Here is a 72089-nt window from a genome sequence, read left to right as displayed (position 1 = left end):
AAGCACAAGATGGTCTGGGAGCTCCCCGAGCTGCACAGCCAAGTTCTCTGCAAGATAGTTCTGGAAGCTGCCACCAGGCATGGGTAGGAGCTCGGCAGGCTCAGGACACATCAGGGAGCAAACCCATAAAGCGTATACCAATAAGCAGCAGCTCAGACTCCTTGCAATGAAGACTTTGGTGCAAACCCTCTCTTTGAGGGTAAAATCAATACTATTGACCTTTCTAATCCAGAGGGCAGGATAACCATAGCCACTGAGGAAAGGAGGGTGCTATGAAGTCTATGTATAATATTAGCTGCATCATTAATGACAATAAGCATTAATTGCGTATTTTATGCTATATATGTTAGTGTAACTGTAATCGGATTATGTCTTTGCTGTATTGTGATTAGACTGCCGGGACACCAATAAGTCTAATACATTCATGGCTCCACATACTAAATATGCAGAAAATGAATGGTTTGAGAGCCTCAGTATTTGACTACTGCTGAAAAGGAGCTTTCCTCAAAGGGCAACAAAGTCTATCTGGTCCTACCTGTTGCAGAGCTGCACTGCCCGGTGCAGCCCTTTCTCTTGTTAAGAGTTGTGAGAGAGGTTGAGGAGGTAAATTGTTACGTTTTCTTGTTCCTTGACATTGTATTGGAAGCATTCCATCACCTGCATTTAATTTTTAGGAAAGTTTTGAAAACTACTGCTCATCAAATTCAGTGTCAAATTGTGTCACTAAATTCTTCTTCAAGACCCTCATTGATTTCAGAAGAAACTCTGAAGACTCTAGTGACAGTATTGGTTCTTATCAAACCTGATAGCTTGGGTCAGTACCAATTTTTTTCCTGAAGAAACATTTGAATTTTTTTTTTATTTTTGTCTTTTTTTTTTGTTCTTACCTTCTAAATTTTTGGTTCTGCCACTCTGCTGGAGGCCCAACCAAGGCAAGAACAGCTCACGTAGGTGGGTCACTTGGGTTTAGCTTGATATAGAAAAATATTAAAAAAAAAAAACTACGGGGGTTGAACTATATATTGGACAGCAAATGAAAAGCAAAGTATTTTTAAAATGTAGACATAGGTTTTTGCCCAAACATCAGGTAATTGTCATTTGGCAGCAACCTTTTCTCAGCATGAATCCTGATAGAAAGCAGAGTGTCATAGCACAGAAATAAGAGAATTGAAAATGAAAATGTTTCAGTACTCAGGACTTCTTCTGCCAGTTTCTCTTAAATAAATTTAAACAACTGACTGGCAGACAGTGTGTCTCTGTTAATGGAATAGGTTGGCCCTGACCCCTTTCAGAAAGTGAGCAACATCAAACAAAAGACAACAGGATTCATCATCATTTCAGCTCACAGCTATTAATTTTATGGTGTGACTCCTCCAAATTCCAGATGCGGAGCAAGAGCTGTTCCTGGGTTCCAAATAATGGGAGACCAGTTTCCAGCACCTTGACTCTTCTAATCACACAGACAAGACTCCCAAAATCTCCTCTGTGGTCCTTCACCTGAAACAAAAATGTAGACGATTCTCAATGAGGAATGAGAAGATCAATTAGTTGCAGTTCATAAAACAATAAGATTAAAATCCGTGAGTAACTGCAAAGTATAATTGGCAACAATGATGCAATCAGCACAGTGCAAGAAGGGCAGGATTCACAGAATCACAGAATGTTTAGGGTTGGAGGGGACCTCTGGAGATCATCCAGTCCAACCCCCCTGTTCCAGCAGGGACACCCAGAGCAGGGGCACAGGGTCCATCCAGGCGGGTTTTGAAGATCTCCAGAGAAGGAGACTCCACAGCCTCTCTGGGCAGCCTGTGCCAGGGCTCTGGCACCCTCAAGATAGATAACATCTGGAACAAAATATTTGCATGGTACTGAGACCAGGGACCAGAGTCCAGTGAAGAGCCCAGGTGACCAGCTAGTTCTTCAGATCCGCTCTTCTGAGCAGCTGACAGCTCCGTGGAGCAGACAAAGCGCCGGCTCAGCGCTGGAGGAGCTTTATCTCCCATCTCCACGGGACCAGCCCAAGGCCCACGTGGGCACTCACCCCTTCCCGGAGGAGAGTTACGGCTAGCTGGGGTCTTTGGCCGTGCACGCAGGAGAAGAGGGGCTTCCTGGGCAGACGAAGCCGGGTTGACGCTCCATCGCTCCGCACTCCCTGACGTGGTGCGGGACACGGGCCGCTTGATGGCAGTGCAGCCTCAGCCTCCTCCTTCCGTGGGCCTTCCAGCTCCTCCAAGGTGTTTCACAGAAAAACATATCCTGCACATACGGTCATTGCTGTGTAGGTAACGCGTCTCTCTGACGTTCATTCTAGTGATACCTCAGTTTCCTATCTCATCTTTGCACTGCTTGCACGGATCAGAAGAGCTCCCAGAAAAAAGCCAATGTTGCTGGAGAGGGATGGCTGCAAGAAAAGCAAATACTGTATTAACCCCTTTACTGCTTCCTTCCCCTCTCTGCAGGCAGTTTTTTGGTCAAAAGCGAAAAATCATGGGAAGGTCCCAAGTATCCTTTCCCACTCCACTGCATATCAGATTCTCTAGAGAAATATTGTCAACGAAAATTCATTGACAATAAAAATAAAAATAAAGTATTTATTATGAGCTCAGGCTAGGAAGGTGCTTCTGGGTTCCACAGGCCAGCTCAGTTCTGGCAACAATTTGGAAAGGTGGGCCATCAGTCATTAAGATGTGACAATATGCAGCAACTGGGCTGTTTACAGCTTTTTAATAATTTCTGAGTGTAAGGAGAGTGCAAAGCAGCTGCTGCAGAGCTCCCCTGGGCTGCTAAGAGCACCAGGGTGTGGGAAGGAGGGAGGAAAAAAAAAAAAAAAAAGAGCAGGAAAAGAAAGAGAAAGCTTGAGGGAAAGGAAGGACTGGAGAAGAGAGGAGGGAGAGAACACAGCAGGGAAAGACTGAGTGCAAGGAAAGGGAAATGGCACAGGTGTAGTAGGAGGCAACGGGCACCAGCTGAAGCACAGGAAGATCCCCCTGAACACATGGAAAACGTCACTGTGAGGGTGACTGGGCACTGGAATATGTTGTCTAGGGGGTTGTGCAGTCTCTGTCCTTATTCAAAAAGCATCTGGACAGGGTCCTCCTTCTTCCCCCAAGTAAAAGTCGATTCCAAACCCAACACTCACCATTTTCTAGAAGACAAAGCCATAAGTGAGGGCAAGAAGTACATGGTGAGAATGAGGGGGATGTGATCTTCAGAAGAGCAGATGCATGTGCTTCCAGTCTCCTGCTGAAGCACTGGCTGCCCCGCACAGGGTGGTCCCTGCTCCCTCGTGTCTGCCACCCGAGCACCCCTCGTGAGCAGCCCCTCCATCCTAAGAGGGATTTTCTGCACACTTTGTGCACTAGGTCTTTTCTAATGTAGCTATGTGTGTGCAGTGGCCTCACAGCACGTGAACTGCATGTGAACCAACCCTCCCAAAAGAGTTGCAAATCCTTGCTCTCAGGAGCAATCTTATACCAGTGACCTTGCAGACAAAAGCCTATTCTGAGTAATTGAGTTGTCCCAGAAAATTGGTGTTTCCCCTTCAAAATGCATAGCAGGCAAGGAGGGTCCCTTACTTCTTCTGTGTTATGCTACTCTGTTCATAGCATATCTACCTCCAATACCATAAAAATTTGCTGATTTCAGCGTATTTAATTATGTTGTCAGCAGCAAAAATTATAAGGTCATTTGCTAAACGAGAATACCTTTAATTATATTAGCTTTAAAAACAAAATCCTCTATTTCCAATTACAATTCTATCAACCCTTGCATCAAACCTTAATAAAGAGACTCTGCAATTCATGGCATTTGATTAACACATGCAGCTATAAGCAATAACTTTATGGCTAACCCTGATGAATAACAGATGGAAAAATCCAAAGACTAACAGGTTTGAAAAGTTTTTTGGAGACTGTGGCTACTAGTGAAAAAGCTAATCACACAAGAAGAAAAACTATCCCCCTTGCACTTAAAGGGAATATGCAGTCTGAGTGCTGTCAGTCTATGTAGATGGGAAATCCTCTACAAACGTAGACCATTCTTTCCTCTAGCTTATGAAAGGAACTGTCATGGATTCACCAGTCATTTTTAAGACACTATGTTTCCTGTTCACAATTGAATGTGACCTTTTACACTATACTCAGAGCTCACAGCTAGATTGAGGCAGTTCAATGACAGTTTGAAGGAACTTACAATAATATGACTTTTTTTCCTCCTCCATTTAATCAAATAAGTATTATGTAAATATATGTTTACATATTTTTCAGGGAAAACAAGTACCACCTAGCACAACTCAGCCTCAGCTTTCCCTGTAGTGAATGCTAAATTTAAAGTAACAATAAATGCAGGCATGGAGTCTCCAAGCTTGCTTAGTTTCTGAACCTCCTTATGTAGATTTAGCTGAAAAATAATATTTGTGGTTTCGACTAGCAGCACAGCTCAGATAGCAGTTATAGAGGACTGACTATTTTAAATAGCTGTATACTCTACCTGTCATTTCAGACATCTATAGGAAAGTTGGGCATGTACCTCTTCCTCACAACACAGATTATTATTTTCCTTTTTGATAGACTAACAATTTTAGGCTTCAGAATGATAGGCCAGTTAAATTCCGCAATACATCCCATTGTTAGTGAATCTTCTAGATGTACTCAGATACTCAACTTTGGCCACTAATGTCAATGGGAGTATGAGCATTAAGGACTAGATGACCTCAGAAAGTGTCTTATCCTGTTTTTCACACATTTCACCATCTGAAAATGTCAGCATTGCCTAAAAGTTTGGGTTCCAGAGCCTGATCCTACCTCATGTGAACTCAGTGCCAAAGATCCCAGGAATTGCAGCCCCAGAGAAGGAGGGTCTTGTTTGTGGCACTCCTCTGACCACTACTCTTGGAAAGTCTCTGGAAAAATGTACAGACAAAGCTTTCTGAGTATTCAAAGCTAGACTGTCTTTTCTGATTGCTTTCTCAGAGTTCCTAAAGAGACATGAAGTTTTCAGCCATAGAAGGGTCTTTTCTGCAGTGTACTTTTATCAGGTAGCTGGACATGTACACATGACATATACGTATGCTCCATATGGTTCCAAGACAACAGGCTTGAGAAGTGGCCTAACCAATGGCACCAACATGAAATGACGAAGAATATCAAGATTTTCATAAACACAACAAAAGGATGATGATGATACAGATATAGGGCAATTGTGTGAACATTAAGAATATCAAAAAAGTGTCTCTTCTCACCAGGTGATGGAGACCTATCCTGACCCCATGGCGGCTGGACTTCTACCTTTTATTTGTCATAAATATCTGTCAGGAAAAATTGTGATGGAAATACACACAAGGGGGTTAAAAATGCTTTGTCTTCCAAGGACGTCCTGAACTATTATTTACTTAATTAGCTGAATTTTCATAATAATATCCAATTTACATTCCAGTAAGCATTCAGTTGTATCAGATCCTTACCTTGTTCCAAGAGCCAAGGGTTGTTCCAGTCTGTGTGAGCGAACTGGCTTATCCCAACTGAGAGGATCTAATTATAAAGCTGACTTAATGCTGCAGCTATAGAACATCTGTTTTCTTTGTACATATCTACCTGCAGTATAAAAATACACTCTGCAGCTTGTATTCCTTGTAAAGTTCTTCTTACAACCCTAACATTTTCCCCAAGTTCCACTTCCAACGTAATTCCCCAAGAGGGATTTCTGCCTGTAAATTTCAGAGCAGTATCACTTTGGTAATGTGGAAGATAGATACCCTTGTGCTTGCTTTTCATACACACAACTCTTGTTGTTGTTGTTGTTGTTATTCATTTGTAATTGTCTGTATTTGCTTTTTCAGTAGATATTGTTTCAGAAAGCTTTTGCTTGTTTGGGGGGGTTTTTTTGAACATTTTTTTTTTTGCAAAAGTGGCATCAGCAAATGTTACCCTGAGCCTCATGCATTTTTGCATCCCAAAGGACAATTTTGGCCGGCTAAACTGCTTGCATTATATGCTTGAAATCTGGCAATGTAGTGAATCATAGAAGTTTTCAAAATAATTATTCCAGACCAAACTTCATTACAATAATCCAGGTTTAATCAGAACCCAGAAGTCTGACTGAACAAATTTAAGAAATGTATTTCCTTAATATTCACCCGGGGAAGTCATGTTTGATGAACCTGATAGCCTTCTGTGATGGGATGACTGGCTGGATGGACAATGGGAGAGGACAATGGACAATGGGATGTTGCCTACCTTGACTTCAGCAAGATTTTTGACACTGTCTCCCATAATATCCTCATGGGGAAGGCTCAGGAAGTGTGAGTTCGATGAGTGGACAAAGAGGTGGTTCGAAAACTGGCTGGTCAGCAGAGCTCAAAGTGTGGTGATAAATGGGGCTCAGTCTAGTTGGAGGCCTGTGGCCAGTGGTGTCCCACAAGGGTCAGTACTGGGCCCGATGCTCTTCAACTTGTTCATCAGTGACTTGGACGAGGGCACAGAGTGCTCCCTTAGCAAGTTTGCGGGTGACACCAAACTGGGAGGAGTGACCAACACCCCTGAGGGCTGCGCTGCCATTCAGAGAGACCTGGACAGGATGGAGAGCTGGGCAGAGAGGAACCTCATGAGGTTCAATAAGGACAAGTGCAGGGTCCTGCACCTGGGGAGGAATAATCCCAGGGACCAGTGCAGATTAGGGGTTGACCTGCTGGAAAGCAGCTCCACAGAGAGGGATTTGGGAGTCCTGATTGACAACAGGTTAACCATGAGGCAGCAATGTGCCCTCGTGGCCAAGGCGGCCCATGGGCTCTTGGCTGCATGAGGAGGAGCGTTGCCAGCAGGTCAAGGGAGGGGATCCTGCCCCTCTGCTCAGCTCTGGTGAGATGGCACCATATTTGGTGCAGTTCTGGGCTCCCCAGTACAAGAGGGACATGGAGCTTCTAGAGTGGGTCCAGCATAGAGTGACAAAGATGATTAAGGGACTGGATCATCTACCATAGGAGGAAAGACTAAATGAGCTGCTTAGCCTAGAGAAGATTGAGAAAAGATCTGATCCATCAAACTGCAACAGGGGCTTATACATACTGGGGAGGCAAATTTGGTAAGAGACAAATCCCCTTGCATTCCAGCCAATCCTCAAAGGTTAGAGGGACTGGGGATGGTTTCACTCATCTCTTAATAGGGATACTAAATACTGTATTAGCTACGTGCCCAACTCTGGCAGTGTCGGATTCATCCACAGTCTGCTGATCACTGGTCCAATTGCCTTCCTAGGAGCAAACCGAATTCCCAAATAGTGTGATCCACTATAAGCTCGACTCTGACCATATCAGATTCACCAACAGTCTGTCGACTTTAGGCCCAATTGCCTTCAAGACAAGTGGTCATGTTCACAAATAGCACAATTTATTCAAATGCAACACTTGGAAAACAGGTTTCAGATATCAGTATAGGAAATTCTCTACTACAATGTGGGGTTCTTAGCTAGTGCCTAATGTACAACTGTGCAATCATCACTCACCCAGAAGATGGAAGAGGGCTCTCAATCTTGAGGAGTCTCCTCAGGCAATGTCCTGACCCAAAGGGAGGAAAGGGGTTCGGCCTGTCGACTGATCCAGAAGTTGCAATGGAGTCTTCCCACTCTCCTCTTCCTGTTTCCTTCCTAGTTTCTTCCTTAGTTTGCCTTTTATATATTTTCTTTTAAATTCAAGTGGAGCTTGAATGACTCTAGTCATACTTACTTTTGTTATTCATTGGTTTAAAAAAAGGTCTCCCAACTTAATCGAAAATCTAGAGAGCATGCTCAGGGAGGAGTGGTCGTGTATTGGTATTATAATGACATTAGAAGGAGAAGCAGCCTGAGCAAAGCCTATCAGATGGAACTGATCTGCCACCATTGTTGGTCCAGCACCAGACATCACACCAAGTGGCCCATCAGCTGTGTGGCACCACCAGGCAGCCACCTCTGCAGGGAGCACAATAGAGTTTGGCCACGGTGTCTTCACTCTGCTCCCCTCTCCATTCACTCTTATTAGTATGTGCTAGGAGGGCAGATTGTGTTGCCTAGGGAATCATGGAGAAGTAGATTCCACACATACCAACCATCCTGGAAATGGTAACTCTCTCACCTCAAGCAAGCCCTTGCAATGCCAGAACTTTCATTAGGCTCTATTTTTCTCCAAGTCTCCCCCTTCTCCAGCAATTCTCTCAGTCCTATAGGGGAGAATGTAGGGAGGATGGGGCCAAACTCTTCTCGGCGGTGGCCAGTGGCAGGACAAGGGGTAACGGGTACAAGCTGAAGCACCAAAAGTTCCACCTCCATGCGAGGAAGAACTTCTTTGGTGTGAGGGTGCCAGAGCCCTGGCACAGGCTGCCCAGAGAGGCTGTGGAGGCTCCTGCTCTGGAGATCTCCAAACCCGCCTGGATGGACCCTGTGCCCCTGCTCTGGGTGTCCCTGCTGGAGCAAGGCTTGGACTGGGTGATCCCTAGAGGTCCCTTCCAACGCTCAGCATTCTGTGATATGACAAGGAAATTTGATATTGGACATGGATAGCAAAGAAGTTAAGATCTACAGATACTAAAACTTGCTTAGATCTTATGAAGCAGGTTAAGGTCAATCTAGTCATCCATTTGGTACCATCTCCAGGGAAAAAAAAAAAAAAAAAAAAAAAAAAAGCATTGCAGGTGCTCAGAGAAAAGAAGAAATAGTCTCAGAAGAGCAAATGGAAGGGCAAAGCAAAGAAGAAGAGAAAAATTATTTAAAGTACAAGGGAACAGAAACCTTGCAGCTGTGGTACTTGGCTGCCCTAAGCAGGCAATATTGGTTTACACCCCCAGTACTTTCAATAGCAAAATGTTTAAATATAGGTAAGAAAGCAGGAGTCACTGTTAATCATTTTCCTGCCTTATATTAACCCAAGACATAGATACAAACTTTAATGGAAATTATATAGATTCTTAAGATCAATCCTGAGCATGTAGAGCTCAGCATATTTGTCACTATATTATCATCCGCCTATAATTTCAGATATAGCATTTGCTCGTGTGTCAATTGTCTGCAGATCCCACTAAATAAATAGAAGCTTCAGATATTCAACTAGCATGAAAAGCTTCTTCTTGGGTCTTTAAGCATAATGCAGAAGCCTCGGTGTAATAGGTAACCACCACATTTATTTAAAAATAGTCTACAGAAGAATATTGTGCAGAAATGCACACAGACTTGGGGAATACACTATAGGAGCTATGTAATATTTCTTTCACTAAGCTTCACTCTCTCTTTACTCTCTTGGGACCTGCATAAAACTCACTGCAGCAACTTGCTCGTTCTAAGGAAGATTTAGAAAATTCTTCCATCTAAACAATACACTCACTCAAAAAAAAACCCAGTTTTAACTGATTATTATATACTCGATGGAAACTACATTATTGTTCAAGATTACCAAAAAGGTGCAATGAACAGAAGGCCTGGATAGTCTTTGGTCTAGTTCAAGGACACTTCTGAGTTAGACTACAGACTTGTAAAACCCTACAGAGTTCAAATGAACCAAAGAATGATTGTAGCCTATAAACACAGATGAGAAAAACTCACATTTTGTCAGGACCAGCCCACCTGGACTCTATAGGAGCTGGCAGGGAACCAGAGCTTCACAATATTCAGCATCTTTTTAATCTGGGCTTGACTTTTTTTCCATACAAAAGAAAACCTTGCCAGCATGCAGATGTTTCTGGGATGAAATTATTCCTGCAAGGCAGTGTGCTGTAAAAGAGTTTGGATTAGAAAATTAAGGGGATATTTTCTGATTTTTACTAAATACCTTGCAAAAATGTTTCGAATAAGAAAACCTGAGCACTAAAAATTAAAAGAATCACACATTTTTAAGAAGCTGTACTTTATATAAGCATGCTATGCTTCCTACAAATCACATAAGTTCCACTATTGTTTGTCTTTTCTAGGAATCTTTTGCTTGTTTTGGCAGCAAAAATCATTCTATTTGGCAAAACAGAAAAGAATATTTGCAACAAGTACCCTAGTTTTCTCAAATCTTTTTTGCCACATGCAGAGCTTTGAAGGATTCTGGATTCCCAGTGGCTGTGAAAAAAAGAGTATGAAGTTCTAAAAGCAAAAGTAGTAAATGGATAAGGCCAATAAAAGTTATTTTCTAATTTCCTTTTATTTTTACAGTATTGGCTAAGGATGAAGCTATTCTGCTGAGAATAGAAAATTTTCCTACAAATTGTTTCTAGCAGGACAAGTCAAACTATTTTCAAAATTTGGGAAAATCCATCCAAATGTGTGCTTATAAAGAGAAAATCAATTCCTCTGATTCAAAAAATTTTAATGTCTCAAGGGACTGTTACAACCATCTACTATGTTTTTTCTGCAAAATAATAAGCCGGTGAGCCAAATACATTGCTAAAATAGAAGAAGAAAAAAGCAGAAATTCATAAGCTAAACTTTGAAAACTCAAGCCATTCAACAAAACACAAACCAGATCCAGTAAAATCCAACTCCAGTAACATGATTCATAAAAATCCTTCATAAAGGACTCATTGGAGTCTACTCCAATCCAGCCCAGTTAATGGGCCTCTTTCCAATGGTTATTTTCCTCTCAAGACATTGGAACATATCTTAGGAACTTTTTAAATATTATTTTAAGCAATTTGACCTTACTTTGTTCATATGTTCTTTTCCACATATTTAAACACAGCATCCACTCAGTTTATAGGTGCTAGGTTATGCAGGATAAAGATAATTCTTTAATTGTCAGGCTAAAAACGTCGATACTTAAGCTAGTCATGTAACACAGTGAACAGCCTCAGAAAATACACATAAATGACTATATTCTATCATATCTCTTGCACACAGAGCACTTGCACAGACTGCCTGTAGCTCTAACTATAAATTAGCTATATTAACCTATTTTAGCTATAAATCTTTGATGCTTTTCCCTCTTATTCTTTCACCATGGGCTTAGCAGTTAGTCAGGTAGACAGGGTCATTATATGCATCCTGATAAGCATCCTGCACTAAAATTAACACAGTCTCCACTGATCCTTCTCTGGGAGCATCTGAAGCAAAAGATCCCTAATCTCCAAACAGCTTTGAAATGCCCACAGCAAAACATGATGTTACAGGTAAGGTATTTAGAGGGGACAAAAAACAAAGACAAGAATTGAATAGTTGCAATACTTCTTTAACTTCACTAGGTTTTCTCAACACAAAGTGTTTGCATTTGGGATCTCCTATTCTAAACTGTAGATCTTCTTTAAAGAATTACTTTTATCCAACTGCATGTCCATTCTATTTCACATTGCACTCATAGTTCTCCATCCTACCTGTATTTAGCAACAGCTTTCAATCTGGTTTTACCATTGGTTATACAAATCTTCAGTTGCAGAGTATGACTGACAACTCTCATTAATGTTGATGGCAACATATCCATTGAATTTAGCCTGGGATAATTTAAAATGGATTAAAAATCCAAGCACTGTGTCCATACATCATATAGGCACAATTTAAACCCCAGTCAACTTCTGTGATATGTAGATTTGTGCTATGTAACTGCAAATGATTCTATTTCCTCAATAAATAATATTAGAAGTGAGATGTGATTTTCTCAACTTTCTCTTAGACATTCAAACAATTCTTCAGTGTTTTAAAACATGTATTTCAAAGCTATTACAAATTACAGCACAACAAAAGCAAATTGGGTACCGTGAGACTTGTGCAAAAGTTTGCTGTAGAAAAAAAAAACCTGCAAATAACTTTCACAGTTAAAGACTTACTTTCTCATGACTCTGGAGAGTGTTCTGGTGCATTGAGAGATGATATTTGAGCAAATGTGAATAATATTTCAAGTTACACTCATGGTGGTTTTGTTTCTCCAAAATTTAAGCAGAATTAGGATGTGTTGCTGAACCTGCTTAGTCCCAGGGGACTCCTGGAGAGAAGGTGATTTTCTACATTTTGGCTTACATTCTTATTTTTTTTTTGTTCTGTAATGTTTATTTGTTGTATTCATATGCTCAGAGCATGATTTCTCCTGAGGCAGAGCATATGACTCCACAGAGAGATCAGATGAAAATACTGTTCTCCTCCAATATGCATTGCATTTGTTTGTATCTCCATATGCATTGCTATTGATTGTTTTGTACTATATAATATTAAAAAGTATCACTGGCCAATTTCATAAATGCATAACCACAAAAACACAGTTACCACTCTACAGCTCCAATTACTTTTATATTAACACAAAACGGAAAATTTTGTAGGAGATGACATTCATTTTACCAGTGTTTATTAGGAAATACTCATCAGAATGACAAGTAGCTTTAAATAAAGCACATATGCTTTAAAAAAAAAAAAAGAGTTGCAAACATACAGTGTAACCAGCACCTTCCAAACAAGACTACAGATGTCATTGATGGAGGCTATGAACAGTCTTAAAACTTAACCGAAGACTTAAAGGACAAAAGTCTGTAGTCACAGAAGGATGGGAGAAAACAAAGACATTCTAAATAGCCAGAAGTGGGGCAAATATATTTAGAAGAGCTTTACTCTAAGGGATATTACAAAGCGAAAAAGCAAGATACAGGCAGAATTTTAGTTCCTAAACTGCTTGCATTGAGGATGACATTTAGTTTACAGGCTCATGTAGTACGGAAAATGACAGCATTTCCCACAGTAATCAAAATCAAGATACTTAAAGGTTGAAAGATGAGAGCCCGATCTCTACTCTAACATGATCATGACATTACGGAGAGAGACATCAGAGAGAGACTAAGTGTGTTAATATGAAAAAAAAAGAAAGCAGATCAGCTATAGAAAGAGATCTGGGAGATGCCAATTTGTGTTTGCAGAGGAAAGCATTCTTCCTCAATAGAGAGGACAGAAAAGGACCAAACAACACCAAGGGAAAATTTGAATGGCAGTGAGGAAGATGCTGGAAATTACACGCTAACCAAGTATTTAGAAAAATGAGGATTTACAGAAGTCAAAAAAAAGGACAAAAACTTTCTCGAATTACCTCCAATAGCACAGTCCAGGCGTAATTCATGTCTTTCAAGGGAAGAATTTTATCTGAAGAATGCTTAAGGAAGCATTCTATGATTCTATGATACCTGGAAAGACTAGCTTCCTCAGAACAGCTCTGCTCACAAACTGCTGCGGGATGCGCATACACTGAAGGTATTGAACGCTGTTTCTAGCTAAAGGAGCACCCAAAACCAAGTCGCGTGATGTGGCCGCTTTGCAAACAGGCCTTCCCTGCTCTCACACAGGGATAGAGAAGGCACCTTGGCCAAGGGGAGGCTCCTCCTTGCTTACCTTTCCTCAGTGTTTCCCCACCTCGTCAAGCAAGGCAGGGTGCTGGGGCCACCGCACGCGCCGCCAGGCCTGCTCAGGGCTGGGGCGCTCGCAGGAGGCCGCGCCAAGCTGCCAGCACCAGCCCAACCGACCCCAGCGGACATGATACCCGCAGCGGCACCGGCGCCTCGGGCCCGCTCAGCGCCACGGGCCCGGCTGTGGCTGTGGCTCTGCTTGCTGGGCAGCGGGGCCTGCTTGGATTGTGTCGATGAGCGGCTCGCGTATTCGATCGCATTCGACAGGAAAGTGAAGGAGGCGAAGTGCACCCCCGTGGTCTACAACCGCACCAAGCCCATCCTCCTGCAGCACCCTTGCAGCCAGTACCACGCCTGGGCAAAGAAAAAGATCTCTGTGTACCTGGGCGAGGATGTTTTTGTCAGCATGACCAGCTTCGAGACCAGCCTCGTCCCACTTTGCATCCCAGAAGAGCTCGAGGCCCCAACAGCAGTAGTCAGCGACATCGCCTTCGTGTACACGGACAGCCTTTTGATGGTGATCAACAGCCGGGTCTACACGTACTTCAAGAACACTAACAAGTGGGTCCGGTCAGCAGGAGTCAGCTCACATGTGTCCGAACTCTCCAACGTCCACTGCTGCTACCAAGGAAAGGAGTCCCACTGCAAGGAGATCAGCTGGACCGTTTTTGCTTACGACGTAGGCCATTCAATCTCTAACAGCCCCATCTTCCAGTCACAGGATGGAGGTCACACGTTCACACGTGTGGTCATCAGCAGAGCAGAGCGAGGCGTGCTGCTTGGTGTCTACAATTTCATCTCTCTTGGCCTGACTGGCCTGCTTATCAACAGAACCGAAGAGGAGAGCGCAGGGAAGGCAGCAGGCGCGTACTTCAGATACTTTGGTTCCAAGGACCAGCATGCATCTAACTATAGCTCTCCAACCTTCCACGTGATGAACAAATTCCCTGATAAACTTTGGAGTATCCATAGTCTTGGCTTGAGGGGTTTCATCATTCTCTGGTCAACAGACGTTCTGCTTGTATCCTCCAACAACGGTTTGATTATGGATGAAGTGTCTGTCTTTCCCACATCGACATTTGAAAACTCTACCTTCCCTCGAAGTGGTTACTCCCTTGTGACTATTAGCGGGTCCGAAATTGCAGTCTTAACCCAGGACAAGCAAATCTTCTACGGCAGCATCAGCCTGGTCACTACCATGGTGTATATTGCCACAGACAAGACAATAGATTTAAACACCACAGTGATGCTGTTTGAAGAAAGAGGGTGGCTGACCTTACTCAGTCCTGTGATTAGCAATTTTTCCAAAATGCATGACTTCAAGAAATGCAAATTTAACTTGCAGTTAGCAATCTGGAGATCTCACCAATCCTGCGACGTGGAGATCCTTGAAGGAAACTTCCAGAACAAGATCTATTATATTGACATGCATGAGAATCTGACTTTGAACGCCACATTTGTGCGCAAGCCAGGCAAAAAATCCGTGCCCTTAGTGACAGTGAGCAACCCCCATGCGCTGGCTTTCAGTGCAACGATATTAGAGATAGGATTTACATATGATGGAAACACGGAATATCTTTTGAACATAGGTCTGCAGCAGCAGTTTTTCTCTGGCTTTGCAGTGCGTGGTTTTTGCGCTGGCTTACTTGATGGGGAGATATCTACTGTCACTGTGGACATCCCTGACAAAGGCATTGGTTGCATTGATCTGGCTCCTTTGACTGCACTTATTGAAGTATCCTGCCCACCTACAAAGCACATAAGAATTTTTAAAAATATAACGGCATGTGACAAAGAGCTTTTTCAGGAAGCAGTACTGAAGAAGAATTTCAGTTACACGATTAGCCATGACGTATATGACCCACAGTTTCTTGCCAGGCCGAATATTCAGCAAGACGATCTACAGATAAATTATGATTTTAAGAATCTGGGATGTCCTCTTCTGGTATATTACAAAAACCCTTGGGTGCCAATTCTTGAGTTATGGCAAGATGGTAAATTTCAGAAGCAAGTCTCTGCTGAATTTGTTATGTTTGAAATAAATGGAATGTTTAACTATGATTATCTTTTGACTGCTAACGATGCCAACTGTTTCTCCCAACCTCAAAACTGGACTACTTTGCTAGAAAGGCAGGCCTCTCCGGACCCAAATACTGCATGGACCAGAAGAAACTATGTAAGTTGTAAGAACATGGATGGACCTGAATTAAAGTGGCCCTCAGTCAAGTATCAGGTTCTTGGTGGAGGTAAAAATAAGATCATATTCCCTCCATATAACGGGCTGTATATTTTTAAAGCCATTGTAGTGGATACATTTTACAGCTACTGTGACTTGACTGTAACCTTTCCCATTTATGTCTATGGTGCCTTTCCCAGGAGCTACCTAAAATTTCAGGCCACATTGATAGGCTTTGTGATTTTGATTTTACTTTTGATTTTGACAGGCTATTTCCTACCTGAGTTATCACTCAAAAGAAAATATCGAAAAGTTAAAATATTTTGAGAACTTTTTTTTTGAAAGACTATGGGAAATCTAACCAGAAAATTTCCCTTTTGGTTGAGTAAGTTCTGTTGTGTTTGTTACAAAGATGAGACAAAAGAAATTGAGGAACTAAGTTCAGTGCCCATTTTCTAGTTAGTTCACATTTCAGAGTTAATAGAACTTTAAGAGGAAGTTGTATTACAAAATGCTTTAATAGGCTAGTTTTTTCTCCCCACTTTCTTCTTCTAAACTTTTTACGGATCTTTTACATCTAGAGAGCCGCTGTAGATTTAAAAAAAAAATGCCTGTTTTCCAGTGCAAGTGCATAATTTAATATAACTAAAAGCTAATTTGAGAATTTTAAAAACTTTCCTAAATTGTCATCTTCATAAGATTTCTTATGAATCTGTATCCATGAAGGTTTTATGGCAAACAGTGTCCAGATTTAAAAACTTAAATTTGTAATAAGAAAGCTTTCAGACAGATAACATACTTTCCTGATACCGAGGGAAAAGCTATCTCCTGTGTAATGGTTATATAAATAGAGTACTGTGAAATAGCCAGCATTTGGAAAAATTTCTGAAGCCATTTCATGGTTAGATTTTAAGAGATTTGGTAAATATTTTACTGATAAGACAGCAATATCCAATAAAAACCTAAGCCTACCACACTGTGAGACAGCCATTTTCATCTATAAATTAGACCAGAGTTATTAATACTTTTGACAAACCATTTTGGAAAACTCAGTATTCTAGAACTCTGTAAACAAATATACAACTTATTTTTTGTTATGTAATGCTAGTTAAGACCTTATGTAGAATGTTCAAAGTGAGATTTAAATAAAGCAATTTAGGATAGAGAAAATAAAGATGCATTTGTCATCCATACATAAGGACTTCCCCCCTCTCCACCCCTTTAATTAGGTTCCAGACCTTCCACAGCTTCCAGAACACAAGTTCCAGACTTTCCACAGCTAGATCAGAGTAACCAGCTATATATATAAAATAATCCCCCCCCCCAAAAAAAAAACCCACCACCACACAAACACGCACACTCCCCACTATTTACCCAGAATTTAGTGGGATTTCTACCATTTTTGAGAAGAAAGTGGAAGTAGTACAGAAAAGGCACAAGACCTTGCTATAACATCATAATCATCTTCTATAACAGAAAAAGAAATCAAATCTTTATGCAAGTAAATATGGTAACTGAGGAACAGAACGGAGACACTTTATGAAGCTAGCTTAGGAGATTTGGGACATTCTTTGAATTACAGTAGCAGCCAACTTAACTGAATGTGAATCAGAGTCATTGCTTGCCCAGTTCAGACTTCAGCTTTTCTAGTTACTACCAAATATAGCAAGTCCAGAATTTGCGACTGGCACTCTCAACAGTGAATTAAATAGATCTTCAATGTGCCTGCAGTCTTTTAAACAGTTTTTGAGAACAGATATTCTTGTTGTCTCCCTCAGCTCTCACCTGTATGGCTGTTATTTCTTCTTTATTTTTTTAGGCTGCTAGAGCCTAGCCCTCTTGTGATAGGGTGAAAAAGAAAGGGATGGGCCTAGAGAAACTGACAGACTTATTCATTCTTTCACAAGTTCCAGCTGAGACACTCAGCTCATCACAACATTCAGCTTACCTCCGTTCTCAGTATCCTGTTAGATAAACACCGTACTGAATTTTGAAACCAACTTTAGGGTGAGTTCTTATACCCTTCATCCACAAATGCCCTTCATGCTCCAGGCAGCACAGCATCTCTAGTATCCTTAAACAACCCTGATTGTTTGGTTAAGCATTTCAGAGAGAAGCCCACCAGACAGATGTGACAACTTATACAAGCTGAAAGACACTTCGTGCTGCCTCAGGTCACATATATTAATAAATGTATACAAGTTCCCTGACCAACTACAAATAGAAGGAATGTTTGTCATCTGATGACTAGAATATAAATGAAATCAACAGCTTAGCTGCCATGCTCCAAGTGCAGTTTATTCACATACGCAAACCCAAATACTAGAATTCCATCTCAAACTTGAGTAATATATATACACGCACACACACACCCACCCACCCCAGCTGCATGGATTGATATTCCCTGTTCTTCAATTATTTTCATAAAAATTACACACCTTCTAAATCACACTCATGGCTTAACTACATATGATGGTTATGGGATTCCAGATCATATATGGTTGTATGATTCCAGATTTTCATTGCACAGACAATAACTCACCAGTGCAGAACTTCACTTCGCGCACAGCACGGCAGCAGTGTTTTCTAACACAGTCCTCTGCTTTAAAAGGAGCACAACTTGTGCTTTTCTGGAAGTTAGCTTAGATTGCAACAAATATGTAAAAAAAGCCACCACCTAAGAGCACTCTTTCAATCCTCCAATCTGCCCAACAGCCCAAGAGAAACAGGCAAAGCCCAGAAGCAACATATTGCTGGATAAGTATCCAGATCATATCAACATGATTTGCAGCCATATTAAATATACAAGTCATCTGCTATGAAGGAGAGAGGAAGTGTTAATTCCTGGAAGCAATCATGCAGGAGCTCTGGATTAAAGAAATTGACAAATCTTTTCAAAAAAAATGTATGTATATGTGTCTGAAAGCAGATGTAGCATTAAAAACAGAAGTGCTGTCCTATTAGGGAAACGTTCTTCAACTACAAGATACAGCAAACTGCCAAAAGTCTTCGGCTTGCTTCAGTGCTTCTGATTTCCCCTGTACCTATTGTAGGGCAATTCCCTAAATTCCCATAATTTCCTAAATCTAGCAGGTTTGATGGGTTCACACTGCCTTCTCCATGTTCAGCAGCTATTGCTCAAATTAAAAAGTCTCCAGCACACCCTAAGTAAATGAAGATTCCCAGGTAGCTGATTCTGAGGGCTGTTAGCAGGGAATGCTGTATAAGGGCCCAAGACAAGTGCAGAAAGCACTGTAATTTTCATATTACACCAACATTACACATGGCAACAGCCAGAGCACCAGTATGAACACAGTACACATGAATTTCTGTGTATAATCAGCACCTGTAGATCTGCTATAGGCATAGAAAGGAAGCAAAAAAAAGCCAGCCACAAGTCTATACAGTGAATATGGTGTATGTTTTATTCTATTTACAGTACATTTGTTATAAATATAATACATTTCTTGAAAATCTTGAGTAGATTTTTTTTAAAACAGATCAATTGTTATAGTTACATAATAAAGCAAGTGACAATTTAAATGACAATCTCATGGTTGTGAAATAGTGCATTCTGTGCTGAGATGAATGAGAAAATACTTGAACTGGTTGAAAAAATTATTTTGAAACACCTTAGGTCGACCTGTGTGTAAACCCTGAAAGGTTACCAGATTTCCTAAACATGAAAAGAAATCAAAACAAAATCTTAAATTAAGTTTTAAAAACTGAGGAACAGATTTGAGACACCCTATTGAACTTCACAGTAAGGCTGGAATTTATCATGACTAATGGCTTAAGCCAGGAGAAAGCCAGTGAGGGTTTCTTCCTGAACCATATCCTAATACAGTCACAAATATTAAACACACCATGCCGGAAGTTAAACAGCAGTCAAATTGCATCTTTGACAGGGCATAGGAGAGAAATATGTTCAGATTTGGAGTTAGAGCATTTTGTGTTATGAATATCTTAGTTACCGGAGAAATGCATTATAAAAGGATAAACATTTTTCAGTCCAACGTGCGTTGCATTGAGAAATAAACTGACAAGTAGTCTGAATATTTTGCTAGTTTCTTTCCTACACAATCTTTAGTAATGAGTTAGATGCCGAGGTGCAATTTCCAAAAACTGCAGCGAACAGTCAGCAATATAAGAAAAGAATCCCATTTATTTTGTCTTTTAGTACGATTTTTTTCAGGAAGTGGTCAGATATTGTTGATTATGATCAGTGCAGGCATTGAGTTCTGCTGGCTTGTTTCAAACAACGTAACTTGGTCCGCCAGCTTGGCAAACACCCGGGGGGTTCCCAGGTTATAGACGCCCGTATGAACAAAGCAAGCTTTCAGCTGCAGGCTACAGACCTCCTGGCTTTTCAGTTGAAGCTTGTACTGTGTTTGCCCAAGCCACGTAAAAGATCCATGGATTTCTAGCGCTTCTGGGCTGAAAGAGAAGGTAAAGTTCATTTCTCCTTTCGAAGCATGCATTACTGTTTTACAAAAATCCCTTAACAGGCTGCTTAGGATTTCAGGGGGCACTCTGCATCTGTGTTGTGCCCCTTACAAAGGGGGTCCTCACCTATACTTGCAAATCCTTTCAAAAAAGCTAGAAAAGAAAAATGCAAGTTCCTCTTGACAGTCACCAGATGTGAAAGTTCTCACTGTCAATTTTCTTTGCATATCTTGGGTGTAAATTATTATAGGCAGGCAGTCAAAAGGACTCACAACTTCTAAGTCCTTCTCCACGTGCACCATTTTTCTCCCTAGCCCTTTTCCCCCCAGGCCCTTAAAAAGGCCTACGTTTTCACAAGGGAAAGCTAGACCTGTATGGCTAACAATTGCAAGGATAGGTGCACACGGAGCTGCACTTAACACTTACCAAATAGCTAAAGTTGGTAATCCAAAAGAAAAACGTCTATGTTCTTCATATTCTAGATATACACACAGAGGCAAACCAGTCACCCTCGGGTTATCTTGATGGATTTCTACTTGCACTCATCAGTTCCACTTAACTACAGATCCTTACTTATTCTCCAAACACTTCCCACCTGCTCATCTCTGCCTCTCACATCACACACTCCTTTACAGCTGCTCCCCCTTGGCTCAAGTGGATCAATGCAGATTTTTAAAGCCTTTCTTTGGTTCCCAATTCCTTAGTGTGTATGTACTATGGACTCCAGTGTAGTCCCACCTTTTTATGGCACTAGCACAAATAAGAATAGACCTAGTCACAAGATCCAAACAGACATAGTCAGCATAGATATACACGGCTTAGAGACCTCACAGCAAAGCTTCCTAGGATAGGGCATCCACGTGTCTTGAGTTCTGAGAGCTTTGCCTTCAAACACTGCCACAGGGTAACCACTGTGTGAACACACCGGGCTAGTGCATGGCTTCCTGCTTTTAACTTATAAAGAAAAGAGAACACAGTGTTTCAGAACCTGGGTATTGCTCCCCAAGCTTTCAATTTCTATTTGTGTGGACAGCCAAGTGTTCCCTGTGACTACAGCTATCTCAATATCTTTCATTACCTGCTTCTTTCTCTACTCCTCCCCCTTTTAATGGGTGGAGTTTAACTGAGCTCTTCAGAAGTCACAATTTAGGTTTTTCTTAACAAAAACGTCGAAAGTAGGGCAAAAAAAAGAACAGTGACTGAAGACTCCCATATGAAGCCTTTATTAACTTGTGTTCTTCCCTAGAAGCCACTTACTGGTAGTGTTGGGAATGGGCAGACTTATTCTAAATATTTAACAGATTTAAAACCTTTTAAGAGTTCCTAAATTCAGAAGTAACCTCCAAAATTAACAAGTACACATTACCTTGTTGTTTTATGCCGCAAATCAATCATGACATCTACAACAGCTTGGGAGCAATTGGAAAGTAGGAGGGTGACAGGTACTAGACAGAGGCTGCAAAGAGAAACACTTTAATAGCTAAAGAAAACTAGAAGTTTTATTCTGAATAATCTTAACTAAATAGCTTTTAAATTAAGCTCCTGTACCATTAGCATGTAGTTGTCTGTTATATAGTCTGAGACAGTAAAGATCGCAATATAGCCATTTACATTTATTAATTATCTATATCAAAGCTATAAATTGAGGCAGCTGCTAAGCCATGGCTGGATTAGAATCTTCTTTTGTCTGACTGACAAAGAGCAGCACGAGCACAAACACAGGAAATCTACTGATGGTAGCACAAGTCTGACAGTGAGATAGCCTAGTCCAGCATGCAGTTCCTTAAACCGTTTAGGACACTTTCTTCAAAACATTTTCATAACATCGTGGAGGTTGGAAGGGACCTCTAGAGATCATCTAGTCCAACCCCCTGCACACGCAGGGTCACCTAGAGCACGTGGCACAGGACTGCGTCCAAGCGGGTTTGAAGATCTCCAGAGAAGGAGACTCCACAACCTCTCTGGGCAGCCTGTTCCAGGGCTCTGGCACCCTCACTGGTAAGAAATTTTCCCTTAAGTTCCTGTGGAACTTTTGGTGCTTCAGTTTGTGGCCATTACCTCTAGTTCTGCCAGTGGCCACCGCTGAAAAGAGGCCAGCACCATCCTCCTCATTCCCTCCCTTAAGGTATTGGAGGTATTTTGCATTAGACACTTCTGCATTGACTTCTGTAGAGACAGAAATTCTCTGCTGCTCAAGATAGTTATACATTTTCCTCCTTTGCTTTGCATCCTCAGATTAGTGGAAACACTGCATAAATATTTTGCTTTCAGCAAGTTTAATAGCCTTACTATTTGAGCTGAATTACAGTTCTACAGCCTCTTTAAGAAAAGACTTTAGTTTCAGACATACAAGTCTGAATTTTGAAACTTTCATCCCTTTGAGAAATTTGTCCACCACAGTTTTATCATCTTTTGCTTCCTGCTAATTCTCACAGCATCTCTCAGCAAAATCTGTATTAAGTTAACACTACTTCAATTTCTACAGCAAACATTACACTAACCTTTTTTGATGAAATGAGTGACTAAAAGACTCTGGATAATGAAGTCTTGTCTTGATAAGATTAGAGAGCTGCTCTGGTGTTGGTCTTGCAGGTACTGGGGTGCTTTCTGGTCGGAAAAACTTTAAAAGGGCCGTTTCTGGTAATTCCTAAAATAAATTCAGAGCAACATTTAAGATATTGATATGAGGATACTGTGTAACACAACACAAGTGAAAGAAATTAAGGCTTTCAAATACTGACTGCAACTCCAAGACACAAGTGTACAGCATTATGAAGCTTACATTTATTTCCCATTTATTTCCCATGTATTTTGTATTTAAGCATCCTGGGTGATGAAGTGACATGACCTATCTTTTAGCTTCTTTTGAGATAAGAGATTTTTACAGCTGCTTGTGGAAACGCTATCTGGGCACATTTTACAAAAGTAAGCTCATGTGCGGGGCACTTTGGTTTTTTATTAATAAAAAAGGGACAACATTTGAACAGCTCTTAGCTATACCTAAAAACTCAACCACCAACTCTGGGAAGTTCACAGGAGAAAAGCCAATAGCAAAGTTCCCCCAAAACAGATGCAACATAAAGCAAACAACATGGAGAGGTTGACTAGAATAGCAATGACTGAGGCAGAATAAGACAGCAAGCGCTCCCACATGAGAGGAATGTCCCCTTGCAGCCAGCTGAAAGCCCAGGCCAGGCAGCAGCACTCCACTGAGGAGTGCCCCAAGCCACCTCTGAAGCAGAAATCAGGTGACACAAAGATGCGGTGCTGCCAGGGCAAGTTGGGCTGCTTTTGGTCCAGCACCAGAGTGATACTGGAACCCTGACATCACCTAATCTGCTTTACGCATAGGATTTATTGAGGAAGTGGCTACTATGCATTATGCTCTTATGAGTCCACTCTGCAAAGTGTCAATACTTAGAAGAAAGAAAAAAGAAGATCTGCAGAAACAAATAGAGCAGTAACTACTAAGAGAAACTATTGGATGATTTAAAAACACCACTACACCATCAGTACAAGTGAGTGCCTTTTTCCTAAGGGTGATTTTATAAAAATGGAGTGCTACAGGCAACAAAACATGCCTCTGAATAACACAGGGTGAGACACGGGCCACAGTGAAGGCAGCAATCATTCTGCAAGCTGTGATCACAGTCAATGTTTTCTCCTGCTTAGTATACTAAGAAACATCAAAAGTTTCATCAAGCTTGCAATCCTTTCCTTTAAAGGAACTGGAATTTTAAGAAAATGTAATTTGAGGCATAAGAAAGTTTGCAACAGTGATATATATCTGGTAAGTGCTTGAATGAATTTGTTTTTTCCTCCCTATCCTATAGGCATCTAACTCAAGTGAGCATAAAAGCACTGGTCCGATTAGATATTACCTAATTAGCAAACTTAGATTATAGGTTTACATTTAAATTGATCTCTTCCCAAGAGTATAATACAACTAATTATTCAATTCCCTTTTTAACAACACATCAATATCCTATATGCTGTAGTTTGCCCTAGAGTGAATTACCTGTTCCAAGTCCTCCCAATCAGAATTCCCGAGTATTTTTTTTAAACCCTACAAAAGACAGATACGAAGATTTATCTCTACAAACAGACAATAACATCATGAACAGCAGCAGGAACATATATCAATGAAATGATGGAATGCACCAAACCTTTACTGCTAATACTACCTTTCTACTGAGACTGCAAAGCAGCAGGATTAACAATTTAACATCAGAGTTAAACCTTAGGTCAGGTCAGTTGCTAGGGGTCAGACTCTCATGAACACATCTATATCTCTAAGTTAGGTTGCTCAAACTTTAGCCACTTATAATTATCTAGAACACAGGCTAAAAAAAAATAATTAAGAGCAGCATTTAGCACACAATTCTCCTGAGCAGTGTGTCAGGAGAAAGATAGCATTTCCACATGAGAAGCAAAAGTTCTGGAGATAAGGGAGCTGCCCACAGACAACAAGGCTACAGGAGATGCTCATACCCACTTGAGCACCTCTACCTTCCCCTCGGGAATATGCACCAAGCAGGTAACAGCTTCACGGTCCAAGACTGCTACTTACAAAGTTAAACAAAACAAGCAGCAGACAGGCAGGATTTTGTTGCAGAAAGGAGCCCTAGAGCACCAATCCAAATGGAGTCTTTAAAGGCAAAAAGCAAAGTTCTCCAGAACCTAAGCTCAGCCTGTTGAACCTTGCAAAGCTCCAGAAGTGCAATGGACTCCAGTATGCAACAAGCACCACATATTCCAGACAAGAACAACAAAACAAGATACCCCTAAATAAATATATACATATATATACATGTTAAGGCACATTCGAAGATCTCATCCATCCACACTGGCAATGGTACAGAGGGACTTGGTTGGAAAGAACTGTAAGAGGGGTTGAGAATTGCAGGTGATTTTTATTCTACAGCTGCATTTAGTTTTAACGAAAGCATACAACAGACATTAGCTACAGAGCCAAAACGTTTCCACAATTGCCTTCCAGGAGGTGCAATACTGTACAATCAGGGTTAGGATACTAGCTTCTGTTCAAGAAAGATTTTTTGCTGCAAAAATGATTCTCATCTGCAAATGGCAGCTTCAAAAACCTAGAACAGTAAGCAGGTGTCTTGTTTCAAGTAATCTTCACGTCATGACTTTTTCATTAGTTGCAAAAACTTTAAAAACAGGATCTTTAGAGAGATCTTTTGCTAACTTGAGTCATGTATTACCCTTACACTGAACTGCTGGAACTGCATGTTAATTATTCACAATGGCTTCAGATTTCTCATGCAACTCAGCTACTAGGCTAATTAAGGTTGGAAATGTCAAAATTTACACCCAATTCAAAGCATCTCTGCATTATACTACTGATGCAGTAGGTAGGAAGGAAGAACCTGTGTTTTGAAACTCCATATGAGCAGACCTATCAGATGAGTGCAAGTGATATCTTCACATTTGGATATTTTAAATGAGAGCAAACAAACATAATTTAAGTTCAAAGCTGCGTGGAAATTCGGCAGTATTTTCTCCATACATCACCAATTTCAGATGGTCAAAAGACTAGTGACCTGGTCAATTGATTGTGAAGGCCCAATATGCATGGAAGAGATTTAATCAAAAAACTGTTGGACAATCTGTTGGACAAAAAACTGTTGGACAAGGGTACCAAAAGGGAGACTGACCTAACACTTGAAAACAGCAAGATAAAGATGTGACAAGGGATGTTTCTTCTTCCTTTTTTCATTTTAGAATGATGATTTTCCATTTTAAAATGAGACTAAGTTTGTTTTATTGACCACGAGTTGCCTGTATTCATTTTAGCTTCTAACCCATTGTAACAACTGCTACAGAACAATATTTTACTAAGACAGAAATTAACATATAAGCATGCATGTTAAGACATAGAAGTATTATAGTTTTACATTCAATAAAAGAGTCTGTTAACTGGCATTCAAGAATGCCTAAAATCACTTCCAACAGTCTACACTGAATTCACGTATCTCTGCCATATTTCACCCCAAACACTGAACTAGCACAAGACATCACTTGTGATAACTCATTGTTAGAAAGAGGTTACTCGAAGCCTCTCGTGTCTTTCAAGAAGTCCTACTGCCGTAGCCTCACTAAAACACATCTGTATTAAGCAGTGCAAGCCGAGATGATGAGATGTGAAGTGAGGGCTGGCAGCGAGAAGGCAGCATCCACACCGTTTCGTGGGGTTTACTCTGGACTAGCACTGGTCCGACCCAGAGGTCAGGATCAGCAGCCCAGGGCACGTGACATCCAGTCCTGGAGCACTGGAGAACATCCAGTCCCGAATTCAATCTGCCTGTCAGAAATCCAGTCTGTGTATTCCAAGATTCCACAATGAAAATAAAGGCATGTACATGGGGACGATCTCTTTAAAATGTAAACAAAAAAACCCCTCGGACTTCATATCTCATTGTAGACTATCTTTCAAGTCACATGAGTGAAGTGAGTTTCAGATATAAGGGCACACTATTCCAGTGTGCTGCCATTCAGAAATTACAGCTTTAATAGGAGATGAAAAGCTGTCTATCACAGCACGAAGCGTCCGACAATAAAACATTTTGGCCTTCAGTTAATACATCCCAATTCCTAGGAGGAAACGAGCTTAAAAAGAAGCAGAACAGACCCCTAACAGTGTCACTGTCAAAGAGTCACTGTCACTGCCAAAAAGCTCTCAGTTACAAAGAATCCAGCTAGGTTTTATTACACTTTGAGCCAGACTGCTACACAGCTAGAATGTATGGTTCCAACCTATTTGGTTTTTGCATGACTGATTTATATTATATCCTTGCCATTAACTTATCACTTTGATATCTTTCTTTCTGGTTCAAGAAAAGCTATATTTAACTTTTTTCCCTACTTGCACCAACAGAGCTGTTTTTTTAAAAATATATATATAGAAGTGAGGGAAGAGATAGGCATATAAATATTTTCCTGACTGTTCAGAGAGCTTTATGTATATGAACAATGTGTTAACTGTGCCAGTACTCTTTAGGTGTTGTTTGAACTTGAGTCCAAGGCTCCTAGAAGAGATGCAAGTATTTCATCTAATCACATGGAGAAAAAAAAGTTAAGTCTAGTCTATCCAGAAATCCAGGCTAAAAAACCTACAGTGTGAGGAAGGAAAAAACAAACAACCCCCCCCACACACCCCTCCTTTCAATGGTACCATTATCACTATCTGTTAAAATTAAAAATTTGTAATTCTACACTGAACACCCAGTAAAAACACATGCATTTAGGGTTCCATATAAAATTTACATAGAATTTTCTGTCATTTTCTTGAGCTATAGGTTTTACTTCAGTTTTTAATCAAGTGCTCATGCAAGTTATGCTGTTTATGCTCAATCTGCACATAGATCTGCTTTCAGGTGTGAACAGCCTTGCATCACTTCAGCATTGCTAAGAAGTCTGCATCTCCACCTCCCTCTACTGTGCAGTCCACAGAAGACATCCAGCTTCTACCAACCAGGATTATTCAGAAACTGTCCAGAGTTTCTATTCCAGCTGATGCATGCACAGAATAGAGATTTACAAGACAAATTACTTGACTATCCCATTACAAGTCAGGGTCTGGAAGCCACTACTGAAAGTGTTAAGTTAGAAGTACCGATATTTTTCCCTGTTTCACTGTGTGTGACTACGTTTTGGCACTGGTGGCCAAATTAATTCCATTTAGACAACTATCGGATGCAGACATCTAAAATTCCAACATAATCAATAAATGAAAGTCCCTAGCATATCTGAAGTTCAGTGGTACGTTCACTTTAGGACAAAGGTGTGAGTCACCCGACTTCTCCTCTCCCTTCTCATTTGCTAGAACAAGTCCTTAACACAGAAGTCCACATCCTTGCCTCACTTTAGGGGCCAACAGTCTGGATTATTGTTCCACATACATTTTTAAGACAAGAAAGAAGATACTGCAGTGAGGAGTTTATAGGCTGGAGTGTTGTTCACCATACCTTGAGCCCACATACGTGCAGAAGTGAGCGAATTTGGGAACTTAAGTGCAAAAAGACCCTTCAGAGACACAAGCTTAGATTCACTGATTTTTCACTGCCAATGAACAGTGGTCAGTTTATCTCAAACAATGTCCCTCTTAGGCCAAGACCTACGTTCTATGAAAACAGGACAAAAACCAAACAGAAAGCAATAAACTTCTGCGTATTTAACATTACGAACTAACGTCAAGTGTACAACTTCAGCTCAGAGAAATCCACTACTTATAGCATAAAACAATGTTTTAAAGCAACCACATTTGTTTTCATATTGTGTACTTGTCAAAGCAAGCACATAATGTGTTGCTGTCTGAAATCACCAAAAGTTCCATGAAGTTTGCAATATTGACAAAAAACAAGAGAAGCTGGCACGTGAGAAAGAGCAAACTGGGCTGTACTATTCTGAAAAGGTACCGTATTGAAAAATGTACAAGACTTAGCCTATTATTAGCCTACAATTTTGCCTATTATTTGTCTTCACAGTCATAAACTGCATCCAGCATACTTTTATTTTTACAGAAAACTGTTTTTTTTTTTTTTTAAAAAAAATAGTTACAAAAGCTATTCCATAAGACCGATCTGTTACAGAAATTATGGCCTGTTCAGCTACAAAAAGAAAAAAAACAGAAATGGAATAACATGTTATTACTTCATCTCTTCCAAAAGAGGTTTTCACTTTCTTATTTACTGTCCCAGCAATTTTGCTTTTCTGACATTAGGAGAAAAGCATTTACTTATTAATTTTGCTATTACGTACAATTCATTTTTAATTTAACATTTCAAAGAAAAACCCACTATTTTACTTTTATCAATGACCAATGTTAACTTAGACTTAACACCCCATTGGTGAGCTTCTCTTCATCTAATTCTAGACTGAAGTATCAGAGAACCGATTATTCCAACAAATGTTTAGATAAACATTGTGCATATTGCTCTTCTCCACTTTAATCTAAGCCTTGCTATTTCTATGCAGATGACTAATCAAATACCACAGAAATGGTGGAGCACACAAATAGAGTTTTTTTTAACATGAGCTCAAACCTTATCCTAGACTCTACAAAAGCACCCAGAGTTATTCCACTTATTTATATGTACAAGTAAGAACAAATCAAGTCAGTTTGGGGGGAAAAATAGGTCAGTTAAATAAAGATTTTGTACTCAGTTACCTGCTTCTGGGGAAAGGAAAAAGCCTCCTTCCCAACAGTGTTAATAGCAACATGATGCTGACCCTCCAAAATAAGCTGCTTATTGTCTTCCACAACGTATGCCTACAGAATAGAAGCAAAAAATATTAGAAGACAAAAAAAGCTATCACAAAGTTAACATAGAATTACTGATTTCCTACCAGCTTCAGTGAAAAAGTTAGGATTGTTCAAAGCCTAAATGCTAGCACGACCTATGTATTTTATGAATGTTTTAGCTTGGCAAGCACAAGTCTTCTCAAACTGAGACTACTTATTTCCAATATTTAACATTTGTAAGCTGGTAAATGAAAGCATTCTCTTCAAAGCACGCTGACCCACTCTTCTTTGCATTTATCATAAAATTGCATTAATGAACCTCACATTTTGAGAATTCAAGAGAGCTCATACAGAATTCATTTGTAGGAATGTACACATCTAAAATAATATAATGCCATTTAAATATATTTATTACAATAACAGCTAGGAAAATTGTCTTGCTTTTCACTAGCAATTTTAGTTTGTTTGCCTGTTTTTAAATAAAATTCAGTCTGCTTAAATTCTATGAGTACACTTGAAAGTTCAAGACACCATATCACACCATGATTTCTACTGTTCATATTTCATAACTCAGGTACTGCAAAAACTGGAAAAAGGCCCCAGCCATACATACCTTCCACAATACAACAACATTCAAATCCACTTCGCTACACCTTTGTATTAACCTGACTGCCTCATCAAATGATTGCTTCACAGCCCTTTGAGATGCATGAGTCTGAGATTGCACCTGCATTCTCTTTAATTCGGAGGATAAGCTTTGGAAGAAAAAGTCTGCACAAGGACTGGCTGAACTTATTATCTGCAAGAGAAAGAAACTGCTTTCAGAACACTGTTAAAGTTGGTACAAGCTTCTCTATCAGAACTCATCACGGTAGTTTTTCGGCTCTGTTATTAAGCAGTCTTTTACAGACCTAAAGGATGAAGTACCTTTTAGTTTTTACACTTCTCTTGCACAGATTAGCCTTTTATAATAAATCCTGAAAGACAGTGTAGGAGTACAGAATCATAAAATACTGGCCTTAAATTATGACTAACAGCCTTTCATTAAGGGTTATGACTATTATCAGAGAGATGGCTCTGATATAGCAAGCTTAGCTTGGAGGATAGATTCCAGCTTGCTTTAATAACTTGCATGAAAGTGATTATTGCTTTATTAATGATTCCCTCAGGTTAGTTAACTAGGAGTATTTAAAGTTCGGAAGGTGTATTTTGCTACAAATAGGAAAGATCAGAGCATAGCATATCTCGCATAAGTGGCACAAGCAGAAATGCTGTACCACTTGTCAAGCTTTTATCACTTGTACTTAGATCTTCCAAAACCAAACACTTGCTGGCAAAATATTTCCTAATACCTCCCCCCTTGAGAAACAGGAAGCATATAGCTTTGCAAGAGCATTTGGTGGGAATTATTCTACCAGGAGAACCCTCCTATCTGATCTGCCTTTGAGCAACCATCTACAGGGGAATCTTTTCTTCCTCCCTCCATGGGGGAAGATTTTCCTAAAAAGGAAGCAGGAGTCCCTGTAGTCCATACAACTTTAAAGCATAAAGATTATCTGCCTGAAATGTTTATTCTAAACTCATCTTATATAACTAAAGTAGAATGGCAGTGGTTTTTAAACAGGTACATAAACAGCAGTTGTAAATCCCAGATAAAAGAGTAAAATACTGAAGTCTAGTACCTAAATACACTAGCACGGTGTATTTAATGGCCCATTCCCTTGGTTTTTTGAAGAAATGGCCTCTACACCGGGATAGGTTTCTAAAAGGAGTCTTTGTCAGACAATACTTGTGGGTTTAAGTAGATTAAAAGGGCATGGGACACTGGAATCTCAACCATTTCAGAAGTTACAGAAATTAAGCTTCCTGAAATGACTGCAGCCTAAACTAATGGTTTTCAAATTCCGGTAGCTATATCCACTACAAGTTTACAGATTTTTGAATACATTAATTGAAGAAAGTTAAGAAAAGGAGCAGACTAAGGGAAATATTGAAAAGTAGTGGCCTGAAGAGTCTGAAAGGAGGGGAAAAAAATACCTTAATCCACTCCCATGAAAGTGTTTCAGCAGTAGAGCTGACAACTGAAATTTCCATATTATCTGCCATGCACTACCTCATTGTACTGTATTTACAGAAGAGAGCTGACCTCAAAGAGAGCTTTTAAAGTGGAAGAAAAAAAAAGTCCAACTTCAACCATTAAAGCTTTTTTTTTTTTTTGTTAAATTGTAGTGAGGCTTTCACTGGGATACTTGATTATACAAGTATACTTGATACATTGATAACAAGTATGTTGTTGCACTCATGCACATACCTGTTCATTTCCAAAGACAATATCAGCAAATGTGTAATTCTCTAAGGAACAAAAAGAAAAGGCTTTTCAGCGTCATGGAAAAGATAACTTCAGCATGCAGTATCTAAATCTTATATTCTCCAAGAGTTACCACATGCAGAACCTACCTTCTGTGTTTTTGCATCTTACTGCTTTAAAACATAACTTTGCTCTTTCTCTGCTAGCAAGTTTAGTATCTGAAAGAAAAAGAGTTACAACTTTTTTTTCCCCTCCTCAGCAAGTCAGTCAAATCAGCCCCTGCACCTTGCAAATCAAACACACTCATGAAATTTAAACATATCCCATTAAGCAGAGAACTGCAAGAGTAACTGGCTCTAGAGCAAGTGAGCTGTAACACAAAGAGGGCAAAAAAAGAAGACAAAAACAAAAATCCAGTATTAAAGCCTCCAGTATTAAAGAGGAAGTCAGACCATTTAGACTCATATACTAATATGTGACAAGTCAGTGACATATGGACATATGGTATTTTAAAAATGCCCTAAAGTCATGTTATAACAGCCTCTCACCTAAATTTCCATGAGATAATTAGCCTATTCAAAAATTGGTTGTATTTGTTAAAGCAAGACACAGCATTCATCAAATATTCTATTGGATTAGTTAAATTGCCATTGCTATAAATAACTGATGATACAGCTATGCTGTCACACTTCTCTTCTGAAGCAAATTATCTCCCAGCTCAGACATGGATTTCACTACATCATCCAAATAATTTATATATAGCTTAGTATCACTACTAAAACCAAGGACAAGATTTTTCAATACACTTTTCTCCTCAAACAGTAAAAGAACTACAGTATGTTTGAAAGGGAAGAATTTTTATAATTGAGTCATTCTTGACACTAAATCATCAAGTTGAAGCTGACTAAGAGAAACAGACAAAAACCCACACACCTTTGTCTCCAGAGATGTTAACAGATTTTTGAAGCCTCCAATGTTTGCTGTTACTTGAAACTTGTACTATATGAAATTCTTTCACACCAGCCTCACTCTAAAGGGAGAAACAAAAATGAAGTCAAGCAAGACTAATCACAGCTGGTGTGTTCTGCATTGCTTAGTAAATAATGACTGCAAGGTAGCAGTGTTGAAATTCTTCCATTCTTCTTTCACGTTATCTGTATCTGTAATATATTATTAAGGAGAGATGAGATCAAAGCCCCATCATAACAAAAAATGATGTCAGTCCCCAACGACTTTCGGTTCCAGTGAGGGAGGCCACAATGAGAAGAGGAAACGATTTGCAGGAAAAGAAAAATAAGCTTCTGTTGTTGTTTTTAATTAAAGACTACTATAATCAAACCTAGGCTTTTGACTCCAGTGCAAAACATCTGTCCACAAGTCCTCCAAAATGAAGACTAAACTTACCCACTAGATTTAGTAACTTTTTTAAAACAGGCAGTACATACATACACGATGAAAAGCAGGTTTTGGATTGTTTTTTTTTTTTTTGAAACAGTAAAGCAATAGTGAAAACACTCTAAACTGAAATTATTAGTTAACAAATACCTTATAATGCAATCCTCCCTCCTCAGAGGAGGCTTGGGCAATCAATATTTGCTTTAGCAAGAACATCACATTAGATCAAGAACATCACATTTTACACATCTTTAATGCAAAATGACAAATCAGTTTGACGGCTCAACTAGCAGGTTAAGTGGAACATGCAGGTTAAAAAGAACTCGACTAAGTAGAGGAATAAACTCCCTTGCTTTGTTGTTTAAAAAAACAACTGCAACAGCTTTACCAAAAAACAGTCAAATTAAAACTATGTGGTGTGAAAAACTGAAATATTTTAATCTACAGCGCTAAGCAGATATACCACAACCAGCATATCTGTATTTGGATTATACACACAGGTACCTGTTCAAGTTTGGCTTGTTTAAGAGTTTGGCTAGTAAATTTACACAAGGATGCCGCCTTCAAGTCAAAAAGTTTTATTTCAGTTTATCATTAATTTGATCACACTAGTGTTTTGACGGAAAGACAGGAGCGAAGGCATTTTATTCAGAAGCATCATGAAAGTTGTAAGCACCAGGAATGTGGAGGAATTTAGAATAAGTCACCCTACAGGAAGCCAAGGAAAAGACTCAGAGTACTGCAGTATGTGGAGAGACTTACAGCAAGTCTCTGCAGCAAATTTCATGTTAACTGGAATGATTTAATGCTTCCAGGCAAAGTAGTTTTAGGAAAGCAATTATTTCAATATTGGCTTTACTGATAAGTTCAGCAGACTTATAAATGTCATGAACAAAAGAGTTATTTTTAATATGAACTTACAGTATTGATATTTTCTACATCCACAAACACCAACATATTATCTCCTTTGCCTTCTTCATCTTCAAGTGCGTTACTTCTGCAGACAGTAGCTCGAACGTGCAGAGACCGACTAGTACAAATGACTGCAGTGTGCCTTAATACCCTATGACTAAGGAAAAGAGGGGAAGGAAGAGGAGGTTAGAAAGGGTGTGTGCACATGTGTGCAGGCTTATAGATATGTATATGTATCTAAAACTTCAGAACCAGGACTGCCATCTGCAACTTCCCATCAAGAAAATAGTCTTCTACATTTGCCTTTGGTATTAAGGATAGACAGCTTATTATTTTCCCACAAAGACAACTCTTTTCAGCTTCTTATCAACAGGAGAGTACAGTAACATTTTTGCTGCATGGATAGATATTTGAAAATGATACTGAGAGAATGTTCAGATGTTACCATGAAGATGCATCATCAGTCTTTCAGCTATAGGACTGCTAACCTACTGAATGCAAACAGGCATTTATTGGCCTATGGGATGCAACTAAGTTATTGATGCTAGCACATATTATGGCAAATACTGCTTTTAAGCAAATGAACTCTATAAGGCTGACTAGTACCATCTGCTGCATAAACAGTTATTACAAAAGCATCAAGACAGAACTGTTACATTCAAAGAATTCCCCTGAATTGAGGATTTTCAAAGTTGACTTTTATAACTGTCCTTTTCCAGTTAGCATCTAGACAAGCTCAAGCTGTAAGCCAGGAGCCTTTAAAAAGTCTCTCAAGAAGAAATTATTAGCAGCTGCTCTACAGATTCACTCCCACTCTGCACTAGCTGTTAATGCACCATTGCCAAAGTGCTCTCCAGGTAAGGGATTCTAGCACATCCACTCCATTATAATCATGGAGCTCTAGCTTCCTTCTGCCAGAAAATTACATAATTAAAAGAATATGCAAGACTTTCCAAGCTTTATTAACCTGGGTTATGGGAGAGACTTGAGAATACTTTTGTTATGCTACTCAATCTCACCTCCCCTTTGAAGGAGAAGGAATAAAACAAAACAAATCCACACACAAACTATTTGCCCTCTTGTTGTGTCTAAATTCATTGTCTACTGTCTCAAGAATGATCCAAAAAAGCAGTTATAGAAAAGAGAAAGCAGAAAAAGTTCCCCAAAGTAGCCCAATAACATACAAGTGACAAACGTGGTATTTAACCCTTCCAAAAAGAAGGAATTCTCATAACCACAAGCCACATTTTATCTGAAGACTGAATTCTTAAAAGTCAAAGTAAGAATTTGTTTTATACTATGTAGAAGTCACAAATTAAGTCATGATTTTGCCCAGCCACCACTCCAAGAGCAGGATGTGGTTCCAAAGGAATGCTGACCATGAACACCGGCTGCATTAGCAAGATTCCATCAACTCCAGAGTTACTAAAAAGAGTGGTTCGGCACTTTCATGAAAACAGTATAGACTAACTGCACACAGGAATTACAGTACAAAACAGATTATTGCTTTTAGACTGCATTAATTTGGAAGAGCAGATAACACTGCTGTTTTACATTACCACAGCAACTGAGTGAAACTCAACAATACTCATCTTCACAGGGTGTCTAATATTCGATAGCTTATTACGTATGACAAATAGTTTTAAAAACTTACCACATTTTTGAGTGTTTTTTAATACTTTCATAGTAAAACAAGAAGTTAATTTCATGGACACCTTCCTCATCTGGTCCTCGTAACCACATTGGCAGCTGCACTGAAGCCCCAGGAAGAAGAATGGAGTCGGGAAGCGGGACAGGAATAACCTCTGGTTGACCTCCTGTGCCAACCCCAAAGTCTGCAGAAGAAGCTGAAGACAGCAGTGCTGCACGCACAGAGGTAGGATCTGTCACCACAGTCTTGTAAGCACTACAGTTTTCAGAAGCTGAAGGACTTAGTGGCGTCAGAGCAGCAGTATTTCCACCAAAAGTAAAAAATTCTGGATGCTTGGATACAACCTTCAGGGCAGTAAGAGGACACTTGCTTACGTTCACAAATTCTACATATGCTTTTCTGATTTCTCCACAGAGAAGCCCTGTAGGAAAATTTATAAAGAACACCTGTATTGGAGAGAAGGGGAAGGGGAGGAGAAAGAGCCTGAACATTGTCAAGTTATAAACAAGCATGAAAACAGAAACCACCAACTTTAAACCACACAGTATTATCATTAACCAGATTTAAATAATGTAACCTTTACGATAATCCTAGTGACAAATAAGTGTTTAACTAAACATCTTTTAGGACTGTACAAGACGAAGAATGGCAAATAAATTAAAAATGCCCGTTCCCTTCCCTACCCCTCTAATTTGGTCACAAAACCATTGCCAGCTAAAATTCTAAAGGGAACAGAACGACTGCAGCAAGATATTAGTTTAGAGGTTTAAAAAATACACATTAAGAAAAACAAGCCTGGCACTGATGGAAGTTAAGACTTAGACATTAATAAAGGTTAGACTTTTTGGAGAGAACTACATTTATATCTCTAGATCCAAAAGCTTGCTCAAAGGCTACCAACAGAAAATAGCCACGTACCTCCAACAAAGGCATTTCTTCTGTAATAATAGGATCTAAACGTCGATCGGGTCCATATTTGATAGATGTTTTTTCCTCTTTTGTGTTATTAAGACGAGGCCCTTGGATTTCTAAATCTTGTCGTCCTCGTACAGACAATCCATTGGAGACAAACTTTCCTGAAACATGTTTTAGGAGGTATAATTCTTGGCAAAATTTAAAAAATTCATCTCCCCTCCCCAACTGTAAAAAACATGTTGAAGTTTTTATTATTGGGTGTACACAAGCCTCACTGATTAATCATCATTACAGACAGAACTATTCTGTTTACTGTCATAACAGGAGTGTTGCTATTATTGCAAGCTCAGACAGACTTCTGTTGTCTTGAGCTTGCTTGGCCTGTTAGTAGTGGGAATACAACTGTATGGAGTCCTAGCAGTAAAGAGAACAGGGCTGACAAATTCTGCATGATTGGGGCTGCTGGAAGAGTCAAGATGATCCTGTTCTTTTTCCCAATTTAAGTACCAAGGGCAGGGAAAGGACAAAATCACACACACCCATCCCACCAACAGATTTTTTTTCCTCCTTCAGAACATACCACCACTGCTGAAACTGAAAGCTTAGACTTTGAAGTAGTCTTTAGAATAAAAACCAACTGCATCTAGCTAACTCAAGTTCACTGTTTCTTTTTAAGCACATTCAAATAACTATTTTAATCCCATTTCCTTCAACAATTAAATTTTCCTTAAGCGAAACATTTTCAGGTAAATGACTCAAAGCAGCATGCAAGTCATAAATCCTTTGTATTAAAATATACATGGAAGACAACCAAAATAAAATGAAGAGGTCCCATCAGGCAAGTTGAAATTTGGGAACCTATACCAGAGAACTTCAGAGCAATACTGGGAGAAAAGTTGGGGAGAAGAAGCAAAAGTTAAACTAAAAGCCATAAAAAATAACAAAGGAGTCTAAGGGGGTTACCGATGCAACATGACAGAAGTAGAATAGTTAAATTCTGAAACCATTAGAAACTCTAGCTTTGGGAATTTAGTTCCCATTAACTAGCTATTCCCCTTTCTACTCTAGCTTCCCCTTCTCATGGGATTTTCTATAGGTGCCAATACTTCCATGTATTTTCCTCATTTCCATCTCCAAAGGAAATCCTCACATCAACAGAATTAGTGCTAGCCCTGCAGAATCACCATCTCCTCCTTCATTAGGCACTCAATTTAAGGAAATAATACACTCACCTGTCTGTAATCCAACAGAAGGATCTATTCCATCTAATGTCACAGCACCTTGGACAGTGCCAAGATTATAAACGACTCCCAGAATATGTAGCTCCCCTGTTTGATGGGGAAAGAGCTTTAGTCTTGCCTGTGGAGATACGTTAAATTTTTGTTGTTGCTGCCACTAAAGAAGAAGTATTATTACATTTAAATGCCCAATTACTAAAGACACCCACAGCTATACTATATTGCCACACTTTATGCAGCTGCATACAGAAGCTACAGGTCACTAGCTTTGAAATTTATACACACAAAATTTACTAGTTCAGTCCAGCTGAAAATTCATTACATTATGAAAGAAGCCCTAAACTTAACAGAGAACTTTAACAGAGGCAGAATGCATTACTGATGCAGGAAGTTTAGCTTTAAGTCTGAAATAAGATTGAAACCCAAAAGGTTAACACTAAATAAATATACTACTTACCACTTTTGTCTCTTCACTATTAATTAAAAACTCTGCGATTGCTTCAGTCCCTATCATATCATCATCACCAGTTCCCTGAGAGAGAAAAAACACACTTTTCAGATAATTTTAGAAACAAAAATGGCTGTAAAAATTAATCTTGCAGCTTTGGTAAAGTCTTTAAGGATAAAAACATAGTAATATAGTCCTGTCTAGAATTCAGTGGAAGTTGTATGTGTGGTGCTCTGAGGCATCTGAATTACAGAAATATTCAGAAAAAGCTCAGTCACTATCTGCTTTAGAAAGACATGTAAGATGCCTCAATGTAAACTGAAGTCATTCCCAATCAATTTAACTAATTGATTAGTATGTATCATATCATTAAGGCAGCATTTCTGCCCGGAACAGAAGGGAATATGTATGGCAGCCACTGAGACTTATTTATATGAAATTTTCTAACACTGACAGGTACTTAAAGCACCTTTAGAAGCCAAAAGGACCATCCCTCTCCCCATATTCACTGGAGGAAAAAAAAAAAAAAAAAGAATTTATTGTAATATTCAGAATTAGAATATACCCATATTTGATCTTTTAATGTGAGAACAGACCCTTGGAGGGAAGTATTGACCCTACCAGGTGAAGTTAAAAATTGAATGTAATAATTAGGCATTTTAAAAAAATGATACTTTAAAAAATACATTTTTATTTTTGTTCTAACCAAGATATCAAGACTTTCCCATAGCACACCAGCACTTTCAGAAAACACGAATTGAAGTATAATGTAGCTAAGGTAAACAATACATATTTGATATAATGACACAAATCATATTTCAGTCAGTCAAGGCTAATGTGATACAAAATAACATACATGAATTATACAAGAAAATGTATTAATATACATGTAAGTGGATAAAAAAATCACTTAGCCTCAAGTATATTTATTACAGTAAACTTGTTAACAGCTAATTTTTGTCTCATGGGTCTGGGAAAAATTTAAGGGAGTCATGAAAGTATTCAGTATGCTTTTTTTTTTTTAAAAAAAAAAAAAAAAAAAAACAGAAGCCTTCTTGCTCCAATATTTTGAGATGCTGAGATGTACTCTACAACTATAATAATTGGATTTAGACTGAAAAAGGTGAAGCTTCACTTACCAGCTCTTTTGTGACTCCATCGTGCTTTGCATCGAAGTCTTTATGTTGAAACTTCCACAACAATGAAAGGTCAGTCAAAAGAATTGGAACTTTCAGTGGGTTTCGGAAGGACACTTCTACAGTTATTGGTTCTATTAAAGTGGAGAAAAATGGCAACCCATTACCTCCACCAAAATTTCAAGCTTCACCAACTCAAAATGCCAACTGCACAAAGTGTGAGTTTGATCCTACTAATTTACACTAATTTAACCCACTTATTTCTGAAATAGGCAAGTGCTAACTTTACCTTCTACTACAGCAAGGGGAAATTTGGAGTTATCCGAACAGCTGTTTAAGCAGAACTGTGTAGGTTGAAAGGTTGAAGGCATTATTCCTTTGTTAACCACAGAGACAACCTGCTCCTCAAGTTCCTTCCATTGTTGGCAGGATTCCGCATCATATTCCTGATCCAGACTGACATGCGTAGCTGCCTGCTTTTCACCTAATACAAGCGTAAGGTAACATTATAAGATGACAAGTGACAAGCAACAGTTGCAACAAAAAGAATGTTGAAATGTTCCTGAAAGATGGTAAGAACTCAATCATGGCCTTCTTTTGCAGTACAGTTAATTTAATAGTCAGAGGACTGACAGATATCTTGAAATAGACACATGGAAGACAATCTTGATGATGATTTGAATACACTTATTTTCAAAATGTGGAATTCCAGTGGCATACCCAAATTGCAGCTTAGTTTTAGTTTATGATAAAGTGCAACCCTACAGTTTGCATTCAAATTTCTACTCAACATACTCTGCATTCAGGAATCTAAGTTTGAAACATTTCATCCAACAGAAAGTTGAATGTAAAGCTAACTTCTATCACTAGCACTTGTGTCAACATCTTAACTCATTAATGTGAAAAACTTACGCTATTTCATGAAGTTTATTACAGACTTACACTGAAACTCTCAAGCTATCGGAAAAAACAGTCAAGTACATCTACACGTGTAGACTTCACGAAGTCTGGAGACAGTTAACAAGACACGGAACTTAATATTTTCTTTTGAAATCTCATATGTTTTGGTGCCATGAATAATGTATTTAAAACAAAGTTCTCTAACCTTCTGCTGGTCTTCGATCATGCCCAAAGAAAACTCGGGTTGCTGAACTGTTAATATATGGTAAAGGAAGTTGTGGTAACGGACCATCAGGTGTTAGCTGGGTAACATTCTGCGGAGAAGGAGAAAAGCAAAAGAGTTTGGACATGCTATATTACCAATTTTCAGATCACAAAAGCAAATTAGAGCCCTCAATATTTGAAAGGGCAGAGTTTGTAAGATGGCATGAATCATTAACTGCTGTAGACCCAAGAGCTGCTTCTGCCTTGACAACCTGAAGTGTATTATCTCTTCTTACCAAGAGATTAAAGTTCAAGAAGTCTTTATGAAGTCTTTATTTTTACGTGGTGGCCACAAGCTTTACTATGGGAACACAAAGCTTGTCTCAGAGTTCAGGATTTGATAAACTACATTCACTTTATCATTATACAGACTCTCATCACATCTCACCTGTGATTCATTGCCAAAAAAGATCTACCATAACTTAGCAATTGCTGCAGAAAATGACTGCAGAAGTTCTGCTCAGAAATTTAAGTCATTAACTGCAAGGCTGCACGTTGTGGGGATATATCTGTAACATATGGGATATGCTACAGTTAGAAAAAAACAAGAATGAATTTACTTATCACCCAAATGATACGCTATCTATAAAAAAAGTGATCTAAAAAGAATCTCTGCAATGTGGATGTGGATTGATTTTTAATATCAGAAAAGATTAGTTGAATTCAATTTGATTTTCTACAGTTACCTTCAAGTGAACTCCTTGCCAATGAATGAGAAAGGCCATCACAAGATAGATTTGGAGGCAAGTAATTGTAACTATGGCAAAGCTCAATCTTAGAAAGGTGTTTATCATTACTTGTAGTTACAACAATTTTAGAGCCTGTTTTGACACAGCTATCGACGGAAAAGTGTCTATTTCTCTGATTAAAGAGACATACACATAGTGAAAAGCTACTGTACATAAACCTAGACCTATTTTTAACCTAACAAGCTTAACGCTTACACAAGAGATAAGAGAATTAAATTAGTGCCAACAGCAAGTAGCATACTAACTTGGGCAACCTATAATTTTAGAAGTGCTCATTCCCCCAAATTTTGGTGCCAACCTTAATCAAGCTAAGATATTCAATTGAAGCCTGGCTTATTATTCAGAAAAGTCTGATGCTAGGAAGTCTGGTTAAGTGGGGCAGATGTAAGCAAAACTAGAGACTCAAAGATCTAGCAGAAAGATGATCAAGAATTCTGTCAGTGCGTACACCTAGAGTTTATTAAACATCTATTACCAAAAACTTTAAAGACTATTAAAAATGAAGATGATAAACAGATTATTTTACTCCAAAAGAAAGATATATCATGGCCTGCAAAACCATGTCAAAATTAAGGATTTTTTTTCTACAATAAAAGCACATTCATAAAGTAACCCTAGGGCCCCACACGCTGCTAGACTACATTAGATTGGCCATGAGTGCAAATCAACTAGTCTTAATACAGATGCAGCTGATTTGTTTTTGAAAACAGGATTAAAAATGAATAGGTCAACTAAATAAAAGAGCAACCCTTGAACAAAGCAGGTATGACTGAAACACACTTAATGATTTAACAAAAAAGTTACTGGTAATAGAATCACTGCTCAAAGAATGAAAAAAAAAGTGTTGGGCATGAAGCAAAAAACATGTTTACCTTATAAACATAGAGATACTCTCTTAGGAAAGCCCCTTGCTGAGCTGGAGGTTGTTTACTGTCATTGATCAGAATATGCCTGAAGGCCGACACAGCATTGTCCAGCTGCCGGAGCGTGAAGGACTGGCGGCCGATAGTGAAGTTGATGTGATCTTCTGCAAGGGACCAGCCTTTCCCTTTGTAAACCTGCATGGCTTGACAGTAGCAGCGTAAGGCATGTTTTTTCTGCAAAAACAAGAAAAGTTCTCAATTTCATTAAGCACCCAATGCAGTTTTAGTACAAGGAAAACTGAATTGTAAATTAGAAAAGGTACTGTACTTAAACCACACACCCATTCCTTTCCCTCTCCCACATCACCATGGGAAGGGCAGTATTTGCAGAACTGTACCTCACAATATCCAGTCCACATTAATCTAAGGGCAGAAGTTTGCTTTATCGTACAGTGCCTACTTCTCAGATTAAGGTCACGTTTTCAGAAACTAGAGTAGCAGGCACCATGTTAACCAAAGATGAGAAGGCTCCTGTTAAAGTGTTCTGTGTTGCTTTAGAGCCAAGTGCTGGCATCTGTGAGCACGTATGGGACAAGGTCACCCATCACATCAGCCACGGTGGGACGGGTGCTCTGCTGCCAAGCAGTTTCCTTTCAGGTAAACACCTCAGAGCCTGAGCAATCAGTGCCAGATCTAGGCACTGAACACCTGCACGGCCATGCACAGCACAGCAAGCCTCAGCTTTTAAAGAAGGGAACAGCATTCCCTCATTTACAGCAGCAATGAGAGCAAAACCAAGAAATGTTCAAGCAGCAATGCTAAATACGAGCAATAATTCTTTAACATCAGCAGATATTACTGACACTCTTTGAAATAAGATACTGACATACTGCAGCTGAGCAGTTACTTCTAGTAACATTTATTTTGAAATTTTTGTATTTCTAGAAATCCGAAAAGTCTACAAAAGGGATTCCCTACAAAATGCAAGGGGGATGTTACTTGACAGAGCCACAAAGCTCTATCATGTGTATAGTTTTCTAGGCAGAAAAAAAAAAATTAAAACCCACATTCATTAACAGCTTGCAGTCAGTAATGTATTGTAAGAAAAAGATAGGAAGCCGACTGCAACAAGACAACCAAGTTAAAAGGAAAACAGTCCTACTAGCATTCACATCTAATTTTAAAAACAGCAGCTGTGTGTAAAATAATACTTTTTTTGGTCTTTATCAGGATGATCAAAACTCAAGTTTTCAAGAGGGAGGTAGGCAGTGGTGGGCAAGGATTTTGTTTCAAATAGGACTGACGTCCGCAGTCTCTTTATTTTTGATTTGCAATACAAACTGAAGTTTAGCACAAGTTCACAGCATACAGGTAAGCTGTATTCAGGGAGAGCCCTGTAACTGAACTCCTAACCTCAACAGGGATCAGGCACAATCCATCTCTAGCAAATCCACTACACATCCAAGACAAAATAAATAAAGAACACAATTACATACAGACAGCATTCATGGGTTTAATTGCTAATTGAGCATAAACAGCTGTAAGCAGATACCATAGCTTGGCTTGTAGCAAGTGCTCACACCTATACCTTTACACTGAAAGGCATATAGTTAAAGCACAGAAAGACAGAATATTCTAAGTTTTGGCCATTTTTAATGGGTTATAATTTAACAAATTCCTAATTCTTGAAAGCAATAAATGCATCTTTAAGGGTAAAAATATGGTATTTCACTATAAGAAACCGATATCCAGAAATAAAAATACTTATTGCTGAAGTTTGAATGTTACTTCAAGTACTGATGTAAAAGACCATACTGATTAATGCAGATATCATTTTCACACAGTTTAGTACTTCTAACATAAAGATGTTCCAAGGAGAGGGACTTCTTTCAGGAAAGACATGTTCATGTTCAACAGGCTATTTAGATTCAATATATAATGCTCATCATATTTTCTATCTGGAAAGATATACTCACCTGTCCTGCTTTACTAAACCTATGGCCAGCCAGTATCATATGAAAGGCAAACTTTCTAACCATGGGACTCTTCATATTTATAAAGCAATGAGCTGCCTGCTCCAACAGAAGCGCACTGCGAAGATCAGAATCCTATTTACAAGTGAAAAGGACAATTAGTCTCAAAGTCAAGTATAAGAGGAAAGGTACACCAAACAAAATACTCCTCTATTCCTTACAGAGGGGATAAGTTTCTTTTATAGAACTGTAATGTTCAAGAGTTAATTGCTTTACTTATCCAACTTTATTTTAACAGACAAGAACTGAACATTGGTTTAGTAAAACTGATCCTGCAATATGCAAATGTGCCTAGAAAATCTATATGGTATCCTGCCAAGATTCTCCTTGCTACTGCTAGGATACACCACAAGCACACTATATTTAAGTAGTCAAATGATGGTGCAGAGCCAGTATTTAAATTCTGTATAAATAATTTAAATAGTTCCTGGTGAGATTTTGCTGTTCAAATAATTTTTTTTACCTTCTATCTTTAAACTTGTTTCAAAAAGATAAAGCTACAAACACTGGATAGTAACTGGACAAAATAATCAACTGATCCCCTTTTCTTTGCCTCAGGAAAAGAATCAGAAGCATCATATTTGGTGTCAGAAGCATCGTATTTGGTGTAGCTGACCACAAAACCAGTTCACTGTCATTTAAAACTTTCCATCGAACTTGGGTCATCTTCTATGCAAAAGATGCTGTCAAAAGTCATAGATATTTCTAATTATGAATTGTTTCTTTTTCCCCCCACCCTTCTCCTTCAAGGAAGACCCTCTGCACTCTTAGCATTTAATTCCATACTTAGTTTACACCAATAAGTAAAACAGAAGTGAAAGCTGGGCTGAACACTTAAGATTCTAATGATTCATTGTAACTGAGCTACAGTGGTGTCCTCACTGCTTATGCTAAAAAGTCCTGACCACACGTGGGATGGTGCCCATTTTAGCTGTGAAATCCAAGTGAATATTTTTAGCATAACTCTTAACTGACAAAGAATGCCACTCAAGCACTGAGTAGATGTTAAAGGAGATTAATTATGAACTAAAGATAAGAAATAACACATTTAGCAGGTCTTTAAAGAGTCAAACAAGTTACTTGAAATAAGCTTTGTTTATACAGCAAATACAGAAACTAGTATTTTGGGTTTTCCTTTTTTTGATTCCAACTTCACAGTCATTTCCTATTTTCAGATGTTTCAACTGAAGACAAAAGCTAGATTGTAACTTAGAAGTGTTTAGGTTTGTAAACAAATGGCAGAAGGGCAAGAGTGAAAAAAGCAGCTCTACCTCACTGGTTAAACGAATCAGAAGAGCAGCTGCCTCTGAATACTTGCTTTGACTTTTTAAGATTTCAGCACTAAGCAGCACACAGCGCTCAGCCAGAACCATGTTCCTAGAACAAAAACATAAGTTATCAAAAGAAGCCATGTAAATTTTAGTCTTAAATCCAACAAGTTCTCTCTGTATTGCATGAGAGTAGTGCTCTGTGGTTTATATTCTTTAAGAATAAAAGTTGCCTCTCAAAAAATAACCATGTACACACTGCCAGTTTTACCATACATTTCTCATTATAAAAGTCATAGCTAATAAGATCATTTGAGGAAAAAATATATTTCTAATAAAAGTCTTTGGCCAACCAACTAAATGACCTGACAACTAGAAATCCAACAGCTAGAAATGAATTTAATAATTACTTTTAAGAACAGAGTGCCTCCCTTCCATATTATCCTAGATAAATTAACACATCTTACTCTTCAGGAGTTATACCATCATTCTGTAGTTTTGTAGATAATTAGCACTTTTGGAAAGAAAAGCTAAGCCACTAGGTATTACATTACATTATACACATATATATAATGGTTCTATGAATATGTATATATAAACACTATATATATGTATATATAAAAAAACCCACATACTTGCAGATATCTCTATAGGTCTGAATTGCCGTTTCCATGTAGTGAGCAGGATATGGTCTAGGAGCTCCAGGCTGAAGAAAAGCTGATACTGCTGCCATTTCCTGCAAGGAAGGGAGAGAAAAATAATTATAATACTACACACCACACAATTACACATACAAACACACACACACAAAAATCTCCTTCAATAAATTCTAAACCTCGAAGAGCTGACAAACAGGTTTCAGTAGCTGTTAATTCCAAAAATTTCACAAATCAGTTAGTGGCATACAAAGGGCATAAAACACTTTACAGCTGACAAAAGTGTTAACAGAAGAGCCTATTTAGGGCTCCATTTGTATTTAATGAGATACCAGCAAGCAACTGAAAACAGTGACCTGACTGCCTGTTTGCAATTGATGGCACTCCTAACACTCTAAAGTGGTACTGAAACAAGGCACCTGCAGAAGTCTGAGAGGTAGCATTCTATTGCAGGAACAATCTTTTTGATACAGTGGAAATATCATCTGTTTTAGGACATTTTTTTCCCCTCTCCGCACAGGCTTTACTTAGAAGAAATTACGATCTTCACCTTCTAAAGAAATTGTTTTCATTCTGCTTTTCAGAGACACACTTACTTAAGTTTTATTTTTTTCCTTACAGAGGAGAATACCAATTTTTTTTCTGCAGTACCTAAAGATTAAGAACCATAGGTTGCACAAGTTCATAATTAAGACCTCTGCAAAACATAAGCTTGAATTATCTCTTGAGATCAAACACACACGGTTCCAATGTCTGTTCAGCAAAAATCATTAAAATTTTTATTCAAGATTGGACTATACAAAATAATGTTTTCATAGACCTAAAAGTAAGGCTTTGAGCTTGATTTAATCTTATTGGAAATTACTGAAAATTGTACCTTACTTATCCCTATCCCTTTGTCCCTATTCTTCAGGGAAGCTGAAGAATGAACAAACACATCATTGCTGATGAACTCAACTTTGGCACACACTCAAAGAAAATCCCTCAAGAGGATTAACAAAAAGGGTGCAATGCTACATGCATAGTAGCATATTTTCCAGAAACTCAAAATAACGATTTCACCAAATTCCAAAAGGGACACCATATAAATATCTTCCGTGTATTTAAGTTATCAGACTACAAGTTTAAAGAACCATTTTGCTGGAGGTCAAAAGTTTTAGAAATACCTCTTTCAGTATTTCACACTAATCTGAATAAAAACTGAAGAATACTTTTTATTTACTTCATAAAATAGCAGGCAGTGACAGCTTTGAGAATACTCTAGAATTTGCTAAAGATATGCATTAAATTCGGCAAGACACTCACAAATTTGGAGATTGGGGAAGAGGTTGCATTTCTGTACTTTCAGATAAATATTAAGAGATTATTATGAAAAGAATTATGAAAAATTCAAAGAATATGCTATGTGAAGTACAAACCAGTGCTCCAGCTGCATAAAGCATTGCTTGATCATTTAAAAAGTCTTTCTTTGCTGTATGATAACAGTTATACGCAAGTTCATAGTGTTGCACCAAAAAACACAAGTCTGCCATTTTCCGGATTTGAAGCTCTGGTGCTTCTGGGGGATACCTATAAATACAAATATTCAGATTTAAAGTAACAGTTCTGTGTCTGCTCCCACACCCACCCACGCACACACACACGTGCAGTAGGAAGCCTTCCCCTTTCACCGTATATTCTTTTCAGAAGGCCTAGAATAAGAACTGCATTGTTTCAATGCAAGAACACCTATGAATGTGTTTGGCTTTAAAAAAGAAAACAATTTATACCAACTCAAAAAAATGCCCTTTTTTGCCCTTAGGGCAGACCATAGGTCATTTTTATTACTGCTCTTTAAAACATGGCCCTTTTAGTTCAGAAAGTTCCACTTTGCTTAGAGCAGGAGTTCAGTAAGCAGTTTCTCTTACCCTTCTGCTTTAGTTGCCTTTTTCTTAGGCCATGCTACTCTTTTTGCACATTACACAGTACTTCTCATGATTCCTCCACCAGTGAAAGCTTTTTACAGTAGTTATTCTAGTTCCCTTTCAAGAATCTGCTATAAAAAAGGCACTCCACTCCCTGAAAACGCACATTTTTCATTTAGATTTGAAGTCAGAGAGAAGTTACTCACAGCAAGCCAGATGTATTCTTCAGTTCATTTATGCTTTTCTCTGGAACCTTACTGCCACTAAACCATTTTTTAGTAGCAGAAAATAGTGTTCGACTCAAACCCTTCCTGGATATTAACTGCAAAGAGACAAGAAGTAAAGTTAGAGCACTGCTTTGCACTAGACACAAGCTAGACCATCGTACAAGATACAAGACAGACCATTCTAGAATCACGAGGTTCTTTAGGATTCCCCAAGAACTGCTTTAACAAAATGACCAAACACACACTCCTTTGGAGTGAATCACTGATAGGAAGGTAGAAGTTGTTCATATATTTATTCAGTTTCTGATAGCTGAGCTTCACTACTGTTGCTGTGGATTTCCTACACTTAATCTCTTTTAGGATTAGGTTGGATGAATTATTTGGTGATGTATTTGATCAAATTAATAGGAAATCTAATACCTTGTTTTGGTTAACCTTAATCAATACCACTACATTTCAAGAAAAGGAACATTCTCTCCATTACCACATTACAAACACTGCCCAGTGCCAAGTGCTGTCTATGCTATGCAAGCAAGTTCAATCATTTAAAGACTCATTCTCACCAGTAAGGAAACTTCCACGTGAGTTCCAGCTCATACAATTTAAGTAGATTAAATCTCTTAAAAGATGATAAAAGATATTCATCTGACAATAGTTCATACAGGCTTTAATCAGGAAGCTTTGTTTTTAAGACATGAACTGAGCCAAAACAACTTCTGCTGCTTCTCTTAAAATTTACTTACAATATTGAATAAGAAAATAATTTCAATACAAATCTGGATAATTAGATTCATCTTACAAGTGTTTTATGCTTGTTGTGTCAAGGAAGAGTTTTTAAAAGAAACTGACCTGATCATTAAGTTGCCGAATTGTCTTCTCTATATGTGGCAGAAGTCCCCTAAATGTGAATTCCTGAATGAACTGCCTAATTCGATCGTGATCTGTGAGTGTTAAACATGCACCATGAGGCATTCCAGAGTTGGATTTCTTGGATTCCTGCAATGATGCAGTAGCCTTCATGTAATCAGTGCTATCCAAACTGCCACTGGGGTGATCCAGTTGAAGGGGGTGAGTTTTAAAGTTATTTGATAGGCCATCTGTCAAAAGATTGAAACAGTTAAAGAAAGAGACAGTAAATATGAAGATCATTAAATGTAACCAATTGAATGCCATCCCCTCGAACACATACTTCCAGAGGTACATTTGATTTAGGCTTTAGTGCAAAGGATCATTAAGTATGTTAAGTAGTATTAACAATGTTCACCGAATACAACATTAAAAACGGGAGGTAAATATTCCTGGAATAGAAATGCAACAGTTCCTACACTAGATGAATTGGATCCAAGTGTTTATTTTCCATTTCTGATAAATTAAAATGCTACTGTTTCCCTTTTTTAAACAATTATGCAGTGTGTCAATCTCCTGTGAAGCCCTTGTACTTCAGTAAGTGGTTAACCACTATTGCTTCTAGCAATCTGAGTAGACCAAGATACTGTCTCGATCAGTAAAATTTTGCTAACTTCTCATCTTATTATTTCCTTTCTATATGTAAGCACACCTAATTTGTTTTCTCTGGCCCAGGCAGCACTAGGCAAAGCTAAACTGAGAAAGCAACCCCTTGAGGGATTTTATTCAGGTATGAAGGTTGGTATGGAAGGTGCAAGCAGTAGCCCACAGGCTACCACTGGCCCACAAGGCTTCCGGAGGCTGCTTGCTCAGGGACTTGCAGGCTGCCTCTACAAGGAGGCTCTGTTTCCTCATGCCGCTCGACACCGATCTGTATGACCTGGGCCAAGTCAGGCCACTGTTTGTTACCTGCATTGCCTCCTTATTTGATGATGCTTCTCACCTGTATCCTGCATAGCCTAAAAATAAAGCATGATTTAATCTGCACTCAGCTTCAGTAACTGTTCTGTCTTCTATGCCTTCAGAGAAGAACTCCTAGATAAGTACTCAGACTAACTGAAATATCTTCCTACTTGGTCATTTTCAAATCTAAAAGTAGATAGAACAAAACAAGAAAAGGAAAAAAAAAAAAAAACTAATTCCAGGTTACATTAAAGCGAGGCAGTCTTCACTTTTGCTATAAGGAAAGTTATCTACTTAGAATTTGGAAACCATGTGCTTAATCTTACAAGCTATGATCCCAATACAAACAGAAGCCATATCATTAAAGATGCATCCACCAATCTCCACCAACCAGTGGATCAGCCACACTGTTTTCCTTTGTGGACACCAAGTTAAGTATATCTGAGCATCAAGCAAGTTTCTCTTTTGCCTACTCTAACAGAATTTGTAAGGCTTTTTTAATTTCAGTTCAGAGATCACCTGCCACTTATCCATACCTTGATTAAGCTTATGGATGTATGAAGTGTTACCTATTTTTAATTATCTGTGAAGTTTTAAAACCAGCACACATATTAATGCTTATAAAAGTAGCAGTATTTACAAACTGCACACAGGCATATCACAACTTGCCCAGAGATCAGATTACCATCCAAGACATGAAACAGGTTTATAAATGCTATCACATTGACATTTTTATGGCAGTTAAAAAAAAAAAAAAATACCTTTCATCTCATCATCTAAGCCATCTGATATCAAGTGATCAGCATTCTTACTTGAAATGACAGAATATGGATAATCTTCATAGCTATCCTACACCAAGGGGGAAAGAAAACACAAGTGTGTTTCAAAAACATTAGAACACAGAAGTCCCTCATCAATAATTGTTAAATTCAGTTACAGTTCAAAGACTAAGAAATTATGTTAAATTTAAATGTTCTTACACTTTCATTTTTTCAACAGTTTGCAAGGAATTGCCCAGTAACAAAAGCAAATACCTTCCAGCTTGCTCATACAGCTTCACTGTCAACTTAAGCATTTCCAACAGTTATGGTTAACTCTTAAATAGCAATACCTGAATTATTGAATACACTCCCAAACACCATTACTGAAGAGCCCTCATTAAAAAAAGTCTCTCTATATACCTATATATACATATATGCATACACATAAATATACATATAAGGCTATGTGGGATAATTGGTGAAGGGAAGCTTGTTTCCCTTCCCTCCCCTGAATATATCTCAGGAATAGCTTATGTAGGAACATAAGTTTTAGGTCATCCAAACAGCTAAAACACTAAAATATACACCTTTGATCTTTTAGTGGTCTAGTGCCAGCTAGATTTGATGGTGGACTGATTCCACACATATACACCCTTTAATTGGACAGTTAAAAGGGCAGGAGAGTTAAAAGCAGATTTAAGGAATACTTTTAGTCCATCTACAGATGGTAACACCAAACAGAACTAAATACTCTAGCCTATGCATGTATACCATCATATCGTCTTGGCAGATGACAGAACACATCAAATGCCATTGCCTGAAGTTACAAAAAGGAAAATATATACATACATATATATATATTGCTTGTTAACCAAAAATAAAAATCCTTACCATAAAGGACACTTCTGTTTCATATGCACTGACCAGGGCAACAACTCTGAGCATACTCCATAGAAAAAATATAATACTAATGGAAAAGTTAATGCAACAAAAATAGACATTAATATACATAATTTCTTTTAAAGTATTTTAAAGTAGTGTAATACCTGGTTCTGGATACTACTTTTTTGAAGGTACTGACTCCAAGGATCTGGTATCTGTTCATCTGTTCCTCTGTTAGACACCCGTGAATTTATTTTCAGTAAATAACAACCCTGAGTTCCATATCTCTGCTTCATCTCTTCATAAATGGAGTCAGCTCTGAAAAAAATTAAACCGTGTTTACCCTGTCTTGATATCACACCAATCCTCCAGTTATCCACAGGGATAAAAAGAACTTGTATTTTTTAATAATTTCTTTAAAAAAGGATGAAACAGACTCCTAAAAAAGAACTGGTTCAGGGAGCTAGCATAGAAATCGTTACCTCAAAAGGCTGAAACCGAGCATTTACTTTAATTAGATTTAGGAATACTACCTACAGAAGTCTGCCTTAATAATAGCCAGCAAGCTGGTTAAGCTTAAGCACACAACAGAATATACTAGCAGTAATTTATAACATACGAATTTTGGTCAAAATTTGCTTAAAGCAGAAAAATCACCTTTGCTCTTCTCCCATGCTTACATCGTGCAGCAATACATAGTATTTAAGCGTGTTTGGTATAAACCATTTTGGATAGGAATATTCACTACTATGTTGAATGCGGTGTTGTTCTTGAGACAGCTTCAGAAATTGTTCCACAGGCTCTGGCTCACCAGACGAAACTACAAGCATACCTAAAGTCTTGTTAAGGACGTCTGCCTGAAGACCAGGAGCAACCACCAACCACACAGCTGAACAGGGAGCAGCCCCTGTTTAAAACACATGAGGCTGAGCTGTGCAACTCCAGTTTGGTCTGGATTCAGCTTGCAGGGGGTGAGGAGAAGGGAAGGGAAATTCACATGAAAAACATGCTTTAAAACTTACAGGGTCAGTTAGCTAATACCTGTGGCATGAGATGAAATGTTAACTTTCTCCAGTTCTCCAGTTTTGAGATGGAATTCAAGCTTATAGTTAGTTTAGCATTTTAGATTGAGATCATCTGCTCATAGGTAAAACTTATATTTACACAAGTGTAATTAAAGGACACTTCTAATGTATTTTACTTCCTAACTTTCAAAAAACTATAACTTAAGACATCACCTGACCAAACAGTAACACACAGCATTAATAAGTGTTCACATTTGACTAAAAAGGAGAGATATTCAGCGTGAATCTGAACTTGAATAAGAAATTCTGCTTTGCCACTTCTATTCACCAAACCAAAGTCATTTAATTACAGAAGCCAAAATATTTAAACTGCTACTACAATTTAGTAGCCAAGGGCCAGAATCAATACTTTGTCAAATTAATTCTACACAAACTAGCTCAAAGATAACTCTGCCACCATACTGAAATGATGAAGTACAGTTAAGCTTTAGAAACAGAGAGTTGCAAAACTTACATCATTAATTTTATTGCAAAGTCAACATCAACTACATTGTGAAACAGCAGAGTCCCCACCCCCACAGCCAATGAGGCTTAACTTTTGCTCAAAAAAAGTTGCTGCAAAAACATTTGAAGCATCTTTACAGCTTTTGGGGATGAGCTTCTGGCTATTTTAGACTATCTCTCAACGCTTCCCCACCTCTCAAGAACTAGAAAAGCTAATGAAAAGCTGCAAGTACATGCCAGCATAAAACTCTGCTGTACAATGAAGACAGTCAACATGTACCTAAAACGCCACAGCTGAAAACATTCTGGGATAAGTTCAGAGGTATTAGCTTACAGCTCAGCTCAAGATATAAACAGATAGGCATCTTCAAAAAAATTCCCTTACAGAATTAAGCTCAAATAGTTCGATATACTAAGGGGTATTTCGCAGCACAAGTTATTCAAAAATTTCAAAGTCTCTTGCATTATATTTCTGCAGCTATTTGTAACAGCCTTCTGGAAGAAATGCTCAAAGGATACATGCAACGTAGTGGTTTAAGAATTCGTGATCCGATGCAGGCATTGACTGAAGAAAGCTCTCTCTGTAAGACTCAAACCAAGGAGTAGTAGCTGAAATACACAATAAGATAAGACCAAGCTTATTTATGCAGCCAAGCTTCTGTTTATGAATTCAAATAAAGTTACTACAAAAGATTACATCAATAAGTGAAATCTGCAAGCCCTGACAAGAGTTGCAGGACCCAGACAGGAGGGGAAGGGGAAAACAGTCTAAGCAAAAGCTTCCAGAACACAGAGTTTGAAAACATACAGGTCAGAGATATTCAAATACTTTAATTCTGTGAAATTGAGTACTAAGATCTTAAGTATCAGCTCCTTCCATATTTTAAGTTCATATATTCAGTATATGCTGAATATATGCACTGTTAAAATAACTGCTACTTCAGCCCTCTAAACACACATACTTGGAAGAAAAGGAATTAATTTCTTCTAACAGTTATTGTATTCATCTCATGTAAGGTTGTATCGATTGACCGATGCTAAATTCATTTTGGAATACACATAGGGACCAAGAATTACTAAATCCCTATCCTGTGGGTTTTGCCAAGAAGCTTTCTGCAAGCATTGTGACTTGCCAGTAGTCAGTCAGGTTCCTCCTCTCCCCCATAACCCACAAACATGCACCAACAGAAACGCTGAAACACTCAGCTCTGAATGGTGGCACTAAATCCTTACAAGGATACCCTGCCCTGCGACTACTTCAGAGTATCCAAGCAAGATCTACAGAGAAACTAAGTAGATGTGGGATATCCGAAGAGTCTGTGAACCTAAAAACTTAGCTTGGTTCTTTCCACACCAGCTATCAGTCTAGAGATGAAATATTTCTCCTTTCAAGATTTGTTTTATGCCATCACAATTCTGCAATTCATTCATCTCAGTACAAAAAAGGGCAAAATAATTTATAATAGTCTGATTTCACATTGCACAATAAATTAGAATGCAGAATAAAATCATCTGCAAACTAGAAAAGAACGATTGGCAAGGAAAAATGCATTAATAAAAAACCCTTGAGATTTTTCTCATAGTGTCCAAGAAAGCAAGAAGTGCATTCCTTGATTTAATTTGCATAAGAATTTCCTAAATATTTGTCAATTTGCTCCCCCTCTCCCTAAATAAAGGGGCTTTGGGAGAACATCTTGTAATGCTTTAAAGTTGATCTGACAGTGTAGGATTAAAAAAAAAAAAAAAAAAAAAACACACCACCTCATGCCAGCTTCATCCAAAAGTTTAAGTCAAACATCCTCACATTTTACAACTGAACTCAATCTGTCAACGTTATTCCCATGATTAAAAAGATCATCAAGAAGCAAATGTATAGTCGCAATTATGATCTAACCAAGTGATTTTTGAACAGTCATCTGTGGCAAAAATGCCATCATGTTTACTACGTCCAATATGTAAATATTGGAATTACTTACATCAAGGAAAACACAGCTTGTTATTAAAAATAAACCATAAAAAATCCTCTGGTGTATCATTTACAAGTATAATGCAGCCTTGTAGTAATTGAGGCTCAAAACCAAGCAGTATTAAACTATTAAGTGTAGAAATTACTACTTTCTAATTTCTATTTTCATTTTTCCATTCTGGTTATATAGTTGAACCACAACAAAACAGTGGAAACAACAAAACAGGCTGCACTAAGCCCATTTGTTTTAGACCAGTAAGAACCTACGAAGAGGCTAAAAACCAATCATGTTTCCTCTACAGAGCCCAGCACACGGCCACATTTACTCAAGATTTATATGGCCATGATCATTTATATCAGATACTTGCAAAAATAATCATGCACCTTATTCAAAGCAAACACTTTGTTAAACTTTTCAAGAACATCATGTTATGCACCATGTGTTTTAACAGTGCAAAGTATCACAGATGTGTATATGTTATTTTCTCCAGTACACATTTATAGTATGCTAAATTAGCAGAGCTCAAGTCCACATAAACTTGTTAGTGTGTTCAGAAACCATTAAAAAGTATGGATTCTATTTGCACAAATCAGCTTATGTATGAGAAATCTACTTCCTTAGGTTTTATACTTTCTTATTTTACTACGCAAAAAGAACTTTGTCAGTATCTGGCACATTCAGAAAAGACAAAATTTAGTAACATGTGAACGGACACTATTGAAAGGATAATTATGATCAATTGAAGGCCTAAGTTTTATTAATATTTAAGTCTTGGTGAGGGAAGAAAAAAATCAGCTATTTTATAGACTACAACATACAGCTCCATTGCAAGTTGAGAAGTCAACAATCAATGCACTTTTGGCAGCAATAGATATAAGATAGATTAGAAATATGCATTATAAAAGTCAATTTTGAAGAAAGTCATAATCCAGAAAATACAACAGAGCAGAGGCATATACTTAAGTACAGTTACACTTTAGTTTCAACCTGAAGAACACTACTATACGCACAGAAAAAGACAGAGAGAAGCTGAAAAGTATTTGTATTTGAAATACAGAACAGTGACAGTATACAGTTCTTGTAGGATCAAACAAGATGGTACTTTACAGTATCAGAATCAGTTTTCCCCCACTCTGCATTTAATTGGATTCTATGGGGAGACCACAGGTTAACATTAGCTTAACAGGATTAGAATTTAGAACTATGAATAAAAGAGAATGAAACAGCCATCACCAACATTTTTTTTCTGGGAAAAAAATGGAGGAACACACATCTATGCCAAGAGAAGTGCTAAACAGTTGCAGATGGTAGGGAAAGGTGGATGGGGCACATGGAAAAGAGATAGAGGGCAATTTGGCAAATCCGCACCAGCCACAAAAAAATACCTGAATAAAATGCAGATGTGTTCAGTTCCATCAGTGTCTCTTTCCAATTATTGTACCAAGGAACACTAGCTTTAACTGAGCGATCTGATAGAAAAAACATGGTATTATTATACTAAAAAGAGGCTCAGGCGAAAACACACTATTGCCTTTTACGCTTTGGTAGCATGAGGTCGAAATCTGTATCACAGAGGCCCGTCATGACTGAAGACATTTGAATCCGGATAAGATCAATTATGAATGCTTCATGCTCAACATTTCAGGGCATACTTTACAATTTAATATTTGTTTCCAGTTCAGTCCAAATTCTGGCCTTAACATGAGAAAACTATAAAGGTGTAAAGAATCAGAAAGTTATATTTAGATATATTCCTATTCTTCTACCTGGAAGAGACTATAAACATAAGCCAATAATTTCCGAGACTTCTCAGCCTGCAGCACTACAGTTAAAGTAGCTGAAGAGGTTAGATTCAGAAAGTGGCTGTCCCAGCATCCTCCTTAGTCCTGCCATGGTCCTGCATTTCTGTAAGTCAGCACTAGCATCATGCAGCCTTGAATGAGCAGGACCAGGGAAGCCATTCAGCTGAAAACTGATGCAACCGGGTAGGGAAGGAAGTACCAAACAAGTCTTCAGTGGCAGCACTTCTACTTGTTCTCCACATGCACCAGCACATGGGAGAGGGAAGACATGCACAGCTGAACACAAATGCCCTCTCAGGAACCGTACAAGTCTCATCAGTATAGCAGTATTATGGAACTACAAGATATGAGACCACTAATACAAAAGCAATTTATCATAGCAGTTCCAAAGCTTTTCTAAATTAAACAGGACCATGACCCCACTATGGGAACACACTCATTTATGTCTTTCTTAGTTTATGTCTTCCTTCAAAACATATTGTACTTGATCATCATTAAAGATCAAGAAAATATGCTTAAATATTACTATCATAAACTAATTTACAATAAGAACAAGAGCAGCAAATTAAAGGAAAGATTTGAGCATTTCACACGTCTATTAAAATGTCCATTAAAATGAAAATCTGTGGCCGGAATGAGTGCTTCACATGTTTTCAATAAAAAGCTCTAACAAAGTTGCAGGGGGTGAAATGGGAGGAAGGGAGAGTAGGGAAGTTTCTTAAGATTTCATTTTCTACTTTGAAATATTTTTCCTCTTTTATCTGACAAGCTAGAGACTTTGCCATGTCCTGCTAAAATGTAGTGGAATCCCAATTTTGTTGTCAAGAGTTACTGACAGTAGTAGTACTGCTAAAGCTTATGAAGAGGTACAAAGTTACCAAATTGTTACATTATTTTGCCCCAAATGTAATCTTAAATAAAGACTACATGATATGTCTCCTTGACTACAGGATGGCAACATCCAGTCAGAAGAGAATTAAGAACCTAACTGTTCTTAAATAAGAGATGTAAAGATACTCAAGGATGATACCCAGCTCACAGGGGATGTGAGCTGCAAATACAGGAGACAAAATGAGGGTTATCTGCTTGCACCACTACACACAGAATGGCTCGATAAAGTAGTCATTCTTTTCTCTTTGCCAGATCACTTCTGAGTTGAGACTGTTTATGGAAGATTCTACTCACCAGAAGATTTCTGACTCCTAAAATTGGAATCCCCTAACAATTCAAGCAGATTTTACCCCTTCAGAAATGTTTTACATAAAAAAGCCATGAAGGAGAGAACCAATTCCACAGAAAAACAGGGACATGAAATCTGTGAAAAGAGGCTGTAGTTCCCCTAGTAATTCTCAACATTTAGAATTAAGCCTTTCAAGTCTTTTCTTTTACTATCAATATTTCATCAGCTTGAAAACATGGCTTGTAAACCAGGAATTGAAGATTCTATATTTTTTTTTCCATATTCACACATCAAAAAAGTCAAACAACGCTACTACATCTCCTCACAAATTTACCGTATACATATATATGTAGACAAACACACAGACATATAAGTAAAATAAACCTCTCAGGCTTTTGTTATATCCAAATAACAAACATATAGGACCAAATTCCTTAAAGTATGCCAAGCTAAGTACCAGCAGTTTAAACTCATGTTTAAATAGGACAATTCATACATGCTTTAAATTAAGTATGTACTCAAAGGCTTTAGTGGATTAGCGCCTTAATTGAGAGGAGCTTAATCTTCTCGGCTCTCAAAAAATTCATGTCTCGACTTTTTTAGAGCTCCAAGAAATAAAACATTGCAAACCTTTTTCATCTTTCAGAGTAGTCTAACCCTTCTAACAGGGAAATATGAAGCACTGAGTTTCATGGCAGAACCACTTTTTTGCGATGACCTTAAAATCTTGCGTTGAGCAATGTGCAAGAACACTAAAAAAATGAGATTAGAATGACCAAGTAAAACTGTACATTAGTACCAATACTGTAGGCAAATTCTTATATGTTTATCTGATCTTTATCAGGCGTAATAAGTTGCTATTTCAATTTTGTAATAAAAAGCTCTAATTTAAATCACAGAAAAATACAGTATTCACATACCACTAATGTTGAGATCATAGTCTCCAGCTGTGATCACGTTAGCTACTAGCCCTTCAGCAGGCTGGCTGACAGATACAACATCACTCAAAAGCTTTCGAATGGCACCTGGCTGAGGTGGGTTTGTAATAATGTTGTTGACAGCAATCTTCAGGTTCTTAATTATGTGTAGTTGATTATTAGGATCTCTCATGTGAACTAGAAAAGGAGAAAAAAAACAAGCTTTGTTAGAGCAGCATAACAGAAAATTAAAACAGTTACCATAAATTAACTTTTCTTTCATGGACTTTTGGGGGTTTGTTTTTAAGATACACTTGCTTAGCTACTAGACCTGTCCATCATCAATTTTAGAATACAACCCATAGTACTTGACTATCAAAAAAGCAGAGCGCGCACAGGGAAGGAGAATCACAGAATCATTAAGGTTGGAAGGGACCTCTAGAGATCATCTAGTCCAATCCCCTGCACACACAGGGTCACCTAGAGAGAAGCTTGCTTCATTTCTGCCATAAATTCCACATTAGGTTTACCCAGAGAGACTGATGAAAGTGAAAGTAGGGTTTTATTTATAATAATACCCACTCAAAATGGATAGCAAAGTACTCATACACCCTCTAACCTACTACATGGTTCCACAGTCTCTTCCTTGTGGAAGAGGCAAGCTTTTAGTGCAAGTTGTGTATTAGCTACATCGATGTCACTGTTAACATATCATATTCCAAAGAGTGTGACAAAAAATTCCAGTACATAATAGCAGTCAATAAACTTACCAGGGATAGGATTACATCATCCAAACAAGCATTTACTTTTTTTTTTTTTTTAAATACTATCAACGTTATGACCTTAGATTTAAGGACTGTTTTAAGAATTGCCCAAAATATATCACATAAGTTGTAACACTGGATATGCTCTGCAATTTTTCAGATCATTTTTCCCATTTCGAACCACAAACACAGGCAGGAGGTATTGGGTTTGCCTATCTAATCTATTTTGTGAGACCACACACCCCAGAGCCCAGCCCCAGACCACTTCTCATTCACACAAACTTCTGTACACTGAAGTGAGGCATATTAAAATGTTCTTCCTCTAGTCTGGCAGCTCAGCTCAGGATTTACACCATGATTCAGAAATTGAATCTTCAGCCTCCAAGCTGGGAGAGTTTCACACCTTTTCTCCAAATCTTTTCAGGAGAAAGAACCACATAGATGAGACTATACATACTCCCCAGGTTTAGATGTTAATGCAGCTGGCACTAGCATCTCACTGTTCTACCCTCCTCAGGTTCACGACCACTCCCAACCTTTAAGGTAGCACTGATTTCACAGTAGAATTCAGTAAAGTAGTTCAGAGAAATGGTTTTACCAAAAAATAACCCCAAAATAACTTTTAGCCACATCAGTTTCTTGAACTGGAGCCACATCATAAGCTCTCAGCACAGAGGACAGCAATTGTGCAGGCCCAGTTTAAGGAATTCAGTTTGGTTCATCCCACAGATAAATCATCCCAGAGAACAAAAAACTAGTATTTTTTCCATCTAATCAGCTTAACCAGATTGATCAGTCCTAGGGCCCAACAATCACCAAAAAAGATTACCAAATGCAGAAGAAGCGGCAAGTGGCAGGAACAACAGCTGAAGGTGGGCAAAAACTTTTTAGAAGAAGAAAATAAAATTTATCAGTGTAGCTATAAGAATCAAGACTCATCCTTGCTGACTCATGTAAAACATAACGAATAATAATGAATAATGGAGAGCTTCCACGCGGCCGTAAAGCATACAGATGATAAGTCTTGCACGCATGCCATGAACTAGCTAGAGAGAGACATAGAGGACATAGTCTGTATCCCACCAATGTCTTGCCTTAGTACTGCTACATATTGCCTTAAAGCATCCATAAGGCTATTTCGGAAGGTATTCTGTCAAGAATGGAAGGAGTAACGTAAAATAGAACACTATCTTTCACATCAAGAGATAAAGCGATCCCACATCACTCTGGGACTCGTGCCAAACTACTCATGCACAGAAACCCTAACAGCAAACTAAGTTCAAATAAATAGTTTTCTAGCAGCTATTTAAGTTCAACATTTAAAGTGTAAAATTGTCATTTTTTTTTAAATATTGCCATTTGACTTTAAGTTTTTTTCAGTCGTTAAAGGAGAAGTTATTGAAAGCCATTTTAATGTCATTTTTGAGTCAAAAAATGACATTATTTTTTAAAGACAATATTTTTAAAAATTGAGAATTTTAAAGTCAAAAATGTTAGAAGTTACAGCAAAGAACACCTTAAACTTGTGCTTAAAGCATTCTACCACCACAACTTGCCATCATGCACAAGTATTTTTGTTTCACTAAGAATGATAAGAAATTAATGGGTAAAAGTCCATCTTGAGATTAACTACTGGGTGCAGAGGCCATTATATGCAATTGTGCGATTCTACTCGAGGCTAAACATAATCAGGTCTCTGGACTGCCACATGGCTCAAAGCAATCTGGGCCTTAACATCTCTGTTGGGGAGATGTTAAGGCCCAGTTTTAGCTTCTGTGCATCAACTGTTTTGCACATCAGTGTGATTTGTTCCAAAACTACACTGTTTCTCTGAACTAGGATACTTGTGAACATGCAGTATTTAGTAAGCTCATAAGCTAAATTCTAGACTTTAAGGAAAAACTATAGTGTAATCAAAATCAAAGGTTAGTGGCAAACAGGTCACAACTCCTCAAACCTCCTCAACTCCTCTATAATTTGAGGTGTTGCATGGGTACAAGAGCTTTAAAATACATTAAATACAAATTAGCCCAATTTTCCAGCCTCAACCATTCTGTGATTCACATTAAGAACTCAGTGAGGTATTCCAGAAGGCAGGAATATCAATTCACAAAACCACAGCACAACTGAGCAGACTATTCAGATGAATGCATATTTACGTACACCCTGCTGTCCAAAACATCAGATCATTAATCATTCCTTTCTTCCTCTTAATCAGACATGATACACATCACACACACACAAAAAAAAGTCTGATTAAATCCATGCAACCAATTTAAGAAACTATTCTATGATTTCAGGGCCTTTGGCAGGAGATACAATTAACAGTTTCACTCGCTATTATTGTAGGTATAATGATGCTTGCACTTGCTGATATTCTAAATACAATGGTGCTTAAGCAGACTGTGATAAGCTAATTTGCCCTATCATAAAACTCCACAAATTCTGAAGCTATCAGAAGTTGTTTGCCATTATATAAATTTAAAAAGAAGCCCTGATCTATCCTTCTGCCCAAATCAAATGCCTTCTACTACCTTACCCTCAAGCACACTGGCTTTCATGACAAGAAATTACTTCCAGCATGCAGTAAATTATTTTTCATGAAACTAGAAGTGGTCACACTTGGAGTGCAGAACTGCAGTCAAGCTGAACATACAGAAGAAAACTTACAGAAACAGACATTACAGAGAACCTACTGCAATAAAATAGTAATGCTATTCTATGGAAGTTTCGGAATAATATAAAAATTCACAGATAGTAACAGTCTCCCAATAAGCCAGATCAAAAAATCTCATGTTGTACAGAAGTAGGGTGTCTGATCTTTAGCAGTCGCTACTCTCTAAAAAGAGGTTGTAAAAAGAGGATGAAGAGTAATTTTGTTTATAAGCAAGTTATATTAAGACACACAGGAAACATTGAAGAGGCTTCAGGTTCCTTAACTGTTACAATGAACCAAAATAGTTTCAACTAAGCAACAGAGTAAGTACTCCTCAGAGTACTCCTCATGTAGCTCAGGAGTGTTACTAAAGAGCAGAGGGAAAAACATTTATAACAAGTTATAGTTAAGTATGATTAATAGGTTGCTAAGACTTGCAGCAGAATTAAGGCAGATTTCCACACATACTAGCTTTTAAGTTGGCCCCATTCACTTAAGCTGCAATGCAAAAATTCATCCGAAGTGACAGTATAAGCTTAATTTTTTTGCAATGTTTCCTCAACATAAGACCGTAACAGACTCTGAGCTGAGTGCATGCCAGAAGCCAAATATGACAAATGCTATTGCATTGCTGTTCTGTGGAGTAGCTCTTCACTTCTGTTACAATTATCATTCAGCATGCTGCTTTAATGAGCAGGATCTCCAAGAGCATAGCTTAGGTCTTTTGTTGTTGCTTTTGTAAGGATAACATTGAAGGAATCTTACAGCTTCTCCAAAGCTGCGAACTTCCAAATTTGCTAGTATTTTACATGGTCATTTTATCCCTATGCCACCTAGGCAGCTTCTTCCTCTCCTCCTGTTTGCACAGGTTTTACAGGCAGAAAGAACAACAAAACACATCTGAGAGAGCTACACAGGAGAAAAGGCAGGGGCTTGTAGCTGAAATTAGAGTTAACACTGTAAAAGATTACTCCCAGTGACTGGTTTCTTTAACAAGCTTACCAGAAATACCAAGATGAAAATAAATAAATAGTCCAAAACAAAACACTAAACTATAAGGCGTATTTATACAAGTATTTGTATTCGGTAGCCGAAGAAGCACGCGACACCTTTCCCTTTAGCCTTCTGCGACGTCTCCATGAGCAGCCTAGAGCCCATTGCTCCCCAGGGAAGGGAGAAGACCGAAGGCGATCAGAGTGACTTAAAGCGACTTACGGGTCCTACCAGCCACCTCAGCGGCCTCCGCAGGGCCCGTCTCTCGGCCGCGGCACGGGGCTGCCGCCCGCCCGCCACCCCCTCTAAGGGCGGCCGCGGCCCCGGCAGTCCCGGAGCCCCTGGCCGCCCGGGCCGGGCCGGAGGGAGGCAGCGGCGCCGCCCTCCCCGCGACCACATAAACAAGCGTCCCCGCGGCCGGCACCGACCTTCCGAGGTGAGGCGGCAGAAGGGCTTCACGAGCTCGGCGAAGCTGAGGTTGTTCTTGCGGGTGAGCCGCTCCGCCTCCTCGCTGCACAGCGCGGCCACCAAGGGCACGAACGAGTCCTGGATGAACTCCTGCACCGACTGCACGCACTGGGCCATCGCTGCTGCCGCCGCCGCCCGGGGACCCTGGCCGGGCCCGCCACCTTCTTCTCCCGCCCGCCGCCTGCCCGCTCGCCGCCACGGCCTCCGCTCGGCTCCCGCCTCAGCCGCCGCCGCCGCCGCCGCCTCCCCCCGGCGCCGCCTCCGCCGCGGCCGCTCAGCGCCCGCCCGCCGCCATGTCGCGCTGCGCCGAGCCCCCCGGCAGCGCCCGCTCCCGGCAGCCCCCGCGCCCGCTCATGTGATTGGGCGCCGGGGCGGGGCCGGGGCGGCCGTTGGGGCGGGGCCGGGGCGGCCGTTGGGGCGGGGCCAGGCGGCCGTTGGGGCGGGGTGGGGCGGGGCCAGGCGGCCGTTGGGGCGGGGCCAGGCGGCCGTTGCGGCGCGGGTTGGTGCGCAGGCGCCGCCGGGGTCGTGAGGGCGCTCTGAGGAGAGGGGAGCTGTTGCCAAGCGCCGTCCTCGCCGCTACCTTGTGCCGGGCACCGCACAGCGGAGCCGGCGGGGAAGGGGCCGGCTGGCCCCGCTCCTCCTGCGCCCCAGCTCGGGGCAGCCGGGGCAGGCGAAGGCCTGCGGGGGGGTGGGTCATAGCACAACAACAGCGATGTGAGATGTCAAAGGAAATAAATGATTATTATCGACTTACGATTGGTTATTGTAGGTGCGAGAAGAGGGGGAGGCCCCATCAGGCAGCCTTTGCAGAGCCATGCTTGGCGCTGGCAGTTCTGGTTTCCTTTGCGCAAAATTGCTAGTAGAACAATTTGGGATTTAAAAAAGTAGCCATAGAGTTTAAAAAGTGAAGAATTGTTTGTGTTTTTGTAGTGCACAACATGGCTTCCTTTCTGAGACTTGCTTATTAAGGCATGGTATTACACAAGGCCCACGTTTTGCACCTGTGGCCCGGGGCGTGGATGACACAGATAGAAGGCAACCGTGATGATCAGTGGCCATGAAAAACGAATACATTTTGATTATGTTCTCACTGAGTGCTGTAGTAGGAGGAGGTTTTAGCCTGCTATCAAGGACAGTCCTCAGGATGGAGCTTGTAAACAAGACTAGAAAGTGGCAAGAAGCCAAGCTGCTCCGGTGCTCCTGCTGCCAGCACTACTGTTTATGCATGGCTATTTTCCCTGGTAAATTATCATGTATGAGATTATTTAAAAAGCAAAAGGAAGATGAGGTTATTTTTGTGGTAGAAACTGCAAAATCAGTATGTCATATTTTTAAAATAAATGCCCTCCCTAACAAATTTTCTGTGGGAGAGATTCAGTTTCTATTTATCGTTGCTCTCCTATCAGGCAGTATATGACTTTGGGGATCACCAAGGCAGAATGTCAAATCAAAATTTATTTTGTTGCTTTCACAGAGCCAGATTTCCAAATGTTTTCTTATTAGAGCAACTGTGCACTCTGAAACCATATTTGTGGGCTCAAAGTATATTTTTCAGTGTGTAAAAGCACCTTGTATACATTTTCTCTTTACCCAGGGTTAGAAATTGTGTTGTTAGATTTTCCTTCTATGATAATAACAATTCTGTTTCAGTATGACCTCATCCAAAGGACTGATTCTGTCATGCTGGGTTTGTATAACTCCACGATCTCCTGATTTGTGTTATAGTAAGACAAGTTAGTGTTTTCCCATGACCTAGAATTCTTGATTCAGGCTCTGACTTGTCTGCCCCACTAATGAGAGATAAACAACCCCATCTTCAATAAACACTGCAACTCAGGGTGTTGTATCCCAGATTTGTTGCTAAAAATAGTGTAGTAAAAGAGGATTCAAATAACATTGTTTACAAGCTAGAAGACACATTAGAAGGGATATATTATATCATTGGTAATTATTTGCATCGTTCCCAAGCCTGGCAATTTGTGCACAATATTTTGCTTTTAGAGCCTCACAGTCTCCTTGTAGGTACAATGAACAAGAAATTATGAATCATGATGTAGCCACCTGAATGATTTATATGAAAATACTTTTTTTTTTTTTAAGAAGGAAGAGATGGATCAAAAGAAACAGCAGGAGAAGAGAGGAAAAGAAACTAAGATTCTATGTAGTAGAGAGTGAGACTGGGGAGCTGAGAAATGAATAGAGAAATTGAAACCAAATAGTGAGAGGGAGTGTTTTCAACAGACCAGAATGAAGGAATAATCAAGACAGAAAAATATGTCCAGAGTTTAAAAAGTATGCTCCCAACTGCAAACAATGTAAATTTAACTTAACTACAAACTTAAATGCCAATTTGTGGGTTTGTTCAGTGCAATCTTTTGCAGTTAGAGAGGAGATGCTTTCGACAGTAGAACATACTAGCATAACTTCAAGTTTTTAAGAAAATAAGAATAACTTGAATACTAATAACTTGAGGGTTTTAGGATTTAGCTAAAATTATACAAAAGGCTGCATATTTATCCTTTTTTTTTCGATAAACCAAACTGAAAGCGCAACATGCACAAATAGTTGCAAGTGCAACTTCACTGCATGCTTACAGCCGGCTTGCTGTTTGCAGGAACTCCTCCGGCAGCAGAATACTCAGCTCTCAGCCCTGCCTGTGGCCCTCTCGGGTCTCGTGCATAGTGTGATGATCCGTGTTCGCTGTTCTGCACCAGAGTCACTGCTCTGGGCGATCCGCTGCCACCACGGTCCCTGCCGTCTGCCACACGTGGTTTGCCCTCTGAGTTCCACTGCCTCCCGCAGATCAGGAAAAGCTCTTGAGGTGCCCTGCAGCGGCATGCAAGACATCTCCTTTGGTTAAAAAATACAATAAAATACAATAAAATAAATAAAAGCTAGACGCAGAAACAATTCATCTTGTCCTGGATCAATGACTTGGCACTAGCAAGCAGCAAGAAAAGACAGCCGCAGTGTCTGGGCAGCCTCCGAGCGTTGCCCAAATGGGACTCATATTTTTCCAAAAGACATTGAATAACCAAGATGGGCAGTCAGAACTCTGCCACAGGCATCAAGTGTATGCACCAATCCTGCAATGGCCGTGTCAGTGCGTAAAAATACATATACAAGGGTCTCAGTGGTGCATATGGGTAGCATGCAACTTAGAAATGTAGATAGAGGCAGGCAAGTCTTTACCACATGGATATTAGTCAAGATATGGTTGTACAATACATACACTGAAGTGTAAAGAAATAAATGAAATTATTAATTAAAACCAGTTTAATTGCTTAAATTACACTCTGCTTTCACCGAGTATAACCGTCAGTTGGTGGTGTTAAATTTAAGCAAACTAAAGAAAAAAAAATCTCCCAGGGCAATAAATAAGTTAAAATGCGGTGGCAGATGGGAGTGTGAAAATACATTTACATGGAAATTACTGATTTCAAACCTTTCACTAATGTAATCATGAACATACTGCAGCTGTTCACCTGGGGTAAAGCCGCATCAAAATTCTCTGTAATTGAGAGGAAATTAATCCCTTTTCCTTGCTATGTTATGAAAATATAGAGTATTTCTCTCTAACATAAAGTTTTCTATGATATACTATATAGCAAAATACTAAATATATATTGTCTGGAAGCTACCTTTTTGTTTAGTTTACAAAAGCTTTACTTAAATTATCATTTTATCTCATGTATGAGAAACAATTCACCCAAGCAGACTTCGCATAGCTGACGTCATTGCGCTTCATTGCAAGACAATTTTGCTGGCACATTCTATCACCACCTCGCAGCTCCGGTGGCAGCATAAGGTCAAGCAGATGTGATCTAGGTTTCATTTTACTTTCCTGGGGAGGCAAAACTCCCCCGATGTCATCCCTGAGCCCGTGGGCTGCAGTGGCTACAGGAGATGGTGCTATTGACTCCTGGCACCACGGCCAAGCGCAGGGCCGGCAGCTGGGACTTGCACATCCACCACGCGGGCAAGGGGAGGCACGCGGATTAGGATGGCCAACGACATCCTCCTACATCAGCGAGTTTATAGAGGGATCAATATAGAATATAGACATAGGACACAGACACGAGTGACGTAGATAGGGAAGTGAGATGGACGGAAAGGAAGAGTGAAGATTTTTTTGTTCCCGTGCTCACGGCTTTAGCCAGTCAGGAACGGTTTTCATTAAATCCCCAGCACAGCATTTGAAAGGTGACAGCTCTATAGATGCACCTTGGTAGGGGTGAATTTGAAGAAAAATATTCTTACTTTCTCTTGCGGAAGGCCCTGTATTTGTGCCAGCTTTACACAGACACAAAATAAATTAGACACACTGCTTCTAGTACCAACAGAGAGCAGAATTTAGCAGCAATTATTTGTTTCAGTTTCAGGCAATAAATTTCAAGTATAGTTTGGTCTGATCCTGATTTAACACTAGTCACTGTTTTTCTAGCATGCCTACTTGCATTCATAGAGAAGGTGAAAGTTCTCGTGTCACCTGTGCAAGCAAAGTTGTTGGAAGATTTGAGATACTTGATTTCTATTTTTTTCTTATTCTGTTAAATTTCAATAATTTAAGTTAAATATCATTGTGCTTAATGAGGAGGAATTTTGATAGGAAATTTTCTTATCTTTTCAGTTAAAAAGGAATGATGTCACATTATTGTTTTCCGATGGATTTTCTGGAGATAGTATTGTCCGAAAAGTGGATTTGCTGCCTGATGTGCAATAAGCCAACAATTACACACACAGGAGAGACATTTGCTCATTTATTTTGGAGTACACAAGCCCAACTGCTCGGTAGTTTCCCATAAAACAAGCACATGCCCCTGACTTTCCAAACTGTATTTACACACTCAGTAACTTCCCAAGTACATCCCTCCTACTCTGATTGCTTACTCTGATCACCACAAGGAGAACAAGATACAGCAATAGTTTTGGTTAAGTGAAGGATAAGCACAAAAGAAAGTGATTGTGGTGGAAATTTAGCTCTTACGCATATCAGTTCTGATTATTTACAGATGTAGATTATAGAGTATTAAAAATCATCTAATCCGAACTACAATTCAGTACAAGCCATAAAATTTAATCCAGTTGTTTCTGCACCAAGCTCAATATTTTGACTGGGCTAACTCGTATTTTCTGGAAAAGAAAGAGAGAGAATCCACCTTCAGTTACGTTAAGTCAGAAAGGCTGCTTGGACAGGAATACTTCTGAGTGTCCCCAACAGATGGTTGGTACCTGCCTTGGAAGTTAGGAGGCTCAACAGGGAAATGCTATCTGAATTCAAATGCTTCCAAAGATCAAGAGCATCTCTGCAGGAGCACTGGGGTGGTAAAATCTGTCTTTAATGTCTTAATTCCACATTAATGCAAAGCTCAAATTAGCATATTTAATCTTTTGCTGGTCTCCCGCTCTGCTACAGCCCCGTCCCTGTCCAGCCACAGGCCCCACCAACAGCCACCCATGGGTGACCACCTCTCCCACCTCAATCCCGATGCCCAGGGCTGGGGCTGTCCCTCCTGCCCTGCTCCCTCACGGGGCGGTGGGAAGGCACCTGGCATTGAAGCCTGTGGAGAGCTAGGGAAAACATGCAGGTCTGTATGTACACAGGGAATATGTTTTATATTTCATGTTGTTTTACCTTCTCTAGGGCATCAGACTAGAAACTCATGAACAAGTGTCGCTGGCACTCCAGAGAGAAAAATCCCTCTAAGTTTTTGTGTCTTTCCAAAATGTTTTCAGGATGTTCAAAGTTCTCAGGAAGAAGGGGGGAAAAAAAGGAACATGAAAAAGAAAGGAATTGATATGTATCAGATTTTTATTTCTGAGTATCAAAAGCCTGTGTCTTATGAATCATAGAACCATAGAATGCTTAAGGTTGGAAGGGACCTCTAGAGATCATCTAGTCCAACCCCCCTGCACACGCAGGGTCACCTAGAGCACGTGGCACAGGACTGTGTCCAAGCAGGTTTGAAGATCTCCAGAGAAGGAGACTCCACAACCTCCCTGGGCAGCCTGTTCCAGTGCTCTGGCACCCTCACTGGGAAGAAATTTTTCCGCAAGTTCCTGTGGAACTTTTGGTGCTTCAGTTTCCGGCCGTTTCCTCTAGTTCTGTCGGTGGCCACCACTGAAAAGAGGCCAGCACCATCCTCCTCACTGCCTCCCTTGAGGTACTTCTAGACACTGCTCAGGTCCCCTCTCAGCCTTCTCTTCTCCAGGCTGAACAGGCCCAGCTCCCTCAGCCTCTCCTCATAGGGCAGATGTTCCAGGCCCCTGATCATCCTTGTAGCCCTGCGCTGGACTCTCTCCAGCAGCTCCACATCCCTCTTGTCCTGTGGAGCCCAGAACTGGACACAATACTCCAGATGCGGCCTCACCAGGGCTGAGTAGAGGGGCAGGATCACCTCCCTCGACCTGCTAGAGATGCTCTTCTTAATGCAGCCCAGGATCCCATTGGCCTTCTTGGCCACGAGGGCAACTGCTGCCTCATGGTCACCTTATCATCCACCATGACACCCAGGTCTTTCTCCGCAGAGCTGCTCTCCAGAAGGTCGGTCCCCAGCCTGTACTGGTGTCTGGGGTTATTCCTCCCCAGGTGCAGGACCTTGCACTTGGCCTTGTTGAATTGCATGAGGTTTTTCACCGCCCAGTTGTCCAGTCTGTCCAGGTCCCTCTGGATGGCAGCGCAGCCCTCTGGGGTATCGGCTAGTCCTATCAATAGATCCCTAGCTCTGTCAATGGCATAATACAGCTTTTTCTTTCAAAACAGGGTAGAAAGTGCACAACAATCAGATAAACAACAGCTATCCCAAAAGCTTTAATTTTTTCTCTCAGCTAAGACATTATTGTTTCAAATGGGTTGCACAGAAATTCCCTCACTTTTCCTGCTATTAGAGCAATGCATCTAATTCAATAATATCCTATGTAGGGTGCATTAGCAGGGAAGGTAGGGGTTAAATAGCTAATGTAGAATAAGCTGAGTCTTAGAGCACAAGGACCCATGATAACTGGCAGAGTCCGGATGTCTTGCTCATGGCAGGGGCAGAACCCTTGATAGATGGCAGGGTCAGGATGCCCTGCTCATGGCAAGGTCTGGACCCTTGATAGGTGGCGGGGTTAGGGTGCCCTGCCCTCAATCAGGATGATAGGGGGGGCTGCTTATCCAGATGTTTTAATTCAGCAAAATAGATAACATTAACAAGAATGCAAAACAGGAAAACGGGAGGGGGAACACTCTTGGGTAAGAACGGTATAAAAGAGGGACGCTCGAAGTGGTCGAGGTCCGTGGTGTGACCCCTGCGTGGGAAAGCCCGGACCCCAGCTAGCTGGTAATACTTATTATCTTTCTTCTATTAATAAAAGACAATATATCTATGGTGGTTGTCTCTCTCTCCCTGTCAATTCGGATACCGGACCTAACATTTGGGGGCTCGTCCGGGATCCGAATGCAGGGGAGGAGAAAGAGATAGAGAAAGATAATAAGTCAAGGGAGGCCTCAGGGGGTGAGAGTGAGCCGACAGAAATCCAGGTGGACGCACCGAAGGATAGTCGGCTGGAGTCTGAGGGAGACGTCCCTCAGACTCCCACGAGAAGGAAGGGTGGTTGGTTAGGTTGTTTGGGTACACCGTATCTCCTTGACGAAAGGAGACCGGTGTGGGAAGGGCGAATTCTGTTAATAATCGCCCTTACTGGTTTACTGGCAGTTGTATTAACTTTGGTTTTAAGCGACGAGCTTGATACAATGGGACAAGGGAAATCCACCCCTTTGTCATTTATGTTAAATCATTTTGGATATGTTAAACGTCGGGCACATAATTTGTCTGTAGAAGTGTATAAAAACCGATGGGAGGCATTTTGTAAAAGTGAGTGGCCAAGTTTTGATGTAGGCTGGCCGAGAGAGGGAAGTTTTGATTTAGAATTAATAAGGAGAGTAAAAGAGGTAATAATGAGACCTGGGTCAGAAGGACAGCCAGATCAATTTCCATATATAATCACATGGGAGGATTTGGTTCTGTATCCACCCCCATGGCTGAAACCTCTTTTGGGGGAGGGTAGAAAAGACGGAAAAGTTGATATTTACGTAGTGAGAAAGGAAGGGAAAAAAGCAGTACTACCAGATTCGACCTTATATCCAGAAATATTAGACGAAGAAAGTAGGCATAACCCCCTCCCTTACGTACCTCTGCCCGAGGCACAAAGGGAGGCGAGTAGTAGTGATCAAAGAAGGGAGAGAAGGGAAGATAGGGGTCCCGCATATAGGACACGATCTCATCAAAGAGAAGATGAAGAAGGAATAT

At 39.5% G+C, this 72089-nt stretch overlaps 2 protein-coding genes across 8 annotated transcripts; one reads left to right on the top strand and one right to left on the bottom strand.

Annotated features, from left to right (window-relative positions):
* The first annotated feature begins 13443 nt into the window (after positions 1-13443).
* Positions 13444-15819, top strand: CATSPERD (catsper channel auxiliary subunit delta). The gene has a single exon (XM_010222097.2). It carries the CDS (start codon positions 13444-13446, stop codon positions 15817-15819), a length of 2376 nt encoding a protein of 791 aa, XP_010220399.2.
* A 3075-nt stretch (positions 15820-18894) lies between these two features.
* Positions 18895-63956, bottom strand: TRAPPC8 (trafficking protein particle complex subunit 8). Of its 7 annotated transcripts, none has more exons than XM_088536318.1 (31): positions 63759-63956; positions 58921-59115; positions 56404-56487; positions 53571-53660; positions 52180-52354; positions 51687-51840; positions 50641-50728; positions 48920-49167; positions 48050-48165; positions 47358-47508; positions 45919-46019; positions 45284-45392; positions 43959-44090; positions 41992-42216; positions 40312-40420; positions 39496-39690; positions 39210-39340; positions 38080-38154; positions 37617-37743; positions 36388-36545; positions 35473-35915; positions 33828-33975; positions 32445-32541; positions 31661-31729; positions 31515-31555; positions 29817-30002; positions 29129-29230; positions 23957-24004; positions 22440-22585; positions 21305-21394; positions 18895-19929 (listed from the first exon to the last, which is right to left on the bottom strand). In XM_088536318.1, the coding sequence occupies exons 1-31, from the start codon at positions 63913-63915 to the stop codon at positions 19695-19697; spliced, it is 4425 nt and encodes a 1474-aa protein (XP_088392444.1). In that variant the 5' UTR covers positions 63916-63956; the 3' UTR covers positions 18895-19694. The 7 variants fall into 7 exon arrangements, with proteins under 7 accessions (XP_088392444.1, XP_088392445.1, XP_088392446.1 ...); XM_088536319.1 differs by having other exon boundaries at positions 45287-45392; XM_088536320.1 differs by lacking the exon at positions 23957-24004.
* Positions 63957-72089: the final 8133 nt, after the last annotated feature.

This window comes from Tinamus guttatus, unplaced genomic scaffold (genome assembly GCF_059628265.1).
Source record: "Tinamus guttatus ecotype Peru unplaced genomic scaffold, ASM5962826v1 Tinamus_guttatus_pri_ptg000659l, whole genome shotgun sequence".
Lineage (NCBI taxonomy): Eukaryota > Metazoa > Chordata > Aves > Tinamiformes > Tinamidae > Tinamus > Tinamus guttatus.
Note: the sequence above shows the minus strand (reverse complement) of the source record. Positions and strands in the feature narration are given on the sequence as shown.

Coding starts and splice junctions, on each gene's coding strand:
- CATSPERD (XM_010222097.2), top strand. CDS start 13,444: ATGATACCCGCAGCGGCACCGGCGCCTCGGGCCCGCTCAGCGCCACGG.
- TRAPPC8 (XM_088536318.1), bottom strand. CDS start 63,915: ATGGCCCAGTGCGTGCAGTCGGTGCAGGAGTTCATCCAGGACTCGTTC. Junction 21,395..22,439: donor CACTCATTTCATCAAAAAAG/GTTAGTGTAATG, acceptor TTCTCTTTGCAG/CCTCTGTCTAGTACCTGTCA. Junction 19,930..21,304: donor TTGCGGCATAAAACAACAAG/GTAATGTGTACT, acceptor CTTCTCTTTCAG/CCCAGAAGCGCTAGAAATCC.